This window comes from Apodemus sylvaticus, chromosome 8 (genome assembly GCF_947179515.1).
Source record: "Apodemus sylvaticus chromosome 8, mApoSyl1.1, whole genome shotgun sequence".
In the NCBI taxonomy this organism is placed as follows: domain Eukaryota; kingdom Metazoa; phylum Chordata; class Mammalia; order Rodentia; family Muridae; genus Apodemus; species Apodemus sylvaticus.
In genome coordinates this window covers 94,055,431-94,126,020 of record NC_067479.1, presented here as the reverse complement: position 1 = coordinate 94,126,020, position 70,590 = coordinate 94,055,431, and the positions used below count along the sequence as shown (strand labels likewise).

At 43.9% G+C, this 70,590-nt stretch overlaps 1 protein-coding gene across 4 annotated transcripts; it reads right to left on the bottom strand.

The window, feature by feature from the left end:
* Positions 1-14,631: 14,631 nt before the first annotated feature.
* Dcp1a (decapping mRNA 1A) lies at positions 14,632-62,770 on the bottom strand. Of its 4 annotated transcripts, XM_052189972.1 has the most exons (10): positions 62,515-62,766; positions 60,392-60,432; positions 58,051-58,178; positions 39,021-39,087; positions 35,978-36,116; positions 28,650-28,763; positions 21,839-22,597; positions 20,050-20,115; positions 18,746-18,964; positions 14,632-18,469 (listed from the first exon to the last, which is right to left on the bottom strand). In XM_052189972.1, exons 1-10 carry the CDS (start codon positions 62,707-62,709, stop codon positions 18,389-18,391), a joined length of 1,809 nt encoding a protein of 602 aa, XP_052045932.1. In that variant the 5' UTR covers positions 62,710-62,766; the 3' UTR covers positions 14,632-18,388. The 4 variants fall into 4 exon arrangements, with proteins under 4 accessions (XP_052045932.1, XP_052045934.1, XP_052045933.1 ...); XM_052189974.1 differs by lacking the exon at positions 28,650-28,763 and having other exon boundaries at positions 62,515-62,768; XM_052189973.1 differs by lacking the exon at positions 20,050-20,115 and having other exon boundaries at positions 62,515-62,767.
* Between the last annotated feature and the right edge of the window lie 7,820 nt (positions 62,771-70,590).

Sequence of the window (70,590 nt, the reverse complement as noted above, 5' to 3'; positions counted from 1 at the left end):
GGCAGATGCTTTTAGTCCCGGCATTTGGAGAGTGAGACAAGAGGATTATAGCAAGTTCAAGGCCAGCCTGTGCTACATAGTGAGTTCTAGGCCAGCCTGTGCTACATAGTGAGATCATCTCAAAAGTGAATAAAAGAAAGTTCAAAGCCAGGTGGTGGTGGTGGTGCACACCTGTAATCCCAGCACTCTGGGAGGCAGAGGCAGGCGGATTTCTGAGTTCGAGGCTAGCTTGGTCTACAGAGTGAGTTCCAGGACAGCTAGGGCTACACAGAGAAACCCTGTCTCGAAAAAACCAAATCCAAAAAAAAAAAAAAAAAAAAAAGAAAGTTCAAGGACATTCTGGCCTTAAAAAAAATGTGAAGTCTGTATTTGTAGCTCTGTGACAGAAGAATGCTTACCTAGCTCCCACAAGGCCTTGGGTTCATTACAGAAAACAAAACCGTACACACCCAGGGAATATAGAAAACTCTTAAGTAAACTAAAATCATGTATAATTTCATATAAAGAGGATGACTGCTAACCTGTTCATTTGACAAATACTGTTTTTTAGGCTGAACTAAGGAATTGCTACAGAATAGGGTTAGGGTGCCTCTGCCTCTCTGATGGCCTAGGGATGCTGAAAATGGATAGTCACTGCTATTATAGCACTTTAAAAAATAATCAAGATCATCAGAACATATAATTTCTCTTAATTTTTCACCCCAGCATTTAAAAATTCTTCAAAGACAACATAAAAATTTAAATTATATTAATTAATTTGGTGTGTGGGGGGGAGGGGAGCATACGAGCGGAAGTGGAGGTCAAAGGTCAGCTTGCAGAAGTCGGTGCTGTCCTTCAACCAGGGGAACCTGGGGGTTAAACTTGGGTGGTCAGGTTTGGTGACAAGCACCCTTTACCATCCAAGCCTTTTGCCACTAGCCACAAAGAGGCAGGTATGCACTGTCCAATCACAAGGCTGGGTCTAGATCAGGGATATCTGGATTGCTTTCTGCTTTTCATCCCGGTGGGAGCCTACATATATCTTTGTCCTCGTGACATGCTTTATGAACCAGAGCCCTACACAAGAAGCTACTGGGTTAGAGGTTGGTGATCCCTTCAGAGCTCTGGTTTGGCAAAGAGCTCTCCGGAAAAGCTGGTTTTGCTGACTCAGTCACCTTTGCCTCTAACTGGTGAGGTCCCATCCTGGGTGAGAAGGGATCTCAAAGAGGGGTCCCCAAGGCCCCCTCAGCGTTGAGGGGTTCTTTGACCATCGCCGAGTCTTAGATTCTTTGCCTCCATAAGATGGATATCCCACACAAGGCTCATTCTCCTTTTGTGTCAGACTGTGTGCTAGGTCAGAGCCTGAGGGGCGGGGTGGGGGCGGGGCGGTCTCCATCTGTGGGCGGGAACATCTGAAATCTGGCCGTGTGTTGTTCAGACAATCCTCTCTTCAAGCAGTGGGGTGTGGGTTCCGGGAGGTTATTGGAGTGACATCCTTGCTAGGATTCTACGGCTGTGTCAAAGACCACGACCAAAAGCAGCTTGGGAGGGAAGGGTTTATTCGGCTTGTACATCCTGGTCATTGTCAGTCTTGGAGGGGGAGCTGAGGCTCAGAGCAGGAACCTGGAAGCAGGAACCGAAGGGAGGACACGGGGAAGCACTAACTGGTTTGTCCCAGACTTACTCAGTGTGCTTTCTTTTTTTTTCTTTTTTTGTTTTTTTCTTTTTGGTTTTTCTAGACAGGGTCTCTCTGTGTAGCCCTGGCTGTCCTGGAGCTCACTCTGTAGACCAGGCTGGCTTCAAACTCAGAAATCCGCCTGCCTCTGCCTCCCAAGTGCTGGGATTAAAGGCGTGCGCCATCACTGTGTGTATGTGGGGGGTGGGGGGTGGGGGGGTGGAACTACAGTTCTTAACACACCCAGTGCCAGGCAGCCAAGGGCAGTGTTCTCCAAGGGATGAGAAATGACCCAGGATCATCTGCTCGGGAATGGTACCGCCCACAGTGTAGGCCCTCCTACACCAATAATAATAATAATGATGATGATGATGATGATACCCTACAGATATGTTTGCAAGCCGTTTAGTGGAGGTATTTTCTAAATTAAGCTTCTCTTTCCCCCCAGTGACTCTAGTTTGTATCAAGTTGACAAAATTAACTAGCACATGCTTGGCCAGTAAGCAAAGGGACATGGAATGAGGGGGAAATTGGGAATTTTACAGAGTTCCTGCTCTAGGGCATCTGCAGGCTCTGGACCCTTGCAGCATCCAGGGCAGCCCCATGACGGCTCCCACATGTTCTCCAGGGCCAGCCCACCCAGCCACGTGAGGCTCCCACAGGTTCTCCTTGTTCATTTGTTGACTCTTCCTGTTGTTCTGTTTTAAACCACAGTCTTGTTCGGATATAGCAAACAGACCATGAGAGCCACCCTTGGATTTTGATTTCATTTTATTGTTTTTTCCAGACAGGTTCTCATGCAGCCCAGGCTGGCCTTGAGATCACTGTGGATCCGGGGCGTACAAGTCAGTGATTTGGAGTATACTAAATACGCAAGACAATCCAAGGAAAGTAGTGTACTGGCTGGTTTTGTGTGTCAACTCGACACAAGCTGGAGTTATCACAGAGAAAGGAACTTCAGTTGGGGAAGTGCCTCCATGAGATCCAGCTGTGGGGATCAAGCTGTGGGCCCTCCCCTCTTGGTCACTAATTTTCTCAATTAGTGATAAAGAGGGGAGGGCCCCTTATGGGTGGTGCCATCCTTGGGCTGGTGCTCTTGGGTTCTATAAGAGAGTGGGCTGAGCAAGCCAGGGGAAGCAAGCCAGGAAGTAACATCCCTCCATGGCCTCTGCATCAGCTCCTGCTTCCTGACCTGCTTGAGTTCCAGTCCTGACTTCCTTTGGTAATGAACAGCAATGTGGAAGTGTAAGCTCAATAAACCCTTTCCTCCCTAACTTGCTTCTTGGTTGTGATGTCTGTGCAGGAATAGAAACCCTGACTGAGACACTGCTTTCCTATCCTCAGACTTCTTCCCCTGCTTCAGTGGCCGCTGGCCACCGTGATGTATGGGGGAATTCTCCGCTCCAGCAACACAGCCGCCCATGGCAGCTGGGCTTCTCAGATGCAGTCCAGTTCTGACTCCATCTACCTAGAGGGACTGTTTAGCTGGCAGGGCGAGGCTCAGTCCCACGCTACTCCACTCACAAGTCTGGATTTCCAGAACCTCTGGCCAACCAGTAATCCTTTCTGGGGATGGGTTGATTTACTAGGATGGCCCACACGGGGAGAAAACACTCTCCTTGCATTTGCCCTTCTGTTATAAAGGATCAGATGCCGGGCAGTGGTGGTGCATGCTTTAATCCTAAAACTCGGGAGGCAGAGGCAGGTGGATTTCTGAGTTCGAGGCCAGCCTGGTCTACATAGTGAGTTCCAGGACAGCCAGGGCTACACAGAGAAACCCTGTCTAGAAAAAACAACAACAAAACAAACCAACAAAAGAATTGGATGAACAAACACCAGATTAGGAGATGGACAGGGCAAAGTCAGGAGTTGGGGTGCAAAGGTCCCATGCCCTCTCTAGGGGGTACCACTTTCAGTATCCATGTGTTCAGTAACCCAGAAATTCATCAAATCTTGTTCAAGGGCATTTATTTAAAGTTTTGCTCATGTTTTCTTTCTAAGGTATTTATTTGTTTGTTTGTTTGAGATAGGGTTTCTCTGTGTAGCCCTGGTTATCTTGGAACTCACTCTGTACACCAGGCTAGCCTTGAACTCAGAGATCTGCCTGCCTCTGCTTCCTTTTTTTTTTTTTTTTTTTTTTTTTTTTTTTTTGAGACAGGGTTTCTTTGTGTAGCCTTGGCTGTCCTGGAACTCACTCTGTAGACCAGGGTGCCCTCAAACTCAGAAATCCTCCTGCCTCTGCCTCCCAAGTGCTGGGATTAAAGGCATGCACCACCACAGCCCCGCCTGCCTCTGCTTCCTGAGGGTTATATTAAAGGCACATACCACCAATGCTCAGTTATTTGCATACTTCTATTATGCACAAGGTGGTGTGTGTGTGTGTGTGTGTGTGTGTGTAGGAAAATGTGGAAATCAGAGGACTTTGTGGAGTTGATTCCACCATCATGTAGGTTGTGGGTATGAAACTCAGCCTGAGCTGGGCGGTGGTGGTGCAGCCAGGGCTACACAGAGAAACCCTGTCTCAGAAAAAAACAAATCCAAAAAACAAACAAACAAACAAACAAAACAAAACAAAACAAAAAAAAAAAGAAAAGAAAGAAAAAAAAAAAAGAAACTCAGACTGTTAGGGTTGGTGTTGAGTGCCCTTACCCACTGAACCATCTCACCAGCCCCCATTTAATTTTGTTTGAGGTAGGGTCTCAGCCCAGGCTGACCTCAAGTTCTCTTTGTAGTCAAGGATGACCTTGACCTTCTGATTTCTGGCTTCTCCCTCCAGAAGGCACCACCATGGCTTGTTTATGTGGTTCTGTGGCTCATATTCAGGGCCCCTGTGCATGCTGGGAATGTGTTCTAAGTGAGCTGCATACCCAGCTCTCCACAGTATTCAGACAAAGCCAGGCACGGTGGCACAGCACCTGGGAGCCAGAGGCTGCAGGATGGACCTCAGTGAGTTTGAGGTCAGCCTGGTCTACATAATGAGTTCTAGGATAGCCAGAGCTACCTTGAGAGACCCTATCTCAAAAAATAAAACAAAAGAAGTATTCACAAAGATATTTTTGAGTCCAAGGCTAGGCTGGTCCTTATAGCTTGCTCTAGGTCCACTAAAGCTATGTAGAAAGGTTCTGTTTTGTTTGCTTACCTTGTTTTTTAAAGGGCGTTACTTATTTTTGCGCTCCTGGGATTGGCCCTAGGGCGTCGTGACCGGTAGGCAAGAGCTCTGTCTTTGAGCTCCATCACCTCAGCTCCTGAGAGATGTGGTAGAGCTTACTGTACCATACTTCCAGGGGGAGAGGTGGATGGGGCTGAAAGTTCTAACCTTTAACCTTAAATCATTTGTTGTCCCAAACCTGAAGTTGTCTGGGACTCTTCCCTAAGTCACCTCCTAAGAACAAACTCAGCTGCTATTAAGGGGGATGGGGTCTTTATTTTTTAAATCAAAATAGAGATTTGTGTATGTTTATTATTTATTTATTTATTTATTTGTGGGGACACAGAAGAGAGAGAGAGAGAGAGAGAAAGGAGGAAGAGGAGAAAGAAGAGGAGGAGGAGGAGGAGACTTGGTTCTCTATTTCCATGTGAGGATTTCAAATGGAATCCAGGAGCGCAGGTTTGCAGGCCGGTGTCTCTTCTCCCTTCATCATCTTGCTGGACCCAAAGGAAATCTTGAAGAATAGTGCTCATGGGCTGGAGAGATGGCTCAGCAGCTGAGAACACTAACTACTCTTCCAGAGGTCCTGAGTTCAATTCCCAGCAACCACGTGGTGGCTCACAACCACCTGTAATGGAACCCAAATGCCTTCTCCTGGTGTGTCTGAAGAGAACCACAGTGTACTCACATACATAAAATAAAATCTTAAAAAAAAGAATAGTGCTCACTTTCTCAGCACTACTAAAATCAAACAATACAGAGATTAGCGTGGCTCCAATGCAAAGATGACACTAACAGCCACAAAGAAATCTTGTATTTAAAAGAATAATTAGTGGTGTTTTTTGTTTGTTTGCTTGTTTGGTTTTTTTTGTTTTTGTTTTTTGGTTTTTTGAGACAGGGTTTCTCTGTGTAGCCCTGGCTGTCCTAGAACTCACTCTGTAGGCCAGGCTGGCCTTGAACTCAGAAATCCGCCTGCCTCTGCCTCCCAAGTGCTGGGATTAAAGGCATGTGACACCACTGCCCTGCTCTTTTGTTTTTTAAAGTATTTTGAGATAGGGTCTCTCTGTGTAGCCCAGGCTGTCCTGGAACTCACTCTGTAGACCAGGCTGGCCTCCAGCTCAGAGATTAGCCTGCCTCTGCCTCCTGAGTGCTGGGATTAAAGGCGCATGTATGCCACTACTACCTGGTTTATTATTAGTTTTTTAGTTTAAAAAATTGTGACAGTGTGGGGTGGGGGGTGGGCATAAGGTATGCTGTTCTCTCATTCCAGCACGGATCACCTGAGGTTGTCCGGCAGTATTTACCCGCTGAGCTGCCTCACTGGCTCCTGTAGTGTTGCTGTAAGGAACGGAACTGGGAATGAACTCAGGCTCAATTTCATATCCCACAGGTGTATGTTTGTGGAACTGTGATCTACCTCACCCTTTTAAGATCCTTCCATACCCCCTTTCCCCCATCTCTCCAACACCCAAGAGCCTTGGACCCTTTAGCAGCTACCCTCTACTTCTCCCCCACCCCCACCCCGCCTGTGTGGCCACCCCCATTCTTCATCTCTGTGTAGCTACCTATTCTGTTTTTTGTTTGTTTGGTTGGTTGGTTTTGTTTTTCGAGACAGGGTTTCTCTGTGTAGCCCCTGGCTGTCCTGGAACTCACCCTGTAGACCAGGCTGGCCTTGAACTCAGAAATCTGCCAGCCTCTGCCTCCCAAGTGCTGGGATTAAAGGCGCGCAACACCACCGCCAGCATGTTTCCAATTCTTTTGGGTGCACACCCAGGAGTGAAATCCCCAACTTATGCTGCCTTGGTTTTTCCTTTTTTCAGTCTCTTTCAGCTGATCTTGCCTTCACCCTCCCTGTGCAGAGGTCCCAGGGGTGAACCCCGCCCCCCACAACCAATCTCCCGTTGTAGGTTTTAATCATTTGAAAAGCTGCCCAACTGTTTTCCAAAGTGGCTACCATGTTGTAACTTCACCCATGATACATGGAGGTCTCAGTCTCTTTTCACTTCTCTTCTTGCCCCATCCCCTCACGCTGGAGAGCAAAGTCTGATCTTTGTACTTGCTGGGTAAGCAGTCTGCCTCTGAGCTGCAAGCCCAGCACTGTAGGGTTTCCAGGCCCTTGTCAGCCTTTGAACAGGATCATCTTTGTTTCCAACAGAGTATGTACAGAGGGAACTCTCAGGGATGTTTTGACATTTCTTGCTTTTTACATTTTGTGGTGCCAGGACCAGGGCTTTCAGAATCCGAGGCAAGCGCTCTACCACTGTATTCTTTATTGCTTATAAAGTGCTGCCGGAATCTGAGAGAAGCAGCAGGAGGTGAAGGAGCTAGCTCCCAAGCCTGCCTACCGGGCTCCCTCTCCAGGATGCACAAGGTAGTGTTGGAAGGACTCAACGTGTGTTGTGGCGGGTACATGCATGCATAGATAAATGTAATTTTAAAAGTCACATATGTTTACAATTTCCTGTGCATGCATGTGTGTATATGTGCATGTTAATAGTCATATGTGCCTTATGCATGTGTGTGCATGTTTGTTCATGTTTATGTGTGTGCACGTGTGAGTGTATGTGTGCATGTGGTCAGTTGAAAGAGCTAATTTAGTTAGTCTGTAGTTCCCAGTTATCCAACAAAACGCTAACTCAGATGTGGCCATCCTGGTGTGTTGTAGATGTGATTATACCTGAGATGATCCTGTGACTCAGAAGAGAGGATAGATAGGAAAAGTTCCTCTGTGGAGAAGCACTTCAGTGCCGAGAGTCCTGCAGTCCAACAACTTGTTGGCCTCCAGGCGAATGGGCAGGCTCCCTGCAATAAACCTCGCAGTGCTTACTTACTGTAGGGTCTGTATTTGGGGCAGGGCCTTGCTACAGATCCTAGTCTGTCCTTGATCTCTTGCCGGCCTCAGCCTCCTGACTGCTGGGATTAGAAACCTGTGCTCCCAAGCTATCCCTTTCCTTTCCGCCCCAGGATTACTCCTGGTACAGGAAAACATCAACCTGCTGTTTCCCAACAGGTAAGCTTTTTCAGGGCTTTTATGCGCGCGCACGCGCACACACACAGAGCATACATGGTTGAAGCTTTTTCAGGGCTGCGCGCACGCGCACACACACACACACACACACACACACACAGAGCATACGAGCATACGTGGTTGACCCTCTGAGTCATCCTGTAAGCCCAGCCCTTGAATGTACAGGAAAGGTGCTAAGTCATCCTAACTTGTAATTTCAGAAGTCGAGTCTTGCCTGGCATTGCCCAAGGCATGGGTATTTCCCCGGGTGGAGGGTGGGCAGCCTCTGTGGGCTCTGCCCCAGGGGCCATCCTATACAAGGCTGGGCCGGGCCTGAGTGAAGCTACTCACAGGGCTTTTAGGGGGGCTGGGCCCTGCCTAGCAGCCTTCTGGGTGGAGTAGGGAAAGAGCCTCATACTTGTTTTTTTTTTTTTTTTCTTTTTCTTTTTTCAAGACAGGGTTTCTCTGTGTAGACCAGGCTGGCCTGGAACTCAGAAATCCGCCTGCCTCTGCCTCCTGAGTGCTGGGATTGAAGGCGTGTGCCACCACCGCCTGGCAACTTGTCTCTTCTGATAGCTCCTGGTCTGGTCACCCTGTGCAGCGTGAGGTGGGAGAAGTGTTAGCAGTGCTCTGTTGATATACAGATGAGTTTGCTGGGGCCTAGAGAGATCGCTCGGTGATTAAAAGTATGTGCAGAGGACCTGGGTTCAGTTCCCAACACCTGCATACTGGCTAACAGCCACCCCTAACTCTAGGGGATCTGGTACTGTCTTCTGACCTCTGGGGACATTAGGTACACACATGTGGTATACAGATATATGTGCAGGAAAAACACTCAAACACATAAAATAAAACAAATACATTTAAAATGCATTTTAAAAATGAATTTTGTTTTGTTTTGTGGGTGTATCTTCTCTGGGTTGTCGAAGAGTGGGTGGCTAATGGTTGTTTACGGCAGTGCTGAAAAGCTTGGGAAAGAGCTGGGGGCTTAACCACTCTGACCCACAACCACCCTGGGGACCTTTGAAAGCCATCCATAGTATCTTATTCATAACACTGGGGTGCGGAGAGAATCCTGACCTAGCTGGCAGACCAGGCAAGCACTCCTGTTGAGAGGGCTAGTGACTGGCTGCCCCTCCAGGAGACCTGGGTTCGGTCCCCAGTCCCCACATGGTGGCTCACAACCACCTGTAACTTCAGTTCTAGGGGATCCGACACTGTCTGCTGGCCTCCAAGGACACCTATGTGACTTGGAACACGGGCAGAAATACATATAAGTACAAAACAAAACAAACAAAAAAACCAACCACCAACAAAACTTCCTGTTGAGATTGCAGTTTAGCAAAGCTCCCAGGAGGAGGTGAATATATATATATATGTAGCCCAGGCTGGCCTCAAATTCACAATCCCTCAGCCTCAGCCTCCAAAATGTTGGGATTTGATCATGCCCAGTGCTTGGCCAGTTCTGAACAACAACAACAAAACTATTCCTGCAACAAACGGCATTGATGCCTGGCTGTCCGTGGAGGAGACTGAGGTGAGAAGCTTATCGCAAACATCGCAGCTCCACACTGGATGTCAGAACAGCGTATGCACTGGGGTCAAAGCCCCGCACTGGAAGGCAGCCATGGCCATTTGGGACAAAGCTGGGTCAACACCAACTGGCTACCCAGGTCTCAGTTTCCCTTTTAGCCCATGTGTCAGCAGGATCCTCTGGCTTAGGGCTGAGGATGTCCCCCTGATGACCACTCCTCTGAAGAATCAGTGGGAATAAGTATGACAGGAGAAAGCTGTGAAATGCTTAAGTGTAGCTGTCGGGAGCAGAATGGGGGAAAGGAGCTCAGCCCCTCCCCAGGCAGGCGTGCTCGCGCCGAGCCGTATCTTCAGTCATCTCTCTTTTGTAGGAGGGTTTTTTAAATGTTTTTTTAAAATTTATACACACACACACACACACACACACATATATATATATATATATATGATGTCTTTATTTTATGTATATAAGTACACATAGATGTCTTCAGACACACCAGAAGAGGGCATCAGATCCTATTACAGATGGTTGTGAGCCACCATGTGGTTGCTGGGAATTGAACTCAGGACCTCTGGAAGAGCAGTCAGTGCTCTTCACCTCTGAGCCACCTCTCCAGGACAGTTTATTTCTTATTTATTTATTTAAAATTAGGGGCTTAGTTGAGCATGGTGGCCCTGAAGAAGCAGGGGAAGGCAGCTCTCTGTGAGTTCAAAGCTAGCCTGATCTACCAAGTAAGTTTCAGGCCAGCTGGGGCTACACTGTAAGACCCTGTGTCAAAAAAAATCAAAACAAGTAAAGAACTAAGAATAGGGTACCACTGTATAGCTGCTGTGGGCTGAAACTCACTATATAGTCCAGGCTGGCCTCGAACTTGCAATCCTGCTACCTCAGCCTCCTCGGGGCAGGATGACAGGCCTGAAACACCACACTCACTTAGGAGTTTTAGTTGACAGTTTTAGGAGAAATCAACAAAGAAAAAAGAAAAAACACTGCCCTATATTCCTCTGCTGGGTGTTTCAGTGTAGCCTTGAGAGACATGGTGGGGCTGCCGAGACTCCCCAGGGAGAGGAGTGCGTGCTGTGTGAGCCCTAAACCGGGGTCAGGTCCCCAGAACTGATTCAAGGTGGAGGATCGGCTGCACAAAACAGTTCCGGACCTGTGCGTGCATGCTGTGGCATGTGCACCCCCCTCTCTGTCTCCCTCATAGACGCACACTCATACATACACACTCACACACAAAGTAAATAAAATAGATTTTAAAAATTAAGGTAATTCTGTTCTGTTTTAAAAACCAGCCAACCAAGAGTCAGCAAACTGCTCCTACAGACCGTCTACTCTATGCCAAGACTGTGATCACCTAACAGAGTCAGTAGGTTCAGTGTTAGAGTTTTATTTGTGTCTCCTTCCAATTTTCATTGGTTTCAGTGGACAGGTTCTATTTTTTCCTTTTCTTTGGAGTAGAGACTTGTGTAGCCCAGGCTAGCCTTGAACTCTCTCTATAACTGAGGATAACCTTGAACTTCTGATCCTCTTGTTTGCACCTTCTCAGTTCTGGAACCATAAGTGTGCCACACGTGCCTGGCTTCTGTGGTGCTGAGATTGACCACAGGGCTTCCTGTATGCCAAGTGAACAGTGGGCAGCCCCAGCACCCTGACGGATAGTTCTGCAGGTGTTATGTGGACACAGTTCTGTAACTTGTTCCAGGACTGGTCATTTCATTCTTGGCTAGCTCGGTATGTCTCTTCATCTCTAAATGACAAGAGGGGAAATGATCCTTTGAACCTACCCACTGACTTGTCAGGAAGCTCAATTGTAGACATTTAAAAATACAATTATTCACCAGGCGGTGGTGGCGCATGCCTGTAATCCCAGCACTCTGGGAGGCAGAGGCAGATGGATTTCTGAGTTTGAGGCCAGCCTGGTCTACAGAGTGAGTTCCAGGACAGCCAGGGCTATACAGAGAAACCTTGTCTCAACAAAAAACCAAAATCCAAAAAACCAAAAAAAAAAAAACAAAAAAACAAAACAAAACAAAATTATTCCAGAGATCTAGAGGTCCTCTCTATGTCTTGCAAACCCCCAAAGAGAAAAGGGTGGGGCTCTTCGGACCCCAGTCTAGCTGTGTGAACTTGAAGTGAATATCGGAGGTGAATTACTCAACCCCGGTTCTCACACCTGTGATAAGGTAACACACCATGAGTGAGGCCCAGTCTATCAATACACAGTGACATAAAGATATCAGACATCCTAATTCATGTCACTTCACAGGAACTAACACAGGTCTGGCCCTCTCCATGGAGCGTGACAGGTTAATGTACACGCATGGGCTACTGTAGGTGGTATTAAGCACAGCATGGCTGCCTTTCCCGTCTTTCAGGGGAAGAGACTGACAAGTAGCCTCTGGGCTCGCGGCCCTGGCTTCTCCTGCCTGCTTGGCCACTGATCCTTTGCATTCATTCTCCAAGGCAGAGCCCGGGAAAGCACTGGTGATCAAAGGTGCTGAGTTTCCAGCCATCGCAGCACAATGCCCATTATTAAGGATTCTAAAGTCCTCCAGGGGAATTAATTAATAATCTCATCTTCTTGGGCTGGAGTCAAACAGCTCTTCACCGTGCTTCTGGGCAGGAGCCCAGGTTAGTTTGGGTGATTAGAGGTGAAGAACCTAGTTTGGGGCTGTGGTGGGGTGGGGCTCGTTGCGGAAAATGAGACAGAGGCAGGCAGATCCTTCCCTGGAAGAGATTTAAGCAATGTCTACTCCTCCCAAGGTCCCAATGACAAACGGAGGTCAGATGAACCTAGGTGAGGAGTTAGTTACTTACAGAGCTGCGGGGACTCCTCTTACAGTGCTTGCAAGAAGCCGCCCTCAGGAGGGTGAGGGCTTCCTTGCAGCTGTGCCTGCCCTGTTCCCCCAGGACTCTCCATATGCTCCCCCTCCTCTCCCCAGGCTGTGTGCAGCCATGGCGGGTGGCGGACGGCATCTGCCCGCTCTTCCCCCTATGCCAGATGGGGTGAAGTAGAAATGTTTACAAACCCAACCAAGATGAATTTTGCAAGGCAGGGTACAGCGAACCCCTAAGATAGTGCTTACGTGGCCCAGAAGACAGTTACCACAGGGGTTGACTGAAGTGTGTTGTGCCCTAGACAGGGAGATGCTGACTGAGCAGTGACTTTTCAGGAAGGGGAGGTGCTACGCTGAAGACCCAGATGGCCTCTAGGAAAATGTTCTGTAACTGCTCAGGCAATGGGAGGGTTGATATAAAGCATTTTACCATTAAATAACTTTATTCCTAAATTATAAAACAACAAATTGTGTGTGGAGCTATAGGTCATATTCTTAAGTCCAAGTGAGAATACCAAAGGGGAACAGAGCATCTTTCTATGGGTGGGGACAAGGGCCCGACATGGTGGTGCTTGTCCTTACTGTAGCACCCGGGAGAGAGGCAGGCAGATCTGCGGAAAGCTGTTTCTTGGCAGCCTGTACCTAGAGACTGACATCAAATGCTTTTCTCAATTGCTGTCCATTTCAATTCTTTTTGATTACAGGCATTATTTGTGTATGTAGGTATAACGTGTGGCGGTCAGGACAGTTCAGAGGAGCTGCTTTTCTTTCTACGCTGTGGGAATGCTAAGCTTGAACCTCTGGTTGGTCCTCCGCCCTACTGCTAGAGACAGGCTCTCTCGCTGAGACCATTCATTTGGCTAGGCTGGCTGGCTCTAGAGCCCGCTCTCTGGACCGCACCATCCTCGCACAGGGACACAGCTGCCAGAGGCTTTTACTGTGTGCTGGGGCTCTGCCTTCAGGTCCTCCTGTCTGGGGTAGGCGCCTTACCAATGGGGCCTTTTGTCCCAGAAACCTACTCTCCACATCTTGACAGATGAGAAGCAGCAACTGAGCAGACTGCGCTAGCTCATAGCCTGGCCTACCAGTGAGCTATGAGCTTGGGATGGCCTTGAACTTCTGGTCCTTTTGCATCTGCCTCCCAAGTACTGCACTTACATATATATATATATACACACACACACACACACACACACATATATATATATACTATATGATAGAATTATCATCTTAATAATAATTATATAAATATAAAATATATTTATGTAATATATTAATTATATATATAATATACACTAATATACTATATAATATACACTGTTATATATTATATACATTATGTATGTATGTATGTGTGTATAAGTGCTCTACCAAAGTAAGGTGAATCTGCAACTGAACTCTAGCTTTTACCGACTAGCAGCAAGATGAATGAATCAAGAACCTACAATCTAGAATAACTTGTTAGGGAGAGGATAGAGTGAAGAAAGGTTTTTTTAGGAAAACAGCAGCACAAAGCAGGCTTTTACTATGTAGCTCAGGCTGGTCCCTTTGGATTCAGGACCTCCTGTCTGCACTCCTGAGACAGGTCTCATCCCTAAATCTCCTGCTCAGCGTGTGCTGCCACGCCTGCGGAGTGGCTCAGTGCTGGAGCACGTTTAAAATAACACGAAGCCCTGGGCTGAACTTAAACTTAAAAAAAGAAAACATTAAATATTGAAGAATCCAGTTATAAAGGAAGCCAATTTAGATCTTCAGCAGCAGTTGTAATGTGGTCTTTTGATGCACTAAACCTCTTCCTGTACACACACACCTTTGCCCGTGTGGCACATGCCTGCATATATGCCCGTGGGCATGTGTGGAAGCCAGCGGCCGACACTGGAGGTCTCCCTAAATGACTTTTTCCACTTTGTTTGGGACAGGGTCTCTCTGAACCTGGAGCTGTTTCGGCTTCCCAGCACTGGGGTACAGCACTTCACACCTGGCAGCAAACAAAATCAAGACAAAAAACCGGGCGCTGCAGGTCTGCACTTAGGTCTGTGTGAGAGAAAGAGAGGTGTGTGTAAAAGAGAGGTGTGTGTGAGAGAGAGGTGTGTGTGAGAGAAAGATAGGTGTGTGTGAGAGAAAGAAGTGAGGTATGTGTGAGAGAGAGGTGTGTGTGAGAGAAAGAGAGGGGTGTGTGAGAGAGAGGTAGATGCACCAAGCATCTACCCACGGAGCCCAGCCTGTGCACACATGGGCCTGTCCCTCTGGATTTAGAAAACAGCTGTTTTCTGGAGAAATGTAAGTTAAAACCAGGTATGTAGGTTGTCCTGATTCTGGCTGGTTCTGTTTCCCCCTTTACCTCACCTGAGTGGCACAGGGTTCTGGCGAGGTACAAATCATTTGAAAGTTCCCATTTTTACAGATTAAATAAAAAACACAATTAGAATTTTTAGTAGGTGCTAAAACTTGGTTTTGAAATTTTATTAAAAAAATATATTTGCAAACATATAAAATTTAGGATGAAAAATGCTCATTTTAAAACATGTAATAACTTAATATTTGCAAACATACACAGATGGTATAAAATCCACACCACTAAAAAGGTTAATGAGGTGGTACTGCGCTCGCTCACGGAACGAAAGCTTCATGGTGGCGCGGGGCATCTCACCTCCTCGGAAGGGTGGAGAGCCTGGTGCAATGCAGTTATGGGTCAAAGGGTCATGGGTCAAAGGGTCAAAGCAGTAGAGAGAAAGCACTCAGCACGCACACCAACAACACGTGTCTTAGGATTCACAGATAAAGGCAAACACAGCTCTGCATTTTCCCACTTCAAAGTGATCTGTATTGCATTGCAGCGTTTGAAAGAGTGACGTCAGATCGGAATCCGAGTTAAACATTGCACATCTCTCCTGCTGAAACTTAAAATAAAAAAACAAAACAAAACAACAACAAACAAATCAACCCCAACCCTAAACCCCACAGGCTCCTGGAGGCCTGCCCTGGTCCTCATGGAAACGCTTCCGTGAGCGGCCTTCAAAGCCCACTGTAAGGTGCCCTGCTCAGACCAGAGCATTTTAGATTCTTGAACAGGGCGGGCAATGCTGGTTCTAGAAGATCCACACTCTGAACAACTGAAGAAAAACAAAGGCAGGCAAGAAGAAACACATGGTCCTCAGGAGGTGTACCGTGAGGACACAGGACTCGGGCTGTGACCCCTCAGTGCCTGCCTCGCAGGCTCCTCCTGGGCCCATGCCCCTTTCTTCCCTCTGAGTTGCAGTATGATGGCCATCTCTGCTGTGTGAGCAGGTAGGCACCTTGAGTTTCAGGTTGCATTATCAGTATTATAATTATATGGCAGTTCTGGCCTCTAGTACTGAAATGAGGAAATTTCAAACGACATTCTTTGGGGGGAACAGAGCAATACAGTTGCATGGTTTAAAAAGATTACTTACTAGTGGATTCAATGGCATTTATAATTCATTCCCATAAGGAGATTCAGGCCACAGAGAGAACCAATGTTTGCACATGCAAAATCTGGTCACTGGTATCTAAGCCAGGCCCGGGCTAAGGCCTTGGCTTGGATTTGGAATGAACATCACTGTTGGGGGCAAGCTGTGGACAGTCTGTGGAGCCTGCGGGGAGGCCTTTCCTGACATTGATGGTCACTTGAGAGTCAGCACTCGAAGTCAAGTAGATCAAGTGGGCCCCGGGCCCCGGGAGGTAACAACCGGGAACAAGGCAGTCTGAGAAGGACTGGGGGAGGGGCAGCTGGGTGCTTACCCATTCAAAGACATAACATTAACTACAACAGAAAGAGCAGTGTCACTCACTGGTGACACCCCAGACACAGTGCATACTGAACTCTGGGCTGCTCTTTCCAGACCCTTTGACCACCAGGTGAGGGGCGGGTGTGTATATAGACGGACTGCAGGACCTAATGAGGTCTTCTGGACTCTGCCAGCTTAGCAAGAAGCATCTCCAATGTCCCTTTCAGTTACACTAAGGTTCCAGAAGACACTGTAAACATGCAAGCGACTCTAGCCAGCAGAGGGAGAGGGTCTGGACAATGTGCCTGAATGAGGAGTAAGGCAACAGAGCTTCCCCGGGCCAGACTCATCCAACCGCACCTCAGTCAGGCCTGGCCTGACTCTCTGGGGACTCATTCTGGCCCAGCTTCCTGCAAGTCATGATCTGGAACTTCTGGCGTCTGAATTCTAAGTAAATGCTTGGACCGTGTAAATCTTGGAGCTGAAACAGGTTTACCCACTTTAAGTCTCCATCCCTTCAGCACCCAGAAGTTTACATCTACGCTGAGGAAGCCTTCCCTCTCAGAGGTTCTCCTTCTGTTTATCATAGTCCTTCCTAGGATTAAAGGGTGAGAGTATCAGGTCTGACCGCAGACGCTCTAGGGTACCCACTCTTCAGCCTCACAGCACATTACACACACTCAAAAGCGTCAGTGGAATTCATACCTATCAGAAGAAGATGCTTTGAATCCTCTCTACTGATGCCCACTGAGGCCACATGCGGGGGCGATCAGGCCTACAGGCATGTTCACATTATGAGAACAGCCCCGCGGCCCCTGACCACCACCACCTACCGTCAGCCACATTCATCACCTCACTATGACTCCATCTTGCCTAGATGACACATGAACAATTAATTTTTGGTTGCTATATTTACACACTACCATGAAGCTATCCCTAACTTGGTATGAAGAAGTCTAGGCTCCCCTGAATTCTGCACACCTCACACAGAACTAGGTAGACGAGAGGAGACACTCAACTTGAAGCAAAAACACTGTCCAGGAAGCACGTCGGTCAGCACAAGCCGGTCAAAGTGTTCTTAGGCTAAAAACTAAGACCAGAGTAAAATAAGTAATTGATAAGTAATTTTCTAAAACTTCAGCTACAAAGAAATCGATGAGCCTTTGATTGAGTTCCCATTAAAGCTTAAGCAACTGTGCCCGTGGGACCGCTGGTGTGTCAGCATTGTTCACAGCGAGTCCTTAAACGCTAGCTGGTTGAGCTGACTGGGTTCTTACCCATCATTAAATAGTGCTCAGAAAAGTAAGCAGTGCATCTTAATTGGTTAAATACTAGAAAATGACCTGTATCATAGAAACGAAGACACTTTTCATTCAAAGAATATCTCAAAATTACTATTGCTGAAATAATCAAATTCTACATTAAAATATTACCAAACACCATTACATGCCGTAAAAGAATAAATAGAAACCATGGCGGATCAATAGCAGCATCACGAAGCATCTTTCCAGTTCTGCACTGCGGCTGGGAGAGCTCGCAGCCCAGGAACACACTGTGTGTGAGGGAGGCTCTGGGTCTCACACTTGCGTACTGACTCCATAGTCTACAAGGGAAGGCAGTGTGAGGACAGCTCCCTTTTCTGCATAGCTTTAAACTGCTCTCAGCATGTTTGAGGAATGGAACCAGAATGGCTTTGTCAGCTTGGTCCACTGGTCCTTTTGCCAATGCATTAAGAAAAACAATCAACAACAACTTCAACTGTGTTTAGACAGAAAAGGAAAGTAAGGCTGCGCTTCACACAAACTTGACACAAACTGCCAAGAGTTCACTAAAATGGAGCCTTCTGGTAGGATCTGGATCTGTGCAGCCCTGGCCTCTGCTTCAATGGCGTGAAGCCTGCTCCACCAGAGCCCAGCCTGCGTGCTTCACTGGAAGGGCAGGACCAGGGATACTTCCCGGAACACAAAGACATCCCAGAAGTCTTAAGGCCCAAGCGGGGTGCTCATAGAAAATATACTTCACTTGAACAAATACCTTCCAAAGAGTCAACTTAAATTCTGATCCTTAAAACTTGAAGCTACTCTGTGAGCTGACATCAAGTTCATAGCTTCTAGGGGTAGAGGAGGGAGGGTGTGGGCTCCTCCCCATGGCCTGGAGAGCACGCTGACAATCAGGCTCCTCATTCCACACACTGGCTCACAGCTGATGAAACACCCACATAACTCAACACAATGGTCTCTTGTTGTTTTTGTCAAACAAAGGTTTGCTGGTGATGCTTCACAGTGAAACCTCCATCATCACTGAGAATGTCTCTAGAAAACATCCTTAAAGACAAGGCTCTCTCTCTCTCTCTCAGGCTCCTCAGAGCTCCATGTTCACGGAACATGTAGGTGTTCCGTGAGGAAGCCTGCTTGTCTTGAGGCGGACCCTCTCCCTTCACATTGCCTTCACTGCAGTCATAGGTTGTGGTTGTCTTTGTTCTTGGTCAGAACCTGCAAGTAAACTTCATGAAGTGTACTGAGGAAGCCGGAGTCATTCTGGAAGAGATGCAAAGCAAACATACCGGCTGTTACTGCCTCAGAACTCAACCCCACGATAACACCTTAGGAAAACACAGACCTGACTGGTATGGCTAATTCCCCAAATAATCTGCCCCCAGAGACAGTCACAATGACAGTCCAGGTTTGCATCCATTGTTCCACCAGGAGGACAGACCTGGGCAGAGGCGGTTGCCAGGCATGTTTCTGAATTTGCACCAATATATATTAAGCCTTGTTAAGATACAAAATTAAAAATGAAGGAACCCTTCGTACCTTTATTAGATGGATCAGTGTGTCCTGGAGCTGGGACTTGCTGAGAATAATGGAAGGCTTTCTCCGATTTTCTGGGGTTCCAACAGTGAGGGGAGAGGGGGAGCTGGCTTTCCTCTCTAGGTCTGTGGACCTAGGAACTGTTTGCTGGAACACGCTGGGGGACAGCAGGACTGAAGACACTGCTGCGGTCGTTGCAGTAACCAACGAAGGGCCTGCAATCTGCGGGGACACACAATAATAGTCACATTTGTTATCTGAGCCACTTAGCTTGCCCTTCCCTTTCTTTAAGAATTTATGTTATGTATATGGGTGCTTTGGTTGCATGTGTGTATGTGTGTGTGTGTGTTACCCACAGAAGCCAGAAAAGGGTGTTGGACCCTTCAGCTCGAGCATCAGTGCCGCTCAGCAGCTGCAGAGCCAACCCTCCATCCCTCTTAGCTTACTTTCTGGTATGAAACTGGGCTAGTTACTTCTACTGATGACCACACAACAGGACAGGCTAACCTAAAGCAGACAGAAGGCTAATCTCTGACAATCCAGGAGAGGGGTACAGGCTCATAAATAAGCAGGCGAGCAAGTGCCATGGAGAACTGTCTTTTAAAGTTGGGTGAAGGGAAATGAGGCAGCTGAAGAGTGAGGTGGACAGGCTGAGGACCTTCATCATCAGCCAGGGACTGTGGCAGGACATGCCTACCTCCTGGGACTCTTCACTCTTTAGGTCAAGGCGTATCTCTTATAGAGACCAGGTTGAAAGATGCCCCAGCACCCACCCACTTACAAATGATCCACATGGCCCACCCAGTGGCTGATCTGTCCCTCTATATAGTCAAGAAGACATCTGTGCAGAATTAACATAGGTCTTAAGCCACAGCAATGAATTCTGCTAAGGAGCACAGCAACTCTATCCTAGAAGGGGTATTTGAGACAGACAGAGCTGGAATGTTACAGCTTTTCACTAAGGTGGTAGGAGCCTACCTTACACCAGTAGAACCCAAAACTGTTCAATGTGCTCTCCAGGAAGGGGGAGGTGTGTGTGTGTGTGTGTGTGTGTGTGTGTGCGCGCGCGCGCGTGTGCGCAGGCGAATGTCCCGGGGCTGGGGCAGTGCTATGTGTGCACTATGATAGCTTCTGAGGACCCAAGTCTGGATCCCCAGCAACAAAACATCTGGGTGGGTGTGGTGGCACAGGAGGGAGAGACAGGAGAGACCCTGGCTCAGTGTATAAAGTGGAGAACTAATAGGGACACCCAATGCCAGCTCTTGCCTCCACACAGGTACACACACTTGGGGTGAGGGCATCCTTACCGGGATGGCACTGGGTAACACCTTAGGCTGGGCGAATACTTCAGGATCCTGGTTTTGCTGCATAGACTGTAATGTTTAATGGGGAAAAAAAGAAGAGATAGAGCAAGCTTCAGCTGTCTGTCTGTGAAAGAGCAGGATCAAGGAATGGTTCAGAGCGGAGGGAACTTGTTGGTAACACTCCCAATGCCTTATCTCCACAATGAGAGCCTCGGACAGTGCAGCTCCCGGGGAGTTTCCCGAGGGGATGTATGGACAGAATCTGCCAGACGACTCTAAGAAAAGTGTGACATGACTCAACTTTACCAGTGAGCCCTACCCTCAGCCCTAGAATCTGTTTCTGTCTATAGGTTGAGGCTTGCCTTGAATTTGCAATCTTCCTGCCTCAGCCTCGCAAGCAGCTACTGTACACATCAGATGTGTACAGTAGAAATGCTAAGAATCTTTCTCCCGCAGTGCTGAAAGCTGACCTCAGGTCCTTGCACAGGACAGGCACGTGGCTCTACTGCCATGTCTACAGCCCCACGCTCTTCAAAGGTTCTCTGAATCTGGTTAGTGGCACTCAACAGCCTTCATACTAAGCACACTGTAAGAGATGGAGCAGGTCCTTCTGTTTTTTGTTTTGAGACCAGGGTAGTTCAGGCTAGCCTCTAACCTAAGAGTCCTCTGCCTCAGCTCTCTTCACTGTGGTTTATAGGTGTGAGGGTCTTTTTGTTTTGATACAGGATAGCCCTGGCTGGCCTGGAGCTTGCTATGTAGACCAGGCTAGACTTGAAATCACAGATTGCCTCTGGAGACTAAAGGCATGTGCCACTATATCAGGTAAGACCAAGATCGTAAAGGTCGCTATTGCCATCTAAATGAGTGTGTACACCCACGCCAGTGGCTCATGCCAAGCAGCAGGCTAGAGTGCAGTGCTGTCTTCTAGAGTGGGACGTGGGAAAGGCAGGTGCGGACCAGAAATCCAAATAAACTCCCCTCCGCATGTTTCTTTTGTAGTCTGAGAGCAAAGGCAGCGGAGCAAGGGCACCCCGGGCTGTGACACCCACAGCACAGACCCTACCCATTGGGCAGGACACTTCTTCCTTTCCTGTGTCAGACCCAGATGCTGACAGGCAGCCAGCAGTCCCAGCGGCACACCCACTCCCTCCCTTCCACTCAGCTCATCTTGTCACTGGTAAACTGAATTACTTCAAAGGGCAAACCTCTCCTTTACCCTCTCTACCAATCTACCACAAAGCCTCACTGACTGGGTATTTTAAAAATTCTACTTGTCCACAGTGCTCAACCGAGGCCACCACTGCTCAGGTAAAGTGAGTGACAGCTTGTCCTGGAATGGGTGGTCTGATTCCTGTTTCTGACATTACCAACAAGTAACTCTTCATTCAGAACCTTTCAATGCCTTCCCAAGGTCTGAAACAGAACTCACATTCCTTAACTTACAATGTATTCATTTTCCAATGCTAACTCCTCCAGGTCTACTTACACAGCAAATTTAAATTATTATAGAACCTGGAAACTCATACAAGTATACACACCAAGTTCAGTTACAGACCATAGAGAAACAGACAGCTCCTCCCCTCACCCCACAGAGCAATTTTAGTTACAGACCATTGAGACAGACAACAAACAAGACACACACACACTACATCTTTGGCTGGGCACGGCTGCTGCACAAAATAACACACACACACACACACACACACACACACACACACACACACTGCCCACGTCACCTAAAGCCAAAGCTTCTATAGTCCCGTTTCTATACGCCCTCCTGCTCCTGTCTTACCTGAAGGGTTGGAGCAAGCACCACGTTGCTCAGGGAGGCTGAGGCAGCCGCTCTTGCTGCCACTGTCTTAGAGGAAGGCTCTATGAAGCTCTCAGGGGTGGCCAGTTGGCCAGCTGCCGAGGAAAAGTTGGGTGCCATGGCACCTTTTCCAAGCGGCTGGGCCTGTATTTGGTCATGCTGTGGGGTCAACCTGAGTTTCTGGAGCAGATCAACGCTTGGGAGGGCTGTGCCAGCTGGGTGTGCCCGGCTTACCGGGGCTCTGAAGGGGCTCTGGCTAGCAATCAGACTGCTGTGGCTTAGCTCAGGGACTGGCTGGTTCAGGAGTGGAGACTTCTGCCTAGGTGTGGTCTTTACTGCTTGCATCATGGTGCTATTCCGAGGTAAGTGGGGACCTTGTGTGGTAGGAGCTTCAGTTGGCAGAGTGGGGCTGAGGCCAGGGCTCAGTGGGAGTGTGTAGCTTGGGGGATGCTTGTCACCCGACTGGGCAATGGAGGCGGGAGTGATCAGCACCGGGGCGCTGGCTTCAGGCTGGACTGTGTGGTGAGCGGCAGAATGGACACCCAGGTTTTCAGATTGAGGGGCTCCCCCTGACTGCTCAAAGGGAAATGGGAGGAATGAGTTGGGCTCCTTCTGTGGTGCCTCTCCCAGCAGCTTGTCTGTGTCTTCTGACTCTAGGCCTGTAGCTGTTGGTTGTTCCTTTGGCAAGGAGGTTCCAAATAACTCTTCTACCGTCAGATGTTTGTGACCAGATGGAGCAGACTGAAAAACAAAAGCCAATGACATAGTCAAAGAAAGCTCCAAAACCAGGGGACCAGACTTCTCCATCGCGCGCGCACATGTGCACGCACGCACGCACGCGCACACGCGCACACGCGCACAGGAGAACAAGGACAGCGAGTGAGAACAGCCTCAACATTCACTAAGGTCCTGCAGGACTCAGACCACCTCCCCTCAGAGCCAGTCCAGGTCCGGGGTGGGGAGAACTGTGCAGTGACAAAATCCCATGCTCTGCAGTTCTGGAGAACAGTTTTAGCATTCACTTTGTTTCCCCTGGTGAACATGGCTAAGGTCGAAGCTATACACAACAAAGCTGGGCACAGACGTGTCAAGTGCCCACGTTAGTCACACACTGGTAAGTGACGCCCATGCGAGAGAGGACCACCTTTATTGTTCTTGATAGAAAGTCAGCACTGCACTGCGGGAACCTGACCCCAAGCCCACGTTAGCCACTTATCACTTGGTCATGTCTCCTCCACACCGTTACATTACAGAACCCTGAAGAGAAAGGAGAAGCCTGACCCTGATTTAGAAGCTGGGAGGGAGTGGGGTTAGAGGTAGAACGTTTACCTGGCACAGACACATGCATAGGAGGGGATTTCTTTCTTTCTTTTTTTTTTTTAAAGACTTATTTATTTATTATATGTGAATACACTGTAGCTGTCTTCAGACACTCCAGAAGAGGGCGTCAGATCTCATGAAGTATGGCTGTGAGCCACCATGTGGTTGCTGGGACTTGAACTCAGGACCTTTGGAAGAGCAATGAGTGCTCTTAACCACTGAGCCATCTCTCCAGCCCAGGAGGGGATTTTTATTCCTCTTTTTGCTGTGGCCTTATATTTAAAGTGAGATTCTGAATCTGGAGAGTGTTTCATTTGTTTTTCTGTATTTTGGGACAGAGTCTTTCCACACTGCTTGGGCTGTCCTGGAACTATGTAGACTGTGGGTTGGTCTCAAACTCACAGAGATCCTCCTACACAGTGAGTCTACATCAAAATCTCTTTATAAATTATAGAAGTAAAAAGGAATAGTAATAAATAGTAATCACAATTTACAAGGTTTAATTCCCTCATATTTTTACTTCTCCAGATCCCACTTTCTTAATAAAAGATACAGAGATTCAATTCTCAAGTATTAATGGGAAAATTTACATAACTGTATACATAAAAAATGTATATAATCACAAATGTAATTGTGACATTTATTTCACAGCTCTATTATGAAACTTGACTGGTCTTGAGGTTTCAACAAATCTGGTCCAGCTTCCTGATTGCTGAATACCCAAGAGTTAAAAAAAAAATTCTTTATGCTAAAACAAAACAGTTCAAGATTCTGTGACAAAAAAATGAACTAAAACTTGCATGTGGTAGTTCACTCCTATAATTCCAGGATGGGGAGGCTGAGGCAGGAGGATCAGTCTGAATGTAAGGTAATCCCAGGCAACAAAGTATATTTCCAAACCAGATAACTAACCAACCAACCAATATCCCTACCCTCCTCCTTACACCCCAGAAAACAAAAGGAAACCAGAAAATCTCAACCCCCACCAAGCTGTCAGTAGAGCAAGTTGTAAAACTAGAACTTAGGAGCCGCTGACAGGATCGCCTTCAGATTCCTACTGAGCTCCATACTCCACGGGAGGGAGAGAAGCATCCTAAGAACCCAGCCCAGTCCCGCTTAGACAACCAAGGGAAAGCACTGGACAACAGTGTATTCACGAGTACAAGCTCATGTGAGGCACAGGGAACACACTGTCACACACACCAACACTTAGATACTGCACCATCTCTGTGGCCCCTTCCCTATGACGCGGAATTTAATACTGGGCCTGGCAGCACGATTTGCTACTCACCACTAGATGGCAGCATCACTAAATAGAGTAACTCTGTAAGGGTGGATTATTAGGGATTTGTTATTGTTTGTAGACAATCACACAGCTTCTTCACAATATCCAAATATCAATGCTTTGTAATTCCTTGGTTTTAGCTGGAAAAAAGATGCAATTTTCTTGTGTGTTTCTGAGACAGAGTCCTGCAATGTAGCCTACATGTCTTCAAATGAGTGGTTTCCCTATTAGCAGCATCCTTGCAGTCCCAGCACTGGGGCTGGTAGGACTGGACTGATAATGGGGACTTAGTGGCTAGACTAGTTAGCCATGCAAGCTGCAGGCTCACGAGAAACTCTGCTAACAAATGACACGAAGTAAGATGGCAGACAGAGGAGCCCTGCCTGCCACATCACGCCTGTGCACGCCTGTAGTAGCTGCCCGCACGCGGGTGGGTGCCCTTCCCACACTCTGCTACAGCAAACAAACTCGTAGAGCTGGGCATGATGGGACGTGCCTGTAACTATTGCATGCTAATAAAGACAAACATGGATACTCATGGCTACTTCATTCAGAATAGCTAAAAACTGCATACAACCCAAATGCCCTTTAATAGGGAAATGATTCAAAATGGTTAGACTAAATTATACAGGTTGAGCGTTCCTGGTTTTTTTGTTGTTGTTGTTTTTGTTTTTTTGGAGACGGGGTTTCTCTGTGTAGCCCTGGCTGTCCTCGAACTCAGAAATTTGCCTGCCTTTGCCTCCCAAGTGCTGGGATTAAAGGCATGTGCCACCAGGTTGAGCGTTCCTAATCTAAAAACCCACAATCTAAAATGCTCCCAACCTCAACCTCTTTTAAAACCCAATGTGAGGTCATAGATGAAAATACACATTATGTCAGAGGTCAAAGTAAAAATAGAAGCACACAAAAAAATATTTTGTAATTTTACTATCAGGCCACATCTAGATGAAACACAGGTGAATTTCTGGTTTAGATCTGAGGCCCACTCTAAGATATCTCAATATATATATATATAAAATATATCCTAAATTATATATTTTTGAAAGATTTATTTATTATCTGTAAGTACACTGTAGCTGCCTTCAGACCCCGCAGGAGAGGGCATCAGATCTCATTACAGACGGCTGTGAGCCACCACGTGGTCTCTGTGAGCTGAGGGTCACCTGGTCTACACATCGAGTTCCAGGACAGCCAGCAGTATAGCGAGAGACCTTGTCTCAAACAGCCAAAATACAACAACAAAAAGGAGAAAGAGAGAAATGAAAAAGATGGTAGTAGGAGAAGAGAGCATGACAGGAAGCCACTGTGCTTAGATGGCAGCACAAAGGTGGTGAGTCCGTAAAGATTGGGAGCATTTTAGATATGGGTTTTTAGATTAGGAATGCTCAACCTGTATAATTTAGTCTAACCATTTTTTTAAAAGATTTATTTATTTATTATATGTAAGTACACTGTAACTGTCTTCAGACACTCCAGAAGAGGGTGTCAGATCTCATTACAGATGGTTGTGAGCCACAATGTGGTTGCTGGGATTTGAACTCAGGACCTTTGGAGCAGTCAGTGCTCTTAACCACTGAGCCATCTCTCCAGCTCCATAGTCTAACCATTTTGAATCATTTCCCTATTAAAGGGCATTTGGGTTGTATGCAGTTTTTGGCTATTCTGAATGAAGTATCTATGTTTGTCTTTATTAGCATACAATATACATGTTAACAAGGTTGTTATACTACAGTTGTGTACATAGTGTATACCAGTAAGTCTCCCTTACTCTCCACCCTTGAGTTTCATTTGTTATGAGACAGTGTCTCATATGATAACCCAGGCTGGGCTCAAACTCCCTGTGTAACCTAGGGTCAGTCTTGAACCTCTGATCCTCCTCCCTCCACCTCCCAAGGACTGCGTTACAGGCACGTCCCATCCACAGGACAGAACTACAGATGGAGTACACACACATGTACACACATACACAGTACAAGTACAACCAAGAACGATGAGTACCATAGCACCTTCAGCAGGATCTGTGTGACAAGTTCCACAGACTGAGGCAATTGACCTCAACAGGGGGAGGCCTCCTGGAAACAGTTGTGGAATTCTTCTATTGAGGTGTAGTTCTCTCGGCAACTTATCTGTCTCATGTTTTCTATTCCTTTTCCTATATACGAGATGCTCCTGATAGCCTAGGCTAAGATCTTAAGCGAGTATTATGGCTACAAAACCATCCCTTGAGATTGAGTCACTAATGATGACCTCATCTCCAGGAAAAACCAGTGCTTCACTTTATAAATCATCTATGAGATAGAATTGGTAAATATAAACTTTCCCAACAATTATATATGGCTGCACGTGTGCCATTGGAAGCAGGTTTTGGTATATTGTTTAAGAAAGCTTTAAAGAAAAAAAAATAAAATAGTTTAAATTTATGCTTTGAAGACTTACAGAAAAACAGGAGCCATAAGTTAAACAGTAACTGATCATAAGAATTCATTAGTTTATTCTTGGGAATTTGCCACTAGCCTTAGATGATTTTTATATTTTGATGTACCAAATGATCATAACAATATCTGTTCTACCCGGCTGTTTTTATTGGAAACACCCTTTTTGAAGTTCTAATACTTGGATGATTCTGTATTTCGTATTTTGCTGTACCAAATGATTATTGCAATGTCCGTTCTATTGTACTTCTTCACTGGACACAGGTTTTCAGAGCTGTAACACGTTTCTCTATACATAAAAACTCTTGCTCCAGAGCTGCAAAACACACTCACATTCAAACCGCCTCTGTGTTTGTTTCTATTTGTCACCGCTGAATCCTTACCCACCTGCCTCGAGAACCTGCATCCCAGGCCCCCAGACGCGACTGGGGTGGCTGGGGTGGCCCGTGGCATGTGAGCATGATGGTGTGTGGCTCCTAACATTCTGGATATGACAGAATGCCACACTTTACAAGATATTCTCAACAGGAAATAGGGATGAGTACGTGGAATCTTTCAGTATTATGTGTCTATCTATGCATATTATTAAGGGATAGACTCTGCTTTTGTTATCCAAGGTGGCCTGGAAAAAGTTATACAATACAACAGATTGGCCTCAAACAGGACAGTAGGTGACAGTTCTGTCCCAGTGTCTGAGGTGCTGGGATTACAGGCATACACTACCACATCTGGATGCTTCTGAACTACTTACCACTCTACATAATTATAATCTTTTGATATTAAGTTTAATCTGTTGTCTTATCAGACTACCAATTATAAAGAGAATGAATCAATTAAATAATATTTACATTTTTAGGTGCTAAAGATGCAGCATTGATACAAAATGAGTTCCGGGACAGCCAGGACTACAAAGAGAAACCCTGTCTCAGAAAAACAAAACAAACCCCCCCCCCCCAAAACCCCAAAAAACAAAAAACAAAAACCAAGACCCAGCCCTGAACAGGTAGAGGAAACTGCTAGTCTTTGGGAGGGCATGGTGATGCGCCCCTTTTATCCCAGCACTGCACAGTAGGTCTATACAAGCAAGTTTCAGGACAGCAAGAACTACATAGTGAGACCCTGTCTCAAAAAAGACAAAACAAAACCCAAGCAAATGAACTGCGGGTCCCTTTGTCATGGGACCATGGATATAATCAAACCACATTAGCTAACGAATGTAGCTCAGGAAGAGAAGGCAAGTAGCGGACGGAAGGCAGAGGGGTGACAGCAGGCCCCAAGGAACCATCAGAGTCCAGAAGAAAACAGAGAAAGTCACAGGAGAAAACCATCGGTGCCAGTCCCGGTGGAACAGGGGCTCAGTGAGTCAGGCAGATGTTAGGAGTTAATGGCTCAGGGAGAGGGGCAGGCCAGAAGCAGGGATAGTCTAGTGGACCATCACTGTGAGTGAGGCAGGACACCACACTGTGGTTGTGAAAGCAGAGGGTGAAAGTTCTGTTTACCAGGATCATTCTGCTGGTCTGGCTGAGCACAGAGAAGGCAGTATCAAGAGCAAAAGCTAGGAGACCAGAAAGGAGGCTGCTTCATAGTGCACATGAGAGTTTCATGGGACTGGGAAATGAGTTGGGTATGTGTCATCATGATGTCACACATATGATCTGACAGACAAGTGATAGGCCAAGCTTACACAGTGGTTCAAATCCTTATGAAATGGTACGGTTCTGCTATTTGACAAAGCTAAGGCTGTAACTGTACGAACCTTATCTTGTGACCCAGTGGGTGTCTCTTCTAGAGTCTCGGTGCTTCCCAGATTAGAGAGCTGAGTGCTTGGCTGTAGCCCAGGACTGGAGATATTTGAGCCGCCCATCTGATTCTTGGAAAAGAATTAAAAGAAAAAGTCTATCATCTCTAAAAGGACTGCTGTCTAAAGACTGGTTCACATGTGAAGTTATTAAAAATAATTATTTTTTAATTTAATTAAACTTTAATTTAAAAAAAATACACAAAAATTCTCCTAAAACTGTTTCTATCAATTTTCATCTTAACTTCTATAATAAATTTCTATGGAGTGGAGAATCTATTTCTATGCATGGTAGCTCCAACCATTACCACTTTAAACATTCATTTTAAGGGAAGATAACTGTTATTCTACCAGATTTTCCCATGATGTAAGTTACACAGGACATCTTTAACCGTTGGGAGAGGCACCTCTACCTGGACTATGCCCACCTCAATGGCTGGGGTGCAAAGCACTGCCACACTGCAAAAGTGCCCCCCCAATCCCCCGTGTTGGCTTACTAAGGTTATGACCTCTGAGCATTCCAAGAAACCAGTGGTTTGTTTTGTCATGGCTTTTCTTTTCAAAAATGCTGAAGTGGAGTGGAATATAGCCATGGTAATGGCTTCTGTCACTTGCATAAAGATTCATACAAACTATAGTATCAATAGCCCATTCCTTGTTAATTGTTGAGTATATAACATTTGTATTGTTTCCATTTTTAAAGATTTTTATTTTATGTGTATGAGTGTTTGCCGGCATGTATATATGTGTATTGTGTGTATGCCTGGTCCCTAAGAAGGTCAGAATGGTGTATTGGATTTCTGGAGCTGGAGATGTTGTGAGTGTGGGTACTGGGAACTCAACAGTGTCTTCTGGAACAGCAGCAGGGCTCTTAATGACTGAGCCATTGCTCTAGCACTTTTTCATTCTAAGAGACTATTTGTCTACGTGTAGTAATTCTGTGTGTATGTATGGGAGAGCACTTGTATGGAAGGAAGCTAGGTAGCTCCCTTGAGATAGGGTCTCCCAATGAAACCGGGCTCACTGTTTAAGCTAAACAGGTTGGCCAGCAAATCCTTAATCCTTCTGTTCCCCACTCTCCATCCATTCTAGCTGTGGGTCCCAGTCGACACAGCGATGCTTTTATATGGGTGATGGGAATCATCCTCTGGGCCTCATGCTTGGACAGCAAGCTCTTTTACAAACTGAGTCATCTCTTCAGGCCCTATGTTCAGTGTCTGATTATGAATGTAGCTTCAATAACTTTTGTAGAGACAAAAGTTTCATTTCACTAGAGTAGAAACCTAGCAAAGATAAATCAAGGATACAGTGGTATACACTTTTCTTCTAAAAGGTTTTTTATTTTTGAGACAAAATTGCTATGTATTCCAGGTTGATTCTGAATTTATATCTTGCCTCAGTCTCCCAAGTCCTACGATTACAGATATGACAACCACATCTGACTCAGTTGTAGTTTTTTTTTCCTTATATGTGCATGGGGAGGCCAGGGACTGGTGTAGGATGCCCTCAGTCACTCTGAGCAGAACCTGGAGCTCATGGCTTCTGCTAGACTGGCTGTCCACCAAGTCCTAGAGACCCTCTCATCTCTGCATCTTCAGCAAGGCCCCATGGGCATTAGGAGCTCAGCTCGGACTAATGCTGTACACAAGCACTTTAGCGACTGAACCATCTTTTCAGTAGTCCTTAAAGAGTTTAATGTTTATATTTAGATTTATGAGCCAGTTTGAGCTGAATTTGCATAAGATGCCACAGTTTACTTACGGTTCACTTTGTGTGTATATGTTTACATGCAGACATTTAATCATTTCAATACCATTTACATTCAAACTTGCTAAAAGTGATAACTGCAAGTGAACATAGTTTTATTACTAAGAAGAAACCGTGCTTGGGTAACTGGTAGAGCTTGTTGAGCATGCCCAAGGTACTGGGTTCAAACCCCAATACTGCAAAATAAATAACCAACGTAGCATACACAAGAATCCTTACACGGTCACTGAATAGACATGCAGCTATGATGGCACTCTGGGAACCAAAGTTACATTTGAAATTTTTGCTGCAGATTTTGCTAAGTATTGTTTATTGAATCAACAAAAATAAACAAGAACAAAACAAGAAACTTCTCTAACTTTCAATGCAGAGAAAGAACAATTTCCACAAGAAAAGTAAAAGTAATTTTCCTTTTTATAAATTAAAAAAAATTTTTTTTTAAATTAATCATTCCATTTGTTTATATCTCAAATGCTCTCCCACTTCCTGGTTACCCCTCCACAAGCCCCCACCCCACAACCTCCCTCCAAAGCAATTTTCTTAACACCATACTGTTCAGAAACATGCGCAGCCCAGGAAAGGGACTCAAGTATTAAATGAGTGGGGAGAACACTGTACTTTTCCTATCTAAGTGACAATTCTCGTAGTATTTTAGAACATCAAATTTCGTTTTGTTTTAAAGGACAGGATCCCTTCCGATTGGTGAACTCATCATGTAACTAAAGCTCTCTGAACAGGGCCATCATCAATCACTACGGACCCTGCCACGGGGTATGACTGGTACTGAGTATTAGAGAAACACATTGTTCCTAAGAAGCTCTTAAAGCAGAAGGTACAATGCTCAGAAATATTAATATTATGGAGTTTCCCTAAGTGAGAGAGTCCCAATGTCATTCTTCAGCTGAGGTTAGAGGACCTGGACTCAGCAAGTCACCTGGGGACCGCAGGCTGGGGCTGTATTCTAGTGACGCTTTCTTTCACTTGGGAAAAGGCAATGACAGGTCTCAGTTCTACTGTGGCCCAAGTGGCTCTTGAGTTCCTGGACTCTGCAATCCTTAAATAGAACTTGTGAGATGAGCTGTGTGACTGTGGGCACTTTACTCAGAGTTCTGGAGCACTGAGGGGAGTTTGATACTTGTATAGGGCCTTTGCTGAGGCTGAGGTTTATCGTCTGCGTGTTAATGATGGCAGTCAGCCACAAGATTAAGAGATATGTATAATCACATACAAATTCCGAGGGTATTTTTTTTTTCCCGAGACAGGGTTTCTTTGTATAGCCCTGGCTGTCCTGGAACTCACTCTGTAGACCAGGCTGGCCTCTGCCTCTCAAGTGCTGGATTAAAGGCGTGCACTACCACTGCCCAGCCGGAGGGTAATTTTTATAATATTTGGCAAAATCTTTAAGGAGGCTTAACCCCTAGAATTATATAAACTGGGCATGGTGGTACATGCCTATAATTATAGCACTCGGGAACTGGAAGCCAAGTTCATGGTCATCCTTGGCTATATAATGTGTCTGGAGGCTAGCCTAAGTAAAAATCTTTCATCTACTAATTCCGTTTGAAGTAATTAATCTCAGGAGATTAGTATGATATATGGTGATTTAGCTTCAGGACCGTAGTGTTGAGATATTAAGAAAAAGAATTAAGAGAAATCTAGGGTATTGTTTATGTAACTGGGCATGCAAGTTTGAGGCCATCCTGGTTTACAAAGTGAGACTCAGGTCACCCAGGACTACCACAGTGAAACCCTGTCTGTTGTATCAACTGAAATCTTACAAGCACTTCCTGTAAGATGAATAGTTATTGCTGATATAAATGCAGATCTGTAGTAAAGAACACATTACAGTCAGCTAATAGAATCAACACAAACAACCATACACATCTGGACAGAGTTTTTGAACAAGACAGCCAAGTATTACCAACAATTATTTCTAGCTGGCAGAATTACTGTATTCTCTTCCTTTTGTTTATTATTAATCGTTGAACATAAAAATTTCTGTAGCATTATACACTGCTTGCCAAAGTAAATAATGATATTCCCACATTTTGAAAAACAATTAAAAATACTGTTCAGGGGTTGGAGAGATAGCTCAGCGGTTAAGAGCACTGACTGCTCTTCTGAAGGTACTGAGTTCAAATCCCAGCACTCACATGGTGGCTCACAACCATATGTAATGAGATCTGACGACTTCTGGTGTGTCTGAAGACAGCTAGCTATAGTGTACTCACATATAATAAATAAATAAATCTTTAAAAATAATGCTGCTCAAAACCCAGGAGTTTGTCTTATGGCTAAAACCAATGCGAACTGGGATAGCTGTAAAGGTCTGTGGTTCCGGCTATCATTCATTACATGAAATATAAAACTTGGTAAAAAAACAAAAAAACAAAACTACAGGGATTGTTGACATAAAATGCTTACAAAGCTTTAAATTTCAAACAGTCTTTTATAAATACTATGTAAAATGTTGGGCCTGTACTGGGTGTGGTAGTGTATTAACATGTAATTTTAGTAGTCAGGAGGCTGAGACAGGGGGATCATTTATTTGAGGCCAGCATGGGTTAGAGTGAGACTACAAAAAAGAAGAAAGGTGAGGAGGGGAGAGGAGACAGAAGGGGAGGGGGAGAAGCAGAGAGGGAGGGAGGGATGGGGGGGTATGTCTATCTTATATAAACTGAACAGGGAGGATTTAGAATTAATATTAAATCTGAGCCCTTGCTTACCTCCCTTCCCTTGGCTGGAAATTTCCCAAGTCTACCAAAAAAACAAAACAAAACAAAACAAAAAAACAGAGGGACTATCTATGTGCTGCTGGAGAGAACCCTTCCAGACACTGAGATGTAGGGCCAGGGTTATTTCTAATACCAGCATCATGTGGTACAACAGGCAAACAAGGCAGAAAATAAACCTTTGTTTATAAAGAAGCCCTGCTTATAGTTTTTAAAGACAAAAAGAAAACCCTATAAACAGAATGTTAAAGATTTAACAAATCTTCAAACATTTCATTTGAATCTAACCTTGTATAGCATCTTATATATTCTAGAATGTTCTCTACAATAGAAGATGCTGTCTGTACTAACTGCTTTTGCAGTAATTGAAAATAGAAGCCTTATAAGAGATGTTTAGACTGCCCACTTGACCCTAGAGGCCTAGTGTCTAAGGGTTGATACAGGGGTAGATAATAGTCACACATGGAAAGTGTTACAAGAAAAATGTCTTTCCTCTTGTGTCTTTTGCTTCTCAGACAGAGAAGCCAAGTCTCACTTGCAGAACCGGTCCCACCGAGAAGTATCTAGTTCTTGTCTCATGGATATTTTGATCAAATCATCACTCAGGATAGTGACCATCAGTACCCAAGTGAACACAGAGAGGCAATGAGAAACAGCACAAGGTATTTTTGAGAAGGGACCTATGGAAAATAAATTAGTCAAACCAAACAACAACAAAATAAACTCCCTGATTTTTATTTTAATTTGATTTTAAAAATCATGATTACAGATGACTGCTTTACCAACATTTAGTTTCTTTAGAAATATATTTTTTGAGATTTATTTTATACGACCATTGTGTCTATGTGTATGCATGTGTGTATGTGTGTATGTATGTATGTGTAAAGGTAAGAATACTTTTAAAGAGAAACCTCAGCTCCAGAATACTTTTGCCAAACTCCGTTCCCTGAATTCTAGGTTCTTGAGATATTGAAAGGCAGTGTGTGACATTCTTCGGGAATGAAACTGATGCTGTGTGTGGATGGGAGGCCACTTTGTCTGCAGACCACAGAGGCCCAAGACTGCTGGAGGTAAGGAGGGTAGAGAAATGGGAGAGGGACAGAGCCGGGCAGACAGCTACAACATTGACTCAATTCTTTTAGTCAATCTGAATACTTTTTTGGAGACTATCAATAGCCTAGAAGCTGGTGTTGACTGTTTAAAAAGCATGCATTTAGCCTTTTCTTTTAGGGGAGGCAGGGGTGAGGGGAAAGGCAGTCTTATGAAGTCTGCCTGTCTCCTAAGTGCTGAGGTTACAGTTATCAAGCACTATCCCAGTGGGAAAGGATTTATTTTTCAAATTTTTATTATTCTATTTCTATTTGTTGTGGTTGTATATATGTGTATCTAATGTGTGGCTTTATACATGCCATGGAAGGGTATGTGGAAGTCTGAGGACAACTTCTGGAAATCTGTCCTATCCTTCCACCGTGGGTTCCAGAGACTTATGTGGCAAGTGATTTTTACCCATTGAAACATTATTATTTTTCTGAGACCGTCCCACTCTGTAGCCCAGGTTGCCCTCAAATTCCCAGCACCCCTGTCCTGGTGTCCTTTGTTGAAATCATAGGTATGATCTATAGTCACGCCAGCTCAGGATCATGATTTCTGACAGTCCTTTTCCGCACTCTGCTTCTTGAAGATTTGCAGAGTGGAGATGAACTATATTATTAAGGAAAGCACTGCGTCAGCAGTGGGAGGTGAGGAGCCGGCTGGAACTCTGCAGAAACAGCAGGAAGGCTGAGGCTTCCTCTAGTGAGTATAAGGTTTAAGAAATGCTAGGACATTTCCCCAGCAGTCAGGTCTGAGACACTGGCAAGAAGTACCCCTTGCTTTTGAGGGTGGCTGTGAGTGTCTACAATCCTAGTACTCGGGAGGCATAGGCTGGAAAATCAGGGGTTCGAGGCCACTGAGGCCTACAAGACACCCCACCTACAAACAAACAGCAGGCAGGCAAACTGCACACTCCATTACCAAGGCAACAGAGAAAACAAGTGTCCCCGTTGGCAGAGTGACCAGTTTGTAAATACAAGCTGGATCAATTAGCTCATGTTCTGCAACTGCCACTTTCATTACCACTTAGGAGGAAATCTTATCAGTTAACATAAAATCCAATGCAAAACTCAAGAGATACCCAGGCATGGTGGCACACGCCTTTAATCTTAGCCCTGCAAGGTAGAGGCAGGTGGAGTTCTGTGAATTCAAGACCAGCCTGAACTCACTTTTTTACAAGGAAAAAGTCCAAGCTAGTCAGGACCACAACAGTGAGACCTAAAACAGTGGGTCTCAAAACCCCCCAAACAACCAAGAAACAAAATACTCCCCAAACCACTCTCCCCTAAAACAGGAAAAAGAAAAGCTCAATTATAGAACACAAATGTGCCATTGACTATTATGGGATACAAATTACCAGACTATTTTTCAAAACCTATATAAATTCTCAAGGCCATGTAGCACTTGACCATGATGGCAGGAGAAAGGGGAGCTGTGACGATTCCCCTGGAACACTCCCTGAGCGCCAACTCCACCCTCCAAGGCCATTTGCTCCCACAGTTACTATAATGACTACAGGAACAGAATAAGCATTGTCACAGTTCCTTCCTTCCTAACGAGTACTGAGGTAGGCACCTGAAATCACAGCCTGTTCTTTTCTGAACGAGCTCTGCAGCAACCATGCAGTCTAAGCGCCCAGCAGGCCTGCCCCTGGCTCTATTCCCGGCTCGCACGGAGACTTGCACGGAGACTTACCCTCTCGTACTCGTCCTTGGCTCTGCTCAGCATCTCGAGGATATCTATAGGCCTCTGCTCGCTGCAGCCATTGGCCTGGCTGGGACTCTGCTTATCTCGAGCAGCCTGCAGGGATCGGCGTGTCTCCTCTTCTACCACACTGTAGGAGGAGAACAGGCTTCAGAAAAGTCCACTTTCTGAGGATAAAGTACATGTGTCACACGACACTGTCCTTGCAATAGAAAAAGAGCCTTCCTCAGTTACCTCATCCTAGACACACACGACTTAAACACATCACCATCCCGTCACAACAGCAAAGTCCCTTACATTTAGAAAGAAAAAACAGAATCTTTTTCTGGAGGTAGTAGAAGTAGGTACGTTAAGAAATGCACTCAAGTGTCTCCTTTTCCACTAAGAGTAACTCAACCCCAGTAGAACTCAGTAGTACACAGACATCACAGGACACGGAAGACTGAACAGCATACTGCCAGCAGCCTTGCAAATGCATGTTGGTGAATCTCTAAGCAGACAAAAGGCTCTGCACTAAATATGTGACCAAACTCAGGGTGGCTAGGGGTATGTACTCAATTTTAATCTGGCATTATTTAATTCTTCACTTCAAATCCTACAAGGCAAAATCTCACATTAAGATAAAACAAACCTTCCCAAGCTCTCCAAAGCTGCTTATACAGCCATTGTTGAGCAAACACTCAAAGTTTTAATGCTAAGTTTACAATCCTGTCACTGACTAAAGAGAGCACCCACATTTTAGACTGAGTAAGTTTAGGCAGTCAATTTCCTACATGGCTTCTCAGCTTTGAGCTGGAGAATTATTATACAGTGGCTATCAAAGGCCTATGGGAAGAACTGTGTCCAAAGGAAAGAGGACTGGCTAACAGACAGGCATGCTTTATTTACTGCAGTGACTACTGACCTTTATCCCTAGTCCAAACCACTTGTTTAAATATATAAGATGGCAACGTTTTAGCAGCATTTTCAGTGGGGTGATACTGTGACTTACATAGAGAGCAGAGGTATATGCAGGGAGATATATAATAATGAACGATTTTTCCCTTTCTTTTTCTTCAATCTTTGGTGACCAGGGTCATTCATCCCCAAGTTAGTGGCAGCATTTGTGAGGCATTCTCTTCAGATATAAAATCATTATCAACTGTGCACTTTTTTGGGGGGACATAAGGTCTCCCTTCTTATATAGTTGAAATGTGCTATGTCATCCAGGCTGACCTTGAACTCACAATCCTTTCACCTTGGCACCTAAGCACTGGATTACAGACATCTGTAATCACTTTCAGTAATTTCCTTCACTTCCCATTTCTACTTCCATATCTACTCTGGGGATTAGGATAGCCTGTTCAGATGGCCTTCAGTCTTCAGCCAATAATCATGAAAGGTTAGTACCTGGAGTGCCACCAAGGCCCCCAGAAAACACTTCAAGACAATTTCCCCTCAGTGGTTGTCAGGGCTCACACAGACAGATTCTCCACTCAGGCCTACATGCTTTAATCTGGCAGAAGAACATCAACCTACTGATACATTCCTAAGTTTAAATACTTGTCTTCTGAGCACCTGCCACTTTCAAAACAAAACAGAACAAAAAACAGCAAGTATCAAATAAATGTCTTGCTTGAGGTCATAAGGATGGCGCTCATAGCTCTTTCTGCAAGACAGACTCAGAGACTGCGAGGTTGTCCTTTCATGTGACTTTCATGTGACGTGCTCCACTCCGTAATACAGCAAGGTCCTTTGTAGATGTCAGCCCATGCTCCTGCACTTCCTCTAGTCATACCACACTGACAACCGTGAGCAAAATAAATCTTTACCTTCATAAACCAAATGAACACCACTGTTGAGAAATGGTGTATCTTTACAGACAAACTGTTTTAAAAGAAGTGTGCTTCTACAAAGTCAACACTCTCTCTAGGAAGACTGTTAGCTTACAGGTAGCAAAGCCCTGGAGGTGCAGCTAGTGGTAAACACTCCTGGTTTGCCCCGCAAGCTCACATAGCCAGAGCAGATGACACAACAGCAAGAATCAACATTCCATCAGGACACGCCTGGATTATAACTTGGCCTTTGTAAGTGTAAGCATACCTAGAATTGAGGCTACTGAGTAAACTATTATACTTTCAGGATGATTAACTAAAACTTAAAAGAATCAAGACTATTTTCCTCCAGACAAAGAGATACAAATCTTCAAGAGAGTAACAGAATTTTGACTTGGCAGGAGAGTAGAGTTCACTGCAGATTTAAGCAAAAACTAAAGAGGAAGCCAGTATGTGCTAGAACAGACTGCTGGCTGTACATTTTGCTCTAGTTTTGTATCATCCAGGCCCCACCTAGCACCAGTGTCTTGGGCTCCCAGAATGCATATCCGTCACTCAAGAGCTAACATCTATAGGCCAGCACAAGGATAAAAAAGTCATCCTTTAGATCATGAATTCAATGGAAATTATTTTCTAGATTTCAAGATCGTGAGTCTTAAATATCTTCTGGAAGACTAACTGTATATACTGGAGACTGTTAAACCCAGCCTGTGCTCAAACCAAGTTCATCAAGCACCAAACACAGTCCCAGTCATCAAGCAGAGATTAGTGTCTCTCTGTATACGGCGGTCAGGCTATGTCCTGATGCACCTCAGAGTCTCTGCCAGGCAACCTGGCAGCTGTACTTGTTAAACTCAACTGTCTGTAGGACTGGATACAGTGGATAAGTGCTACAAAGGAAAATTTAATAATTTAAAAAGATGCTGTTGACATTAAATCATTAAACGAATATTCTTACATTTGTAAGTAACAATCACACACATCAATCTAATGTACTCGTCACATGGATTAAAAGGGAACAGACATTGTAAATACACTGGAACCAGTAAGACTGATTACAGGTAATTTTAGAAAAATAAAATCTGCCTTTGTCAAGCTTTTGGTAATAAAAAGGAAGTTGAGAGGGATATGCTATACATTAACTGTTAGTACTGAAGAGACGCTGGGATTAGAGTAAGGCTTCACCTCTCATTAATCTATGGGATAATATAAATACTTACTCAGCCATGAGTTTTGCTATGCGATGACAGTCATTCTTGTCATAAAACCAGATACTGTATATTGACACTTGAAAAACAAAGGGAAAAAAAGAGATGAGCATAAGGTTTTCAAGTATGAGTACATGAACAATGTAATATAGGGTTCACCACCAGACCCTCACATTATTAGTAATCCCTCTAAAGAAAAAAGAAAAAGGAATAAAATGAAAACATGGAGCCTTGCCCTAAAGCTGTTAGAATCAGGATAGGCAAGACACTCAAGATGTTAATAACAAAAATCAAGTGAGGCTCAGTAACATATGCCTATAATCCCAGCTACTCTGGAGGCTGAAGCAGGAGGACTGCTAGTTTTTTGTTTTTTTTTTAAAGATTTATTTATTTATTATAGGTAAGTACACTGTAGCTGTCTTCAGACACCAGAAGAGGGTGTCAGATCTCTTTACAGATGGTTGTGACCACCATGTGGGTGCTGGGATTTGAACTCATGACCTTCAGAAGAGCAGTCGGTGCTCTTACCCACTGAGCTATCTCTCCAGCCCTAGTTTTTTTTTTTTTTTTTTTAAAGACAGGGTTTCTCTGTGTAGCCCTGGCTGTCCTGGAACTCACTCTGTAGACCAGGCTGTCCTGGAACTCAGAAATCCACCTGCCTCTGCCTCCCAAGTGCTGGGATTAAAGACATGTGTCACCACCACCTGGCTCACACAGAGTTTTAAACGTCATAATCTGCCACTAAATATCAAATGCACTATTACTTACATATTATCAAGAAAGATTGCTGATTAAACTAGGATTCAATCAGTGTAGATGATAATTCCAAACTAACAAGAAAGTAACATCAATGTCTTGATTACTGAAAACCAAGTTTACTAAGCAAAAAGCAGAATTTATGAGTTTCTTAGTATGGCGTTTCATACAACTGAAGACTTAAAAATTGTTGTTGCAAGATAAATGACTTTTTTTTAAAGATTTATCTATTTATTATATGTAAGTACAATGGAGCTGTCTTCAGACACTTTAAAAGAGGGTGTCAGATCTTGTTACGGATGGTTGTGAGCAACCATGTGGGTGTTAGGATTTGAACTCAGGACCTTCGGAAGAACAGTCAGTGCTCTTAATGCTGAGCCATCTCTCTCCAGCACCCCTTTTAATTTTTTTGTTTTGTTTTTTCGAGACAGGGTTTCTCTGTGTAACCCTGGCTGTCATGAACTCACTTTGTAGACCAGGCTAGCCTCGAACTCAGAAATCCGCCTGTCTCTGCCTCCCAAGTGCTGGGATTAAAGGAGTGCACCACCACCACCACCACCACCTGGCTTAATTTTTTTTAAAATAGATTTAGATAAATGACTTTTATCATAAAAGATGGCAATATATAACTTAGCTCTTACAGCAGATGTTGGATACGGTGTGCAGAGATACTGAAGACATGAGAATAAGCCAATCACAAGGCTGAGGAAGGCCTCCGAGTGCTGTGAAGCACTACCGGGAGGCAGGCTATCATCTGGAGGCACTCACTGGGCTGGGAGCCTGAGGCAGCTGCGCTCTCTGCCCAGTCAGGAGGCTGAATGGTGTGAGCTACTGCGGAGCTACCTTGTCTGGAGTTAAAGCAAGTCTTTCCACACTAACGAACCCAATTTAGATGAACTCCTCATGGGCATGTCCAGAGGCTTGTTTCCTAGGTGATCCTGTCAGGCTGACAAAGCACTAACAATCACATCATCTAATGCACCTGTGTTTGATTTTTTGTTTTTTTCTTCTTCTTCTTAGAAACAAGTCTCCCTCTAGCCAGGAAGCTTTTCTCTCTTTGTAAATAGCAGTGGAACTTTTTTGTATATATCTGTTTCTAGGTGTTTTCATGTCTATTTACTTGTCTTTTTCCTATAATGTCTTGATTAGAATATTTATAAAGTAAGCCTTAATAAGGAGTAGAGTTGCTGTGTACTTTAAGACGGTCATATTGCTATGAAGAGACACCATTACCAAGGCAACTCTTATTAAAAAAAAAAAAAGAAAACTGTAATTGGGTCTGGCTTGTAAGCGTGGACAGTCTAGAGGTTTAGTCTATTACCATCAAGGCTGGAAGCATGGCGGCCTGCAGGTGCTGGAGAAGGAGCTGACAGTTCTACATTTGATTAACAGGCCGCAGAAGATACTGTAAGCCAGAGGCCTTGGCTTGAGCATTTGAGACTTCAAAGCCCTTCCCCAGTGACACAAAGCCATATCTACTCAAGCAAGGCCAGGCTCCCTAAAGTACCACTTCTTGTGAGTCTATGGTGGCCATTTTTTTTTAAACAAAGGCTGTTTCAGTTTCTAGAGCTTTTCATGTAAAAATTTATGTTAAAGCTATCCCTAATACTTGTATGGGGAGATTCGATCCTCCTTCCTATGCGAGTGTGTGCCACCAAACTCAGATTACGGCATTGTTCTTTGTTTCCATCATGTCGTCAGTACATAAAAATGCAAAACTTTGATGTGTTTTCTGTGGTACGGGGACTACATCAAAAGCCTGGCACTCTAACTGCCCACAACCGTGAGCTGCTTAACTGATTTTTTGGTCTTCATCTTATACCTGAGACTTTACCACACTCCTCTATCAGCTCTAAGAGCTGCATCTGTACAATGGCATCACTTGATTGAGTCCTGGACCTATTTCCTCTCTTGACTCATCACAGTAGTCCCAGAGCCAGCAGCAGTCTGTCTCCAGCAGTGGTGAGAAGGCACATCACAGTCCAGCTCCTGATCTCAGGAACAGCATTTAGTCCTCTACCATAAATACAAATTATCAGCACTAAGTTTCTGCAGGTATGCTTCATCAAGGTACTAGCTCACTTCTAGTCAGTTTTATCAGGAATGGACAATGGATCTGTGGAATGTCTTGTGATCACGAGGGCTGGGCACATAGCTGAACGCTAGAACACTTGCTTATCCAGTGCAAGGCCCAGTCCCAAAGACAAAACAATAACAAACAAAAATCCATATGCTCTTTACTTCCTGAGCTTACCGACTTGGCAGTCTCCAGTCGCCGACTTTCCATACTTGGAATAGAGCCTCCTGGGCACTGAGCATATTTTTTAATGTATTAAGGTACTTGGTATGTTAGTATTTAGTAGAGGGCTATTGAGTCTATGTTCATAAAAACCAGACTATTTTTCTTTTTCTTGTTTTGTCTTTGTTTTAATATTAGGGTGTACTGGTTCTGTGTGTCACCTTGACACAAGCTGGAGTTATCACAGAGAAAGGAGCTTCCCTTGAGGACATGCCTCCATGAGATCCAGCTGTAAGGCATTTTCTCATTTAGTGATCAAGAGGGGAGGGCCCACTGTGTGTGGTGCCATCCCTGGGCTGGTAGTCTTGGGTTCTATAAGCAAGCAAGCCAGTAAGAAACATCCCTCCATGCCTCTGCATCAGCTCCTGCCTCCAGGAACCTGCCTTGTGTGAGTTCCAGTCCTGACTTCCTTTGGTGATGAACAGCAATGCAGAAGTGTAAGCTGAATAAACCCTTTCCTCCCCAACTTGCTTCTTTGTCATGGTGTTTGTGCAGGAATAGAAACCCTGACTAAGACATAGGGTAACAGTGGTCTTACAGAAACATTTAAGAAGTACTCCTTTGTTTCCTACTCTCTGAAAAGGCTAACAGTAGTGGTAATAAATTACAAATATAATGTCTTTAATGTGGGTCAGCAGTAATCCTGCTGGTCATTTTATCTTGGTTGAGTGTGTTGTTGGTGAGCTTTAAGGAGTCATTCTAATTCTTTTAAGTTACCAAAAGTTTATGAATGTAAAGTTCATAAAAATCTCACATATCTTAACGGTTGCAGGATTTGTAATATCTCATCTTTTCCCCTAATAGAGATAAATCTGCTTTTGTTCTTTGGGATCGGCCCTCACTTTGTAGCCTACTCTCTTTGGAACTCAGATCCCCTTTGCAGGATCTACACACATTTGGCACTATGCCCAACTTTAAACTTGTGTCTGTACGCCTTAGTTTTGCTAAACATTTTATTAATTGTAATATTTTTTCATAGAACAAGCTTTTTCCGAATTGATTTATATTCTCATTTTTACAATTTTCTCCCTTTTATATGCTATGAGTTGATTTTATATCTTTCTTCCTTTTTTTAAACCTTAAATAAGGTCTCTTACAGCCCAAGTGGCCTTGAACTCCTAATCCTCTGACCTGTTTCCCAAGTGTTGGGATCACAGGTATGTGCCAGCACACTTGTCTGTCTCTAATTTCTTGGAGTAGGAATTTAGTAGGTTCTCAGCCAGTGTCACATAGAAAGGCAGGCATTTCCCATGCCCCCCCCCCCCAGGCTTCTTAAAATTAAAATTATCATTAAATTAAAAACAAAAGCAACAAAAAACTACCCCCAGACCAGACTGAAGACATGAGCCCTCTTGGCACTGCCATCCCGACTTCCTCCTGGAGGGGGAGCACCTCCCTGGCGCTCACTTCCTATCAGCAGCCCTTCCTTCCAATCCTTGCCAGGTTTGGCTGGCTTGCCTTAGCGTTGTTGGCACAAGTCCTATGCAATATATGGAGGCCAGGTCCACCTGGGCTGCCTTCTGTTGCTAGGCAGGCCTGCATCCTGTTAAGACTGTGAGACAGCCTCCTGCTGGGTTGGCCGTATGTGTGTCGCACATCCCATCACCTTCCTCCAGCCTTCAGAGTTCTCCATTGCTTTAAACATTTCAGGGTTTTACAGTTGTGTCTATCAATACCAGACAAATCATTTGCTGGACTGTTCAAATTGTATTATGTATTTTTGTGGTTGGAAAATAGGAGTCTAAGAGGACAACTATGTGGCTTATTAATAAACCAGAGGAAAAAACTAATTTTAGGACCAGAACACAGGCTGGTGCATTCCTTTTTAATTTTTATTTTTATTTTATTTTATTAAGTTTTTTGGATTTGTTTTTTTCGAGACTGAGTTTCTCTGTATAGCCCTGGCTGTCCCAGAACTCACTCTGTAGACCAGGCTGGCCTCAAACTCAGAAATCCACCTGCCTCTGCCTCCCAGAGTGCTGGGATTACAGGTGTGTACCCACCCCACCCCTCCCCCCTCCCTACCCCTCCCCCCCCACCTTTCCACCTCCCCCACCCCCTATCCCTCCCACCCCAGAACCCCCCACCCCCCATCCACTCCACCTCCCCCCTCCCCCACTCCCCTCCCCCCTCCCCCATCCCTACCCCCCACCCGGCTAGGCTGGTGCATTCCTAGAGCAAGCACCTGCCTTGTCAGCCAGTGTTTTGCACCTAGATCTCATTGCATTAAACGTAACTTAAAACTAAATTATCCACATGTGGATATGCATACTTACTTTTATCTGTGTCAAAGCATGTGTACAGAGGTCAAAGGACAACCTAACAGGGAGCTGGCTTTCTACTTCTCCCATGTGCGTTCTAGGGTCCAGCTCAGGTCATTAGGCTTGGCAGTGAGGAACTTTTCACCTTGGGCCATCCTGCTAGCACCATAAAACTTTTTAATGTAATAAAAGTAGTGACAGAGCTTCTCTGTGTATCCCTGACTATTCTGAAACTCACTCTGTAGATCAGTCAGGCTGGCCTGGAACTCAGAGAGAGATCCACTTGCCTTTACCTCCTGAGTGCTGCGACTAAAGATGCACATTACCACTGCCTGGACAAAGTAGTGAATTTCAATTACTCTTAAAGACAGAAATACAAAGTAAAAAAAAAAAAAAAAAAAAAAAAGCTAAGTTAAAATTGTGTATTAAAAGGATAGCATGAAGCTGGGAATGGTAGCATGCATAATTAATCCTGGCCCTTGGGAGGCTGAAGTGAGTGAATCACAGATTTGGGGCCAGACTGAACTACACCAGCAAGAGCATGCTTCAAAGAAACAAGAAGCTGCAGGGTGCTCAGCCGGGAGTGCTTGGCTAGCCTAGTCTAGTATCCGAAAAGCCCTAGGCTTGATCCCAACACTGCATAAAGCCAAGCGTGACAGCGAATGCTTGTAGTCCCATCCCAGCTCTGGTTGGTGGAGGCAGGAAGGCCATTTTCAGTCACAGAGAGTGTTTGAGGTTAGCATGAGAGATATATGCAGCCCTGTTCAAAGGCATGTACATGTGCCAATAAACTCAGAAAATATAAAGCATGAGAAATTGTATTTTGTATTTTTATTTACTACATTTGTTTTTGTGTCAAACTTCTGATCCCCCTGATTCTGTTTCCCAAGCAGTGAATGGGTGAGTCATCATACCTGGCTTCAATAATTTTTAAAATTTTTTTGACAATGAGAAATTTCCTTTTGCTCATACATGTAATGATGACAGAAAAATGGCATATTACTAGAAATGGGTGGTAGTGGTGAATTCTTTTTCAGACAGGGTCTTACCATAAGGTAGCTGCAAACTTTCTTTTCTTTTCCTTTTAAAGATTTTATTTATTTAATGTATATGATGAGTATACTGTAGCTGTCTTCAGACACACCAAAATCTATTACAGATGGTTGTGAGCCACCATGTGGTTGCTGGGAATTGAGCTCATGATCTCTGGAAGAGCAGTCAGTGCTCTTAACTGCTGAGCCACCTCTTCAGCCCCAAACTTTCTTTTCTTAAAAGCTAGGTGTTATTAAAAGCTAGGTGTGATCAAGGCCTGTGCCTAATAATTTGCTTATGAGGCTGAGGCGGGAGGATCAAGTTTGAAGCCAACCTAGACCACATAAAGAAATCTTAGTTCTAACACAGTTTTATTTTTTAAATCCCTCTTTAAACAAACATTAAAAACTGCCTGTAAAGACAGTATTGAAATATATCAATCTAGGGGCTGGAGAGATGGCTCAGTGGTTAAGAGCACTGGCTGCTCTTCCAGAGGTCCTGAGTTCAATTCCCAGCAACCACATGGTGGCTCACAACCATCTGCAATGGGATCCGATGCCCTCTTCTGGTGTGTCTTAAGACAGCCACAGTGTACTCATATTCATAAATAAATCTTAAAAAAAGAATGTACCAATCTATAAAGCCAATCAATTAATAAAGGTTATTTTGATGGCAAATTATTTGTTGCATACTGAATTAAGATCACTTCTGCAAGACTTCATGTCAAAATCATATGACAATCTGCTGCTTAGTTTTTTTTAAAAGTTTTAAAATGGATTTTTCTACAGTTACTGCTGTGAATTAAGGTAAGAATAAGCAGAGTCAGCAAATGGCTTCATTTTAATGAATGAAGATCAGGAATAAGAATGCCTTCCATGTTCTGGGATGGGACACCTCAATGACACTAAGACTGCCTTAAACTCAGGCCCTGTGTAGCCGCAGACTCTTATGGTACCTGAACATGGAAGGTCACTTCCCGTGCCTGGGACCCAGTTTTTAAAATCCTCCTCACAGAATTTCAAAATACTCAATGTGCTTCCAATGAATGAGGAATCTTGAAATGTTTTATGTAACAAATTAGCAAATCTGACATCTTAGTGGAAGGAACATAGAAGTTGCCTTGTTAGAGAGACAATGATTCCACATATCTACTACTGGGTCTAGTAGTTAAATCTTACCCCAACATAGTATAGATTACACCAAGGCTTTCAAAAGAGTCCATATATGGCAATTACAGGCAATCGACTTTCTTTAAATATCCCTCCCTGGCTCAGAACACCTAAAACACTAAAGCTCTGATACAGAAGATCCCACTTTCCGCATACTACAATCTGCATCTGGACACAATCACGTGGGCGGCAGTGCTGACAAAGTGCTTACAACATGGAATGCATCAGGCATGGAGAGTAACACAAAGCTCTTTCTGGGTTAAAGAGCCAGGGATTACACACTAAACTACTAGAAAGAACTTCAAATTGAAAAATTCCAAAGTAATTTCACCAGAACTGTTAGGTTAAGGCAAATTTTCACTAAGTCACCCTTCCTCTTTTAAGAAATCCCATGTAATTTAGAAATAAGACATTTACTTCTATACTTGTCTATTATCAAAAGAAACTGCCAAAAAAGAACCAAACACTTTCAAAGGCATGTTTGCAGAAGAAACATAGATAAGGAGGCCAGAATGATAGCTTAATGGGCAAAGGATAAGAGTCACACTCCATTCTGCCAGAAGCAGACCTGTAGAGGTTCAGAGACGCATCCAAGAATCAGTGCTGTCTGCCAACATATCAAAGCTCGGTGCATGCAACTGGCAAGAAAGCTCAGGAGCTGCCACCAAGCCTGTCATTGCCACTAGTGAGGAAAAACAGATACGTCTGCCAGATAGCTGAGACACAGAGGACCCTGTCTCTAAACCCAAGCTGAGTATTCTTAAGAGAACGTAAACTCAAAGGTCCTACAATGGTGCCAACAATTCGTGCTGAGACTCCTGAAATAATCTCCTCTGATTAACTGTCTCACAAAAGATTCAGGCTTTTGGCAATGCGGTATTATTCTCCCACAGCAGATAATGATTTGTACCTGTTTTGTAGATGGTTTTTCTCAGGATCAAAGAGAACTAGTTGGTGGAAACCCACCATAGATTTTGACTGCTTGTCCCAAGTCAGTCATACATAATGGCTGTTACTGAAAAGGTAGGGAATTTAAAATAATATTGTACTTCTATGAAAAATATCAAGTGCAAAATATCCTCAATCAAGTGTTTTCCCTACTTTTCAACTGGGGGCCCTTTCCTTTGGAAACTGAAACAAGCAAGCAAACAAAACAAAAACAACACAGAAAAAAACCTGTTAAAAGGATTCGGATTATCTAAAATTAAGAGCTGATGGGAAAAATGTTCTATTTTTCAAAAAAGTCCAATATGAGGGCCAAGGAAGCTACTTACTATAAATTTGGTATTAATTTTATTCAGCTTTATTTAAGCTGTACATACAACAGGAGAAATCAAGTAATGTGAAGACTTTGCCCAAACCCTGCAGAGTTCTAGAGCTTCCGTGACTCTCCAGTGATCAGTTGTCTTGTTTTGTTGATCATTTGTACCTGACCTATTTTCTAAAAAGACCTGAGGAGGCTGGTACTTTTCTTCATACAGAGACAAGAAGACAAGGAGGACTTCTGGTGGCAGTGTTAAGAGTTATAAACTTCTGGGGGATGGAGAGATGGTCTAGTAGGTAAGGGCGTTGTCCCCAGGCCTGATGACCCAACCCCAGTCCCTGATTCACATGGAGAACCAGAAGAGAACTGACTCCCTGCAAGAGGTTTTTGATTGCTGACAGCCATATTACCCACACACTCCACCCCGCCCCACAGGCACACACTAACTGACATGGAGATTTAGGAAAAGACGAACTATGAATTTCTGGGCTGGAGATGTAGCTCAGTGATACGCACTTGCCTACCATGGGAAGGGGGAAGAGGGGAGTGAGACAGAGATGGATATTTTTGATGGATCGATTTCCTGAGTGCAATTCCTAGTACTGTGAAAACAAGAACCAATCAACCCCCAAGGTGGAAATAGTTCTAAAGCTGTAAGGCAGGGCTGGAGAGACCGACTCGATGATAAAGACACTGCTTTGCAGAGGACCTAAGACCTTCACACTTGCCTGCAACTCCAGCTCCCGGGGCTCCAACAGGGGCTCTGACTTCTAAAGAAACATGCACACACACAAACTCACACAGGCACACATGCAGACATACACATAAATGAGACTTGCAGATATGAAAATTTCCTACAATAGGAAGCGAAAACAAGAAAACGGGCTTTCAATGTAGTCAAATATACTTTAATAATCAGAAATGGAACACTGCAGCTATATAAACAGCAGTCTGCTCCAGCTAGTAAGAAAATGAATGTCTCTACGCTGACAGATCATTTCCTTTCCGAGAGGAATAAACCAGGCAGCCCCTGTATGGAGCCAAAGCCAGACTGGCTTTTGATTCTAAGAGACACTTGGCAGGCTGCAAGCACTTACGACGAGAGGATGCTTTGTATCTGCAAGTAAGGCTGGCAACAGTGGTGCAGCGGCTCACCCTTTTTGGTCCAAAGGACAGTCACCTCAGAACAGCAATGTATACTAACATGGCAGAGCAAGAGCCCCAGTCCTAAAATCTAAGTGAGGTTATCTACTTATTGAGCACCGAGTAGAAGACTTGAGCCTTTTGACTCTGCACATGCCACTTTCTGAGTCACACCCATAGTCGTACCACATGCTAGGTACGACTATGGGTGTGACTCAATGCTGGGCATGCCCAGCACCTGCTAGCTATCTACTTATTCTATGTTCCACCAGTCTGCCATTTTAGGATATTGGATGGAAGATAAAGAGTGGAAAATGGCATTTGGCAACTATAGATCCAAATTTCTGTTTAGGACTTGCAGCAATCTACAGTAGAAGGTTGGGATACAGGTTTAATTATGGTTTAAGACACAGACCTCTTTCTCCCTTGACATTTGCTTTCCATACATTTTCTTACTAGTTTATTACTAGATGATCTAGATCAGTTATAAGCACAAATACCTATAGGCTATAAGCGACCTCATGAGTATTGAGCGATTAGTGATGGGCATGTCCTACCTGGAATTTGGCTGAGATCAGTAATTGCAGTGATGTCAGTACTATGTGGTCATAGAAATCAGGTATGTGGGGATGTGCCTGTGGCTCAGCTGGTAGAGTGTGTGCCTAGCATACACAAAAAATAAAGCCCTGAGCTTTATTTCCAATACTGCATAAACAGGGCAGGGTAGTGCATGTCTGGAAACCTAGCACTCTGAAGGTTTAGGTAGGAGAATCACTAATTCAGAGTCATCCTTAGTTACACAGAGATTTCAAGACCAGCCCAGGATTTTTGAGTCTTTATAACTCATATAACAGATAATAATAATGATGATGATAACCCAGGGGTCATCTGCGTGTTTAAGAACCAAATATATAATTTTTGTATGTTGGTAGCAAATGCTTATCCTGTGTTTTCCTTTAACTCAAAAGACAAAGCTGGTGATGCCTGGAAATAGTGACTTTGTTGTTACCTGGGATCTGCTTGGCCCCCAGGCCCTGAGCATGCAGAGCTCAGTCTTGAGGTTTATGTTTCTCATCTCACAGATAAACTCATCTTGGGCTAGCGGTTACCTTGCACTTTAATTTTTATAGCAGTAATGAATTTCATTTACATAAATACAACCTTAAATCTATATACATGTTGATATATTGCTATCATTTAGATATGTGACTATACTTTGCTTTATGACTTCACAGAAGAAAAAACTAGGAGTATTTACTAAACTGTAATTATCTAACTTACAGCTAAGATAACACTGGAACACAAAGATAGAAGCCACTTTTACCCAACAAAAATACCTTAGGGGAGGAAAAGCCAGTTGTGAATCTTAATAAAAATAATCCCTTCTGAACATTTTGAAATCTCAAGGATTCAAAAGCTTAGTAAGAAGGTGTCTGGAGTGGTTCTGCCAGCACCCGAGACAGGAACAGTTCCCCACTGTCTGACCTCAGCCTCAGACAGCTCCTGTCGAGTCCTGTGCATTCTCATGGTGTTTTACCTCTTCAATCTGTAACTGTGGCGGGAGTGAGGAGGCTCTTTCCTTATCTTGGTCCTCGAGGCCAGGCTAATGCAGCTGCCACAGGTCCTTCTTCCTGATTACAGAATCCCACAAAGCGTGGGGCTGCAGCGGGCAGGGGAGACCACCTCTTTCCTCAGGCTGTGAGCAGCACTGCCCTGAGCTTGGAGAGCACAACCAACAAACTGCCGGACTCTCTTTTTTAATTGTTTATAAATTCCTTTTTCAGTCTGGAAGTAGAACTCACATTTTTTGACCTGATAAATTATAAACTCATCTTGCAAGGAAACTTCATGCACTGTGCTTTAAGTCTGAAGATCTGTTCCAAATGCCAACAGCCACCGACCATCTCTACTGTTCTGACTTGCCCTTGAACTGAGAAAGGACAAGGAGAGACAGGAGCAGCAGCGCCACAGCATTTCTTCCTAAAACTTTCCGCTTGGCTTGGCGGCTGTATTTTCAACACTGTGGAAATGAACCTTCCGACATTTTCTAGTGATCTAATTTTAATTAAAAGCGTTCTCTCCCGAGAGACGGATGCCCGGTATAAAGGCAGAGTTGTGAGTGCAGTGGAGAGCACGGAGGACTTCTCCCAGGCCTTGGCAGGTGAGTCTAACAGTTGCATTTTCCTAGCGGCTCTATTTACAGGGAATTGACTGTTGTTAGGAAGGCTAAATAAAGAGTAAAGGATGACACTGGAACTGTATGTCATTAACATTCTCTGGATAAATTCCAGATTGGGTTTTATCTAAATATGATTATTTTCATAGTTCTTTATAGAAACCACAGATCTGCTACTGATTAGAAGTGTCAGGAAGGAAGGAATCAGGACACATCCAGGTGTTCTTGGGACACCAGAAAAGGACTTTGTTGAACTGGGATTATAGAAAACGTCTTAAAATGAGGAAGGTGGCAAGTGGGGGGAAATTGAGAGGCTGTCTTCATTTAGATAATTCCTTCCAGTAAAAACTGTAAGTCTAATAAAAGCGCACAAATACTCCTCTTTTGGCTAAAACTACCATCCAACTTCCCCAGTCCAGAATAAAGTTAGGACTAAGAAGAGAAAATCTATGGCACATATTTTTTTCTAATTAATAGGTAAATATTGTCATTAAGATTCCTAGGAAAAACACGCAAAATATCATCATATCTGACAGATCAGATTTTCAGCCCCAAAAGGCTAATAATTTTTCATGTTTACAATTGATAAAGTTACAGATTTTAACTCATCAGTGTTTGCCACTCTTTTATAGCTGTTTAAGAATTACATACATATAGCTAGTTCTGGGCTTAACGTGTGTGTGTGTGTGTGTGTGTGTGTGTGTGTGTGTATGTAGGGTGGGGGAGGCAGTCTTGCTACACAGCTACACAGCCCTGGCTGGCCTGCCACTTGCTATGTAGGTTTCAGACTGGCTTCAACCTTGGACAATCCTTCCGTCTCAGCCCTGGAGAGCTGGGCTTCATTGGGAAACTTAACCCTTCGGTGAAGACAGACTTAAGTCACCGAAATCTCGAATACATTTCTGTAAACTTAAAGTTCACCAAGAACACAGAGAACTGAAAGACAAAAACAAAAACAAAAAAAAACCCAACCAACCAACCAACCAACCAACCATCAAAAATCTTTGAAAGTCCATAATAGTTTTAAAATTTATATGGCATGATATCTTATAAGGTGCTAGACAGATGACATAGTTAATAAATATCACTGAATTTGCATTATCTGAGTTAAATAATCATCTTTGTTTAGTTAAAGACAAAGAAGCAGTTTGAGATAAGTTCTTGTTAATGGAAATCATAAAATTGCTTGCATAAAAGAAAATGACTGAACGCCAGAAGTGATTCGGCAGAACTTGAAGATATCAAACTGAGTATCTGCTCTTAACTGGGTTATCACAAACTGCAGACAGTCTAGCTGTAGGTAAGAACCATCTCTTTATTTCTTTTGTGGTGGCTGTTGCTCAGAATGCAATCTTGCAGTATACTCTGGGTCGTATTTCATCATTAAGTAATAGGTAAGCGTATGCATGAAAACTGGTCCCAGGTTATCTCTGTCACTCTAAGGTGTCCACAGATGCAGAAACCAAGGGTCCCCGACACTGGGGAAAAACATGACCTAGGACAAGTATTAGTGTGGCACCTTGCTGAAGTGGATAATGAAGCATGGTCTCCTCAGCATAGAAGCCCAGCCTGAGGAGACACGTTTCCTGTGAGGATAGACTAGAATCGTAGTTGATCCAAATCTGCCTTGTGGAGTCTGGTCTCTACAGGGTGAACTGTCTTAGTCCCATTTACCAAACAGAACAAGCCTCTGGGAATTTCTTTGGCCACGAGGGGAAGATTTTTAAATCATCAGACAATCTGTTGTACTGTTTGAGTTCGTCAGATCTGCCTAGGCCTGAGGACACTTCTGTTAAATGGGACATTTCTAGGAAACTCCCTAAATTTTAAAGTCATAGGTAAAAAGCTCACTGTTTGTTTCTAAAAACTGCATGTTAAAGAGATGCCCTTGGCTATGTATTCCTAGCAGGCCCACTATATCCCCTCTGGCTGTTTTCACTGTTGATGGCCAGCTTGTTACCTAGCGACAAGGCCTTGCTTTTTGGGTCAGTTCTGCTGCCAAGCGGTTTCCACTCTCTGCCATCAATTTCTACACTAACTTTTACTCTCCTTCTCCCTACTCAGATTTCTCTTTTCATTCCTAACCTCTTGTCCTAGAGAACCTAAGTATACTATCCCAAATCACTGAGTTATTTCCTTTGTTCCACAATGAATCATTGATAATCTTGTTTAAGAGTCTTATAAAAATTTGTAATGATTATGGATTTTTAACATTTCATTCTGTAAATTTCACATGTACTAGGTACAAGCTGGTTCAAAATTGTTCATATTTGTATCCGTACTAATATTTATTTTGTCATTCATGTATTCTCAATGTAGTTACCTTAACTTTTCCTGGTTAAAATTTGCCTGGTGACATCTCATTCTATCCTCATTTCCAACAACATATACAAATTCCATATGTATCTGTTCTAATCAGTGATTTACTCAGCCATTTATTTTGGAGTTTCTACTTGCTTTTACCTTTCTAGTTTGACACAATAACTGCAGTGGCTATCCTAGATATTTATTTCTGGTTGTGCTGAGAATCAAACCCAGGGCTTTATGCATGGTAGGTAACTGCTTTATCACCGAGTAATTTCCTTAGCCTCACAATGAATCATCGATAATCTCATTTAAAAGCTCAGTTTGTCAACTAGCTATCGTTATCTTTCTTTCCTTCATTCTTGCCTCCTTTCTTTCCCCCCTCCCTTCCTATATGCTTCTCTCATTCTTCCCTTTAATTTATTTCGGTGTGAGAGCCAGCACTGTAAAAAAATATGGGAAGGAAGTGGAGAAAAACTTGCTGTGAGGCAGCTTGCTTGAGGCTCCTGTGAGACGGGGTAAAGGAGACACTACGAGCCGGGCCCTAGAGTCTGGGACTCCTAAGCACGTACAGTTGCTCCATTAATAAGACCACCGGCTTCCGGCCAAGGCCATTCCAATATAGGTGACATTTGTAAATGATTGGCAAAAATACCTTTTGTTGTCTATAGTCTTTCCAGACAGATCAGGTTAAGTCTTTCCAGATGTGGTTCATACAAGGTTACAGTCAGTAAGATGGCGAAGCTTAGAACTGTCTACCAACCAAGCTCCACTCTAACAAAGTACTACTACAGTACAGTCATTCTTAGGAAGTATTCTGCAGCTTTTGAATGTAGAAATAATTTATAATTTTCAAAAGGGAATGACTAAAAAGGAGGCATAAAAGCCTCTTATGTGCATGTCCTATTAAATAGAAAGTTTGCTGGAGTACAGATTCATGCTTAGATTCCCATTGCTCAATATGCCAAACACTACTGCAGAGCGACTGTAAATCCAGATGGGTTAAGCAGATTAAAAGCCACCTCCCTCACATCCATGAGGCACAGCCCGGCTCAGCACTCAGTCATACATGGCAGGTGGTCAGTGTTAGACCATGCTAGCCCAAAGCCCTCCCTCGCTGCAGAGTTCTAGCAGACGGCTCTGCTCTAGAGTGTGAATATGCGATTTTACTGTTGTAGCAGTGGAAGGAACCCTGGCTCTGGGGAGCAACAGTACTAGACTACCTTCATAGCTCCTCAACAAGTTTCTAAACATCTAAGTATCTTGTTTATCTTTTAAGTTTGGAACCAGAGAGATGTTTCCAGACAGGAACACTACCACTGTTCAATAACTGCAGAATTTGCACCCCTCAACTCTTACTAAAGCCCAATTAAAGCCTCGTGTAGCCACCAGAAGGCTCTTTAGACAGGATGTAAATACAATATTTCTCAAAGATTCATGAGGAGCACCAAGTCCAATGAAAGGATCTTCTCTAAGAGTTTACCTCTCCTCGGGAGCAGAGTAGGTGAGCAAGTAGTCTGTAGAAAGAAAAGCTAAAGATAAATAAATCAACTACATAGAATAGTTTAGAAGTAGAAAAAGGGGGCTGGAGAGATGGCTCAGTGGTTAAGAACACTGACTGCTCTTCCAAAGATTCTGAGTTCAAATCCCAGCCACCACATGGTGGCTCACAACCATCCGTAATGAGATCAGATGCCCTCTTCTGGAGTATCTAAAGACAGCTACAGTGTACTTATATATAATAAATAAATAAATATTTTAAAAAAAAAAAAGAAGTAGAAAAAGTTACAGTTCATGTTTGCTTTTTCCTCCCACATTAATGCTAAAACTTGATGTGAGGGAAAGAAAGTTGGATATGAGAGTATAATCTGAGTTAAATGGGCCACAGACCTGGTAGCGTCTCCCGTAGGAGAATGACGAAAGAACAACTCCAGGATCAGGTGTAATTACCCATACGCATAATCAGATCCTAACATTATACTTAACAGACAAATCCCCAAACAATCCAACAGCTCCCAGAGCCGACAAAGCTATGTTCTATGCTCAGGACTCATTAGACAACATACACTCAGAACCCTAAGACTCCATGTCCTCTTATGCTGTCCTACCATTTCTGAGAAAGCTCCTCCTTTACATGCTGTCCCCAAGGGAAGACCTGGAGAAGTGAGTTCTCTGTTCAAGTAAATCTTTGTTTCTATCCTTTGTAAAAGCATTAGTTCAGTTTTCTTCACAAGAGTATGCCAATTAGTGTTATGAATAATCTATGATACAGTAATGGGTTAACCTTACAGACTACTGACAATTTTATGATGATTCCAGTTACAGTCTAGATAGCCACTATTTGTTTGTTTGTTCTGCACATGTACAAGCTCTGGAAAATTAGGTTCTATTGGCTTTTTTGTTTGTTTTTTAAAGATAGGGTTTCACTATGTAGCCTTGGCTGGGTCTGTGGATCAGGCTGGCCTTGAACACAGAGATCCACCTGCCTCTGCCTCCTGAGCGCTGTATCTCCAGCAGGGGCAATGTAAGTCAGTTTTACAGGACTCTAATTTGAAGGACAGGCTAATTCTACAAGGTAACCAGGCGTTATCAGTCTCTTGATTTTCCCCAATGACTAGGAGCAACACAGAATTGTCACAAAGTAAAAAGCAGAATCAATCTTTTTTTGTTTTTTGTTTTTGTTTGTTTTTTCGAGACAGGGTTTTTGGCTGTCCTGGAACTCACTCTGTAGACCAGGCTGGCCTTGAACCCAGAAACCCTGCCTCTGCCTCCCAAGTGCTGGGATTAAAGACGTGCACCACCACTGCCTGGCTCAGTCCGATTTTATATTAAACATTTTCTAAGTGTTCTTTTGAAGGATTTCCCAATAATGGAAATTTAACATAAAATAGCCATCTGTAACATTCCACTCTTTCTTACAAGTTCACATAAATCTTGAACTTACATGTATTAAATAATATGCTTTTTTTTTTTTGAGATAGGAGCTTATATAGCACAGGCTGCCCAGCCTCTAAAGTACTGGGATTATTAATGTCTACTACTATTCCTGGCTCAAAAAGTGTCTCTAATAAACCTGTAAGATTTAAAATTCAAGGGGAAGTTTTCAGTTAAAATCCTGAGGACGGTTTATTGAAAAGTCAAGAGATAAATCCTATTTTATGTAGATACTTAGAAATGAGCAAGAAATGCTGGGCAGTGGTGGCACACGCCTTTAATCCCAGCACTGGGGAGGCAGAGACAGGCAGATCTATATGAGTCCAAGGCCAATCTGGTTTACAAAGAGTTTCAGGACAGCCAAGAAAGGCATCCAGCTTTCTAAATCACCACTATGTTTGATATCTCTCCTGGGTCAACAATCTGTCCTTGTCCTTAGTCACACTTCTAACATTATACTAAACTATCAGAACCCAATGTGCTCACGTTGCTGGAGAGCCAACCCAAAGCACATGAATGCTAAGTATTCTACCACTGAGCTATAGCCTGCATTTTCAAGTATACTTTCTTGTTCAGATAGTTCCATACTTATGATAATCTAAGATTTTTTTTTTTTTGCTTATAAATGTTATAAAAGAGTACTGAGTAAAAAAAAAAAAAAAAAAAAAAAAAAGACCCACCATAGTTTGGACTGTACATTTCCCTAAGAATAGAAATAACACAGCAGGACACTCCCCTTAGCACAGCACAACCAGCCCCAGCTCCCAATCCCATATGACCACGGCGGGGGAACAAAGGATGATACTCTACAGTATACTGTGGTGCTAAGCTCTGGTGTTTAGTAGCTTAAATATATTACCAAACTTTCAATTTACGATAGCTCTATCAGCAATTAATGTCATTGTTGAGGTGAGGAACATCTACACTCTTCTTGAAAGGGCTACTCTGAGCTTTGCTGACTAAATTCAATAGCTATCACAACCTGTAAAAACGCCTGACAAGATCCTGGGCTAGGAACTCTCCAAGTAAGTGTATGCCATCCACCTTCAGTCTTGTCACCACACTACCTGTGTCTCCTGCAGGGACTACTCTCCATCAGTAAAGCACAGCAGTGTAGGCACAGCATGTGTGCCTACTACACACTAGGAAACTAGTCGGCTGAAGAGAGTGAGCATCCATGGCAAAGTCCTTCCTCTGTGGAAAGCTGAGGAGCTGCTCTCATTCTGTGTCTGTCAGACTAAGGTCAGTCTCGCTCAGGGGCGTGAGCAGACAATTTAGCACTACAGCAGAAACAAAGGACTAAACATTTCAACTGGGCTAGATGGAAGTTAACTAAAACCTGCTAGTTATGTGCAAAGGGCTTTTCAATTTTAGAGCTAACTTAAAATGCTTGTTTTTGGGGGCTGGTGAGATGGCCCAGGTTTGAACCTTAAACCTGACAGCCTGAGTTCTATCCCCGGAACCCACGTGGTGGAAAGACAGAACTCCTGGAGGTTGTCCTCTCATCTCCATACGTGGGCTGGGGTATATGTGCACACATACATATATACAGTCATACACATAAGTAAATGCATTTAAAAAGAATTTGATCTTTTACCAAGACACACATTTACAATATAGGTCATATTTTGTGTAATTTGAAACTCTGAAACCCAATGTTATGAAATTAAAGCCACTATGCTAAATGCAAACAGATATACTCACAACTTGCATTTCTATACAGAAGAAATGGTTCATGGAGCTGAAATTCCAAATCTTTATTCACTGGCTCAACCAGATTGTGCATGTTCAGTCGGTTGACAATGGTAAAGCCATGGTAAGGTGAAGCTGACCTTAGATTTAAACAAAGAGAACATGTGTTACCTTTCAATCAGCAGAAATGTTATCTACTCCTTTATCCTCATTAAAAAAGAATTCCTAATTTCATCACATGACACGATTAGCAGCTGAAATCATAAGCAAAAATACAAGGCTGGGATATAACTCAGTGGCGAATGTTTGCCCAGCCTGGGCAAAGTCCTGGGTTTAAGCCTCAACTCTTAAAAAAAGAAAATAAAGTCAGACATTTCCTTCTCTGTACCTAAATCTTTATAAAGATTTATTTCCTCAGCGTAAAAGACAAGTCACCAAGGTTCCCACCCCACGCCCCCTCCTGTGAGTTACACTTCCGCCACAGTGGGGTCCCTGCCACTACCTGCAGGTTTGTTTCTACCTAGAGACCTCTGTCTGAACTGTGGCTCCCAAGCTGGCAGCAGCGGCTCCTCTCCAGCAAGTTATTTGCTCAGACGTCAATGCCCATCTATTCTCTAACTGCAGTCTTTCTCCACTACTACAGTGGGAGCTCCATGGAACTGGGGATTTCTGCCTTTGGGGTTTTTATACATGTAAACCCAGATTGATAGAAGCATGTAATAAATTGATGCTGGAAGAAATAACACTCTTTTTTTCCTCCATATTTTTGAGTCCTGGAAGTCTCTCTTTAGACCAGGCTAGACTTGAACTTGGAGATCTACCTGCCTCTATCCTCAGTGTGGGATTAAAGGCATGTGTTACCAGTAGCAGGTTTTTAAAACTATGGTCCAAGTCTGTCTATGGCTGCCACTCATTACAGCAGTAACTCTTCTTACATTAACCAAGTCTCTGTAGATTTTCCTTGAGTTAGATGGACCTGACCTCTAAGGAAAGAATGCTTTTAGTTTCCTTACCAAGGGGATTCAGCACACAATACATTCAACACTCCTAACACTCCACAGTTCTCATTGTTTCTGTAATATCGTGGGGGAGATAATGACATCCTATAGATTAAGAAACAAGCTTAGCAGAATTAAGGCCTATGCTCAAGTCACGCCAATTAAAAACTCCAAATCCAGTTTTCTTTTTTGATTCCTGCAAAGTAATTATTATGACATTCTACTGTACTTTTATCCAAGGTACAGAAAATGTTCTTTAGATCCCAATTAGAGGCTCATAGCCTCCTTTTCTTAGAACCAATGCTATGTTGTATGAATTGTATTAAATGAAGTTACTCACTATACCACATTTCACACGTCCTCTAATTAATAGATCTGTTTTAGTCTTTTAAAATTAAACCTGTAAATATCCCCAAATGTTAAAGATACTACAGTTATTGCTTAAAAATTAGACCTATAAATATCCCCAATTTACAGAGAGTATTGTTCTAATAGTAAGGGGTTCTTAGAGACTTGTATCACTAATGAAGAGGTTGGAGTTAGAGTTTTTTTATTTTAGAGAAGGAAAATAAAGCAGAGAAAACGAGTATCAAAGAAAGAGGAGCTTGTCAAACAAACATCAGAACATTTGCATTTCAAAGGGAAAGAGTCTTTAGACAAGACCACAAAGTTCTACACTAACACTTGGAATAGCACTCGATTTTTATGAACTAGCCCCAGTGGATGAAGGCAGGTCACAGAACAAAAAGAACGAGGTACCAGTAACCCTGCTGCTACCACCAAAGTTCTAGAACACAAGGGAAGGCCTTGCCTCTAAGAAGTCTATAGGTATCTAGGAACACAAGCATCTTGTCTCATCCTGTGGGTTGCCCTTTAGGCCTCTATGTTGCCAAACAAGGTAAAGTTGTAAACCTTTACACACCAACAGGCTAAAGAATTAATTTTCAGAGAAGCTTAAAGTAAAATATATATGAATTAGGAATAGCCTAGAACTTTGGGAAAGAAGCAGGAAGCGGCAGAAGCAGCCATAGAATGCAAATTCTCATCAGAAACTACAGACCAGCAGGTGTGCTAATAGGTTTAAAGTAGTTATACAGTATTATACTGTATCCATACACATTCATATGTATGCATTCTTTTGAACATGTGATAGTTGGGCAGGCGTCTCTCTGAATGCACTAATTTTCCCAGGCTCTGAGGAGAAGCAGCTGTAGTAGGGCTGCACTGCTTGGATGAAGGAAAACAGGGAGAAGACAAACAGGAAGGTTCCAAGGATACACAAGAGAGGTGGACCACGTTGCTCGACAATGATCACCACCATCCAAGTGAAATAGAATCGTCCTTCAGAAACTTACCTTCGGTATACAAATAGCGTCCCTTCTATATCAGTCTTCTCCTGTAACAGGCAATAACTCTGTTAGTTTCCCATGAACAATCCAATGCCAAATGATCTCAGTGAAGCATCAACACTTTCAGGCCAGCTTGTCTTCTTAACTGTGAAGTCAACTGTGCATGTGCTCTCGGGAATGCATGCAGGCATCTGCGTGTAACTGTGTAGAGGCCACTCTCAGGGAGGCTTCCTTCTTTTGAGTCACGGGGGGCTCTCACTGGCCAAAAGATTGACAATTAAGCTCCGCTTGCTGGTCAGTGAGCCCCAGTGTTGGATCATAAACGGCTCTGTAGCCCCAGTGTTGGATTGTAAGTGTAAGTACAATGCCCAGCTTTCTATGTGAATACCTCAGGTTCTCAGGCTTGGGAGGGGAGCACTTCATCCACTGAACTGTCTCTTTATAAAAATTTAAGCAAGTTGTGTATCTTTTCAACCCTATAAGTTCTTATATAAGTGTATGTAATGTCCAATCCAACAATATTTCTACATCTGTAGCAAATATCTATTTTTTACCAGTAAGGAACATTTAAAGGAAAAAAAAAACAGAATTAACTTATTATTTTTATGCATTTTTTCAATTAAAAAGGTGCAGGAATGTTTTGTCAGCACACGTTATGTCTTTGTAACGTGTGTATGAAGCTTAGAGGGCAGCAGAGGGCATTAGATTCCTTGGAACTGGAGTTGCAGACGGATAAAGACCATCATGGGGGTGCTGGAAATTGAACCAGGTCCTCAGGAAGAGCAGAAAATGCTCTTAGCTCCCACTGAGCCATTTCGCCATGCCCAGCTTTATCTGTGCAAACACAAGAACCTTTCAACTAGGAATCTTAATATTCCAGTCAAGGTATTGTGTCTTGCAACTTAAAAACACAAAAACCAAACAAAAAAACAAACCAACCAACCAAACAAAAACCAGTTTATTGAAGTTTACAGAAAAAGAATGGAAACTTTCTAAAACTGATACCAGGGTTGAACTCAGAGCCTAGGGATCGTGATGCACAGCTGTGCACCCCTACCCTCGGGAAATTTTCTTACAAGATACTTTGTTTCATTTCTGGAGAATTTACGACTATTTTCACGAGTTACACATTTTGTGGTTACCAAACACAATTTATTATTCTCAGAACTTTGTTAAGAATCATGGACAGAAAACATTCTCTGCCTAGGCAAATTTGGTAGGGTTTTAAAACAAACATCTGAAAGTGTGATTAAGAAACTGTAACTTGGGTTAGGTATACAGCCCAATGGGAGAGGAACAGTGGGTTTGAATTTCTGTACTACAAGAAATAAAACAAGAAAATACAACATTACTATTCTTTCTTTTGCTGCAACAGAGTGTACCCACGTTTTAAGCACAGGTGTAGTGCTTTAATGTTCTAAAACTAAATAAAAAGTGTGAAGCTTTTTATAGCTGAATGAATTAATTAGGAAAAGCCGATCACAAGAAAATGGGACACGTGATTCAAGTTGAGGTTAACAAGAATCAATGAGTAGACAATGTAACTTCTGCAACTCCATGCCACTCACAAAATCCAAAAACACTCTGAAATGAACCATCAAAGGCCCTATCACTGAACTCCTTTCCTTGCAAACCTCTCCAAGGAATCCAATTCTTACTGAAGTAGCCTTGAAAATTTTCCTCAACTCCTGAAATTGAGTTTTAAGCTTCAGATCCAAATCATCACATTTAGGTAGGCAGGGCTATCAAGTACATGTAATGTATCTAAAAGTTCTCAAAGTCTCAAACACAGGTTTTCAATCACTTGTCAAAAAAAAAAAAATTAACTTGTCTCATCTCCTGCCAATGCAACCTCAAGTCCCTAGAACCGACCCCAAAAGATTGATCCTGCCTCCATCCGATTTTCCTGCTATGTCTCTGGTCTACTCCTTCCGCTTCATCCCTCCAATTCCGTGTGCTCCCGTCACCTCTTTGGTTCTGGACGGGCCTTTGGGAGAGGTTCCGGCCTCGCCTTTGCTGTCCTAGTCTCCTGCTTCACTCCCCACCCCCAATCCTAAGCTTCTCTGCGCGGTCCCTTTAAGAGGCGGCAGCGGCCAGGCTGGCGTTCTCGGCGGCTGGGCCTCACTCACCCACTGGTTGGCTTTGGGGCAGAAAGTGTACAGGGCGACCTGGCCCGTGAGGTCTGCGATGCTGGTGATGTAGGGGTCGTGTTGTTTCAAGGCCGCCAGACTCATCTCTTGCTCAGCTCGACTCAACAACTCCATCTTGGATCTCAGAGCCGAGCCCCTCCGGCGGGGGCGGACTGTAGAACAGGAAAGTGCCATCCGGGCAAAGTTCCCCCAGCTCAGTCAGCCCTTCACTTCCGCCTGTCGGCACGGCCTTGCCGAGAGTGGTACTTCAGTCAATCTCTTCCGCCGCTCCTATGCCCTGGGTGCCTGGTTCCGATTTTCTTAGGTCCGCGTCTGCCGGAAGACACGGGCGTCCGCGCCTGCGCGGTGGAGCTGTGGCGAGTTGATGGTCCGGAGTTCTCTCACCTGGCAGGATCTGAGCTCGTTCCTTGGGTGCTCCTGCCTCCTGCCAGAGAGGCCGCACCCCAGTGCTATCCCTATCTCGAGTTCCGGCACAGAATCGAAAAGCTTGCTGCCGTGGAAGTGAGGTCTCCACCCACCATTTAGAAAACTCAGACTAAGTGAGGAAGGGGAGCTGTACCTTACTAACAACCTCAGACTGCACCTTCACTCTTAACAGTTTGGTAACTTTTGAAAGAAATGTTTCAAAGCAGCCAAACTAGCCTGCCTGGAACTACACGGGACTTGCTGGTCTTTTTTTTCTCATCTGGTTCCCAGATAAATATTTCTATTGTCCTATAAAGACCTCTATTACTTAATAAGTAGATCTCTTTTAAAAAGCAAACATTTATTGGGCACCTTAAGGGGCCAGGAACTAATAAAAAAGTAAAACAAAGTGCTCAGCCTGTTTTCATTGAGTTGCTTTAAAAAAAAAAAAACCATCGTTTTTCTTTTCTTTTCTGTTCTTTTCTGTTTCTTCCTTCCTTCCTTCCTTTCTTTCTTTTTTTCTTTCTTTTGTTCTTTCTTTCTTTCTTTCTTTCTTTCTTTCTTTTTTCTTTTCTTTTCTTTTTTTTTTTTTTGAGTCAGGGTTTCTTTGTATAGCCCTGGCTGTCCTGGAACTCACTCGGTAGACCAGGCTGGCCTCGAACTCAGAAATCTGCCTGCCTCTGCCTCCCAAATGCTGGGATTAAAGGCGCACACCACCACTGCCCGTTTTTTTCTTTATTGAAGATGTCTCAGCACAAATGAACATTTTTGAAAGGATAAACTTTACATTTTCTCAAAGTACCATCACATATTTGTGTTGCTTGTGGTTTTACATACTAATGGAAGGGCACTTTACATTCTTGACAGAATCGAGTGTGAAGCAACTACTACAAAAGCCGAACAGCAACCTACCGTTTAAATAGACTTTTCTCTTTGAACTCCAGCGGGTGGAGTCCTTATTTCCGTCTGAGCCAGAAAAGGTAGTGAAGGAACTCTTAACCTGTTCCAGCACGGCGAGCATGGCTCTGGCACGCTTGCCTTTCCCCTATTCCCTCTGCCTTGCTAAAAACTGTTACATTATATTCCTAAAGCTAGCTACCAGGTCTCTTCTCTAATTTAGCCACTTCTTTCTCCTGAGGCTGACTACCAAGGTCCAGCTATCAAAATATTGAAGTCCAGCAATCAAAAGCTCGCTTTCGTCCACCTAATTAACACGCCCAATTAAAATTAAACACATCCTAACGCGGGGTTTCCCCTTTTATCTGTATAAACGGCCATTTGCCTATGAGCCATGTCTGCCTCTCCATCCAGAGACAGTCCTTTGTTTCCCCTCCCCAAATATCTCTCCCTCCCCCCTGCCCCTTTGTTTTCTTCCTCTTTGTCCTCTTCTCTCTCCTGTCTTTGTCCATTACCCATGCTCTCAGTTTCCCCGGGGCACATAAATCTCTGTGCTAAGAACGTGGTCTTAGGTTTCTGGATTTCTGACACTGGCTTCAGGTAGGAAGGCTTCAAGGGTTTGAACTGGTGCTTTGGATGAGTAGGTGTTCCTTGGGAAGGCATCACGGCCCAGTGGTGAGGTGGGGACCTAGCTTGGAGGGGAAGAAGTGAGTGGCTCACAGTTTCTCACTAGTCAGGAGTATTCTGGTATTAGAGTCTCTGGGATCCTTTGCTTCATATGCAGTAGTGGAGGGCAGGAAGGAGCCCATTATTTTCTGTGCCTTCCATTTCTGCTGTGGTTGGTTATCCCGTGGCAGAGTTTGGACTGTAACACATTGCCCTCTGTATGCTAATTTTAGTATGTTATTTAAAATGTTATTTATATAAGTGTACGTGTGTTGGTATAAGTTTATGCCGACATAGGTGTGCGGGGACTTCCTGCAGAGAACAGAAGAGAGGGCTGAGCATATTGAAGCCTAAGTTATAGGCATTTGTGAACTTCTGGACCAGAGTGCTGGGTATCCGTCAGAGAAGACTGCTCAGTCACAGGTTTAAGGCAATAAAAAAACCAATCTTTATGAGTTGACTGGCAACTACACTGGGTGTTTGGGATCCCAGTGTAGCACTTTCTTTCTCAGGGTCAGCTTTTAAGTACAAAAACCATGTTCTGGGTTGACATACTTCAGTTAACAAGAGCTGTTAGCCAGAGAGAACTACAGAAGCTAAAAAGCAAAGTTAGTACATGTTGAGACTTTTCCAGAACTATATGGACTTTGATGGGTTGGGCCTTTGTTTTAGTTTTGGCAGATAGCTGTTTTTAACAAAATCTCAATCGCTTGGTTTTACCAATGAAGACTCAGGAGCCAGATTGCTGGGGTGAAAGACGGCTAGCTCAGAGAGGCAGAGACAGCACCCAGCTGACTCTCCTCTTCAGCTGACACCCCAGAACAAATCCCCTCTCTCATATCTCTCAATATCCTTCAAGCTGAATGTCCCTCCTTTCTACTTCCTGTTTCTCTCTATCCTGACTCCCTCTTATTCTCTATGGTTTTTATTTAATAACCCTATATTCACTTTTTGTCAACTGGTTGCTTGCTCCAACTCTTGACCTATGCTTGACTTTATTTAATCCTGTTTACAATATTGAAGCAGAAAGCTCTTGGATTAGAGGTGTATGCTAAGGCTGAGCCATACCAAAACTAAAAACAGGTTTTCCCAGTAAATAACAAAATCTTGGAGTTCGCAGTATGCTCAAACATTCTGCAACATGTGGTGCTGAGTCTCACAGCCTGAATGATATTTCCATCATGGAGTTGGTTGTGTTATGGTCTGGGGACCTGCCAAGGTCTAGGGCCCTGTAAGAGGGCAGCAAGTGTTTTTAACAGTTGAGCAATCTCTCCAGCCCTTAATATAGTATTTTAAATTAGGTACTGAACTCAGAGACACACCTGATACTGCCTTTAGCTTTTTTTCTTATGTAGATTTTTCTAAAATATTCTAAGATATTTCCTTTTGTTGTGGGATGTTGATCCCCATGCACTATTGAACTGTTGTTGTCCTAAAACCAGAGTAGCTATGATCACTGATGAGACCCTCACAAGATTGGGCCCACTAGCACACTTCCTTGGAAGGAAGGGAGGACTCATATATGATCAGGAGACTACTTTCGAGGCCTGGCAGAAGCCCAAGGTAGGAGCTGTTGTGGATAATCCTTCATCCATGCACCTGTAAGTAAGCAAGTCAGACCTGGGGCCGGGGGACCACCATTTCTTTAGTCTCCTGTTTGTAGGGAGTAAACAGACGCTTGTTCAAGTCTCTAGGAAAAGCTAATGTAACACCTCTTAATACAATATTTTGGATTAAGCAAGGCTAGACTTGTGAAATAAAGCTTGCTGCTTTGTTTCAAGGCAAGGTCTTGCTGAATAGCCCAAGCTAGCCCGAAACTCACCAATCAGGCTGGGCTGGCTGGTGGGCGAGGCCTAGGACATCCCATATATGCCTCTCCGGAACTAGGATTACAAATGTACCTGACATTTTTTATTAAACATTTATTTACTCTTTCAATGCAAAAGAATATACTTGCTGTCTTCAGATTCAGCAGAAGAGGGCATCGGATCCCATTACAGATGGTTGTGAGCCACCATGTGGTTGCTGGGATTTGAACTCAGGACCTCTGGAAGAGCAGTCAGTGCTCTTAACCACTGCGCTCTCTCTCCAGCTCACGCACCTGACATTTTTAAATGAGATCTTGAGTTAGAATGTAGGTTTTTAATGAGCCATTTCCTTATCTTACTGTTATTATTTTGAGATTAGTCTGGTCTTGAACTTACTATATGTATCAGGTTGATTTCAAACTTTTGTGATTCTTTTGCCTCAGCCTCCTGAATGATGAGATTACAGGTTTATGCCTCTATACTCCGCTACAATAATTAAAATAAATAAATAAAGCCCGGCGGTAGTAGCACACACCTGTAATCCCAGCACTCTGGGAGGCAGAGGCAGGCGGGTTTCCGAGTTCAAGGCCAGCCTGGTCTACAGAGTGAGTTCCAGGACAGCCAGGGCTATGCAGGGAAACCCTGTCTCGAAAAAAATAAAAAAATAAAAAATAAAAAAAAAACCAAACCTAAACAAAACAAAAAAATTAAAACCTCTAAAAATGCAGTCAATCCTACCCCTCCTCTGTGCTGAGTTGCTTTGTGGTAAAATATGAAACTTGCTTGCTGATGTTCAGTTTTAACTGTCAAGACATTTGACAGCAACTAAAAATGAAATAGGGATGTTGCCATTTAAAATTACGAGGTCAAGCTGAGTGTAGTGACATGCAACAACTGTAGTTTGAGCTACTCAGAATTCTTAGACAAGGCCACATACAGTGGCACATGCCTTTGATGGCAGCATTTTGGGGGTAGAGGCAGGCAGATTTACTGTGAGTTTGAGGCCAGACTGGTCTGCATAAGGTAAATGATAATAGGGTCTTATGCAAAGGATGCTGGAGTACAGATCAGACAAGTAGAGAACTGTCTTCCAGTTCCAAGCTAACATCCGTATAACTTTGTTAATGAGTTACAGCATTCTCAGTCTCCCAGTGTAAAATCCATGGCCCGGGAGATACTGCTCCAGTTGATGTGCTGGCTCATGGGACCGTGTGCTCACCTCCCTTCCCTCCCCACACCTGTTACATGCTCCCTGGCTCTATCTCTGTCTCTTCTCTCTTCTGTTTTTCCCTCTGTGTGCCTTCCCCCCATGTATGTTCATGTATGTAGCCAAGTGGATCTGCATGCGTGTGCATGTGGGGCCCAGAGGTAGAAATCAGATGTCCTCCTCAGTTGCTTACTCTCTTATTTCTTGAGATAGAGTCTCTCAGTCGACCATGAGCTCCCCAGTTTGGCTAGGCTGGATGGCCAGTGAACCCCAGGGATTCCCCTCCATCCCCATCCTTAACACTGGGATCATAGGCATGCTGCCATGACTGCCTTTTTTTATGTGGGTTCCGGGGATTGAACTCAGATCTTTATGCTTGTTTGTTCAGCACTGAGCCATCCTTCTAGGCATCTCCACTCTCTCTTTGGAAGCAAGTCTCTATATGCAGTTCAAGCCTGCAACTTCCTATATAGTCTAGGGTACCTGTGGGTCTCCCAGTCTTTGTGGATTGTCTGGTGATTCAGTCCACTAGGGCAAAGGGATCGGAGACGGGGTGGGAGCTGGGGGGTGGGGTGGGAAGGTTCAGAAGCCTTGTGAGTATATGCAGTGAATGACCCTGCCGAGAACAGCATTTAGTAGCCTGATCAACTTAGTGTGATTCAAGGCTTATAAAGTTTTGGGAGGCGGAGGATAGGAACATCCCGGATGGGCAAAGGTCATTGGCTGGGGGCTTAGGGCGCGGATATTCCTCCTTAGCACGGGGAAGTATTTCAGGAATCTCTGGTGCTGGCTGAGTAGGTTCTAATCAAGAGACAGGAAGTCGATCCTGTAATCTAATTGAAGCTATGTGACATTCCTCAGGTAGAGGCGGATGTGGGGGCTTAGAATTTCCCAGACAAGGTCAGAGAAGGAGAAGCCCCACTAATGAAGGGAGTCTCCCGTTATGTGCTGAACCCCAGAAGGCTATCTGGCCAATGGTAGAGAGTGACCTTCATTAGCAGAGTTTTCCCACAGGTAGCTATCAACTCTTACTCCTCCTGGTTCCTGTTCCTCAGTGCTGGGAGCAGAGGTGAAGCCCATCACTACACCCAGAAGTGTTCCTTACCTATCGGGGATAATAAAAATTCAAGTGGAGAGACAGTGATTTCAGCTCCAGCAAAGTATTTGCTTATCTTGATTCCTGATTTGCTTGTATTAACATTTTTATTCTTGGTTTGCATGCTTTCTGAAAACAAACATGCTATTTCTAATGTAGTCCAGCCCTGTTCCATACAGCAATTTTCCCCACATGTGATTTTGTCTCCTTTTCCCTTTATCTGTCTCACTCCAGTTCCCCTGCTCAATTTTTTTTGAGGTTTATTCTCAAAGTATCTGTTTATTTCTGTTTTCATTTTTGAGAAGAGAATCGAAAGCTAGCTTCCCGAAGGTTACCTCCTGACTCATTTGCTGAGTTGGGATTAGTGTCTTTTAGCTCTGGTGTCCAGGTAGATCATGTATCTTGCTACCATTCTGTGTGGCTCGCTCTTGAATTACACCACCTACACGTGAGTGAAACTTGTCACCCCCGTGCTGCTCCTCACCGATGCCTGCTTTAGTTCCTTCTGTGTGATTGTTATCTAAGAGGTTGCAAGCTGATTATGAGGGCCATAATTCAGTCCTTACAGGATACTTATGAGTAATTATTTCATATCCTCTTAAGGTGTTGAGCTTTTGTATTTTAAACTATTTTATAAAAGTGTCTTACTTTTTAATATTGGGTTTCCCATTGTTGCTTCAGCTGATCACGTTCTTTCTTTCCACTCCAGTTGCTAAAATAGTTGGAACTGTGGGAACCATGCCTACTTCATTCAAGTATTTTTTTTTTTTAAGGTGCTAAGTGTTAAAGCTAAGAATTAGAGTTCTGATATGTGAAGTGGTCTAGGCTGTTGGTTTTGGAGTAGAAATACATGTTTTGGTACTGGGGAGACAGCTCAATCAGTAAAGTATATGTATGTCTTCAAAGCCTGAGGACCTGAGCTCCTTTTCAGAACTCAAACTGGAAAAAACCCTGAGTCTAGTGTCTCATGCTCACAGTGCCAGCTACCTGGAGGCAGAGACAGGTAGACCCCTGGGGCTAGCTGGCTCAGTCTGTCTAGGTGAGCTCCAGGCCAGCAAGAGACCCTATTTCAGAAAATCAAAGTGGGGCCAGGCGGTGGTGGCGCACGCCTGTAATCCCAGCACTCTGGGAGGCAGAGGCAGGCAGATTTCCGAGTTTGAGGCCAGCCTGGTCTACAGAGTGAGCTCCAGGACAGCCAGGGCTACACAGAGAAACCCTGTCTCGAAAAAATCAAATTAAAAAAAAAAAAAAGAAAAGAAAAGAAAAAAAGAAAAACAAAGTGGGGGTGACTCTCCTTTGAGAGACCCACACACATTCTTGGGTGTGTCTAACTTTCTCCATAAGCGCTGAGACTCTGTCCTGAAATCTCTTAAACAAAACACCAAAGAACACAAGGCACGTGTCACTTGAAGAAGTATATCCCAAGTTGACAACTGACTTTTACACATGATGTGCATGCCTCACAACTTGTAAACACACACACACACACACACACACACACACACACACACACACACGGTAAGACTGGGGGTGTGGGAAAGACAGAAAGAAGATAAGATTATATTAGAACATTTACTTGATCCACTGGTTTCCAGGCAAAATTACACTTCACCTAGTGCTTTTGATAATGTGCTTGGGTAGAAACTTTTGTGCTTTTTACTGTCACTTAATCCAACTTAATATGTCTGCCAGCGGTATCACAGCATTGTCCTAGATAATAGCAACACAGTCGGTTGGCAGACTGTCATCAAGATGGTTATATATGTTATATATGTTAATAAACTCTCAACATAGATACTATATACAGAATTGTCACTTGCTTATAAAGAATAGAGTCCCAAGGTATGAGGAAACTGGTTGACTTGCCTGTGGCAGAGATTGATTTCAGGGGAAGGACAAGTCTTCTTATCTTTTCCTTTTACGATAGGAGGCTTCTTTGGTTTAGGTGTGGCTCTGAGGCTCAATTCTGGGACTGT

Excerpts from the sequence above, each read along its gene's own strand:
- Dcp1a (XM_052189972.1), bottom strand. The coding sequence starts at position 62,709 with ATGGCACTTTCCTGTTCTACAGTCCGCCCCCGCCGGAGGGGCTCGGCT. Across the intron at positions 60,433-62,514 it reads GCCCCAAAGCCAACCAGTGG|GAGAAGACTGATATAGAAGG; the intron begins GTGAGTGAGGCC and ends TGCCTGTTACAG. Across the intron at positions 18,470-18,745 it reads CACTGATCCATCTAATAAAG|AATGACTCCGGCTTCCTCAG; the intron begins GTACGAAGGGTT and ends CATCTCTTCCAG.